At 41.9% G+C, this 68,773-nt stretch overlaps 4 protein-coding genes across 4 annotated transcripts in view; 1 reads left to right on the plus strand and 3 right to left on the minus strand.

The window, feature by feature from the left end:
• Positions 1 to 25,276: 25,276 nt before the first annotated feature.
• LOC134228180 (uncharacterized) lies at positions 25,277 to 27,405 on the minus strand. The gene is made up of 3 exons (XM_062709982.1): positions 26,544 to 27,405; positions 25,905 to 26,333; positions 25,277 to 25,849 (listed from the first exon to the last, which is right to left on the minus strand). The coding sequence occupies exons 2-3, from the start codon at positions 26,240 to 26,242 to the stop codon at positions 25,438 to 25,440; spliced, it is 750 nt and encodes a 249-aa protein (XP_062565966.1). The 5' UTR covers positions 26,243 to 26,333; positions 26,544 to 27,405; the 3' UTR covers positions 25,277 to 25,437.
• A 1,335-nt stretch (positions 27,406 to 28,740) lies between these two features.
• Positions 28,741 to 54,275, plus strand: LOC134225914 (nuclear pore complex protein Nup58-like). The gene is made up of 2 exons (XM_062706354.1): positions 28,741 to 29,840; positions 53,603 to 54,275. Exons 1-2 carry the CDS (start codon positions 28,878 to 28,880, stop codon positions 54,185 to 54,187), a joined length of 1,548 nt encoding a protein of 515 aa, XP_062562338.1. The 5' UTR covers positions 28,741 to 28,877; the 3' UTR covers positions 54,188 to 54,275.
• Positions 54,276 to 57,087: 2,812 nt separating this feature from the next.
• Positions 57,088 to 60,203, minus strand: LOC134220724 (uncharacterized). Its single transcript, XM_062699823.1, has 2 exons — positions 59,819 to 60,203; positions 57,088 to 57,602 (listed from the first exon to the last, which is right to left on the minus strand). Exons 1-2 carry the CDS (start codon positions 60,137 to 60,139, stop codon positions 57,156 to 57,158), a joined length of 768 nt encoding a protein of 255 aa, XP_062555807.1. The 5' UTR covers positions 60,140 to 60,203; the 3' UTR covers positions 57,088 to 57,155.
• Positions 60,204 to 67,849: 7,646 nt separating this feature from the next.
• The window catches only part of LOC134226483 (mucin-2-like), a 4,766-nt gene continuing 3,842 nt past the window's right edge, over positions 67,850 to 68,773 (minus strand). Inside the window, 1 exon segment of the mRNA XM_062707291.1 lies at positions 67,850 to 68,773. This exon segment is cut by the window's right edge and continues 161 nt beyond it. Within this exon segment, the coding sequence (XP_062563275.1) occupies positions 68,127 to 68,773 (647 nt within the window). The 3' untranslated portion in view covers positions 67,850 to 68,126.

Consider the following 68,773-nt stretch of genomic DNA (forward strand, 5'->3'; position numbering starts at 1 on the left):
GCAAAATCCTGGAATCCTTAGGACTTTCAGATCCACTCCTCTCGGTATCCTGAAGGATTCTCCTGATCGGATCCCTGAACTCCGATGTCCGAACCTGACCTCTGAGTCCCGAACCAGAGTCTCAGAACATTTCTATTGTGAATAGAACCAGACTTTCAGAGTTAGCTGAAGTAGCTTGAAGTTATTCCCATCTCTCTCATGTCCGTTTATTGACAAAAAAGAACGAGCAGGACGGGAACAAATTCAAGCTACTTCGAGCTGCTCATTGGACAGCACTATTTTTTACAATATTTCCACGTAAAACTAAATTTCATAGAAATGTGTTCTGAGGGTATTTGGCTCATCTGGTCACATTCCACGATGCCCTGGAACGTTGGTTCCCTGGGGGAAGTGACCACTTTTTGATCAATTCCGAAACCTGTCTTGCGTCTTATCGAACTTCATGATTTTGCAAAACAAGTCCATAGGAATGTGTTCTGAGGGAATCTGGTTCATATATGGTTACATCTGAATGAAATACTGGTTATTCTTAATGGAAATCCTATACAGGTATTCCGATAGAAATCTCTCAAATTATGTAGTGAATCCTTTGAGATTCCAAAGCAAAGCATACAGGGATTCAGAATTAAGCCTTTTATCTTCCTCCGATTCCGAAATGAAGCCTTCCGGGATACCAAGGGGTATCCTTACGTGATTTTGTTATTTCGAAGAGATTCCGGGATTTCACAAGGAATAGTTCAGGATTCTGCAAGGAACCATTGCAACATTCCGAAGAGAATCCTTCCTGATATTCCGCAGATATTTCTTCCAATATCGCAGCGAATCCTCCAAGATCCCGAAGTAAATCTTTCAGAATACAGTAGGAAATCCTTCCGAGACTCCGCGTGGAATTCATACGGGATTACACAAGGAATCTTTCCGGGGTTTCGCAAAGAATCCTTCCGGAAATCCGAGGAAATCATTCGGGATTTCTCACGACATCTCCGAGATTCCGCAACGAATCCGATCGGGATTCTGAAAGTATTTCTTCCGGGGAATCCTTCCAGGATACCGGAAACGAAGAGAATGCTTCCGATTCCGAAAAAAATCTTTCCAGGATTCCCGAGAAATTCCTTCCGGGATTCCAAAGAGAATTCATCCGAGATTCCGAAAAAAAATACTTCCGGTATTCAGAAGAAAACCCTTTCGATATTATGAAGGGATAGCTTCCGGGATTCCGAAGAAAATCCTTACAGAACTTTGAAGCGAATTCATCCGGAAGGGAATCCTTCCGATATTCCGCAAAGATCGCTTCCATAGGGAATCCATCCGGGATTCCGAAGGCAACCCTGTCGGGATTCTAAAGGTATTTCTTCCGGAATACTAAGGGGTATTTTTTCGGGATCCCGGGAATAGTCCTATAATTCCGAAAAAGATTCTTGGGCGATTCCGAAAAAAACCTTCCAGGATAACAAAGGGTTCCTCCACAGAGAATCTTTCCGGGATTCTACAAGGAATGTTTCCTATATACTGCCAAGAATCCTTCCAGGATACCGCGGGGAATTCTTTGGGGATTTCGAATTGAAAGTTCTTTATGGATTCCGCATGGCTCCTTCCGGGATTCTGAAGAAAGTCCTAGCAGGATTTTACAGGGATTCCAGGATTTTGCAGAGAAACTTTCGGGGATTCCTAAGGAAATTCTTCCGTTGATGCCGAAGGTTGATCCTTCCGGGATGCCAAAGAAAATACTACTGAGATTACGGAAGAATTCTGAATCCCTGTATGCTTTGCTTTGGAATCTCAAAGGGATTCACTACATAATTTGAGAGAGATTTCTATCGGAATACCTGTATAGGATTTCCATTAAGAATAACCGAAGTATTTCATTCGAATGTAACCATATATGAACCAGATTCCCTCAGAACACATTCCTATGGACTTGTTTTGCAAAATCATGAAGTTCGATAAGACGCAAGACAGGTTTCGGAATTGATCAAAAAGTGGTCACTTCCCCCAGGGAACCAACGTTCCAGGGCATCGTGGAATGTGACCAGATGAGCCAAATACCCTCAGAACACATTTCTATGAAATTTAGTTTTACGTGGAAATATTGTAAAAAATAGTGCTGTCCAATGAGCAGCTCGAAGTAGCTTGAAGTTATTCCCATCTCTCTCATGTCCGTTTGTTGACAAAAAAGAACGAGCAGGACGGGAACAAATTCAAGCTACTCATTGGACAGCATTAATGCAAAACTAGCTTCGATTTTAGTGAAAAAGAGCGTAATGAAAGAGTCTCTTATTTGGACATACGACGCTTTAAAAACTCACGCCAGAACTATTCTAATCTAATTAAGCCTGGTCAAACATTTCACTGTGAATATTTTAAATTGCCTTAACACATTCTTTTTATGACATATAAGAAGTGTACTTGACCGTCGTCTGTCACCATTGGTTAACGAGTCCGTGGGAAGTTATCAAGCTTCGTTGACGGCCGATCGACAACGGACCAGATCTTTACTGTACGGCAAATCCTTCAAAATGCCGTGAATACCAGGTTCCAACGCACCATCTGTTCGTTGATTTCAAGGCGGCATACGACAGTATGCGTAGCGTAGAGCTATGGAAAATTATGGATGAGAACAGCTTTCCTGGAAAGCTTACCAAACTTATTAATGCAACGGTGGATGGTGAGCAAAACTGAAGACTTGGGGCGAACATTCCAGTTCGTTCGAATCGCGCCGGGGACTAAGACAAGGTGATGGACTTTCGTGCCTGTTGTTCAACATTGCGCTAGAAGGTGTCATGCGGAGAGCCGGGTGTAACAGCCGGGGTACGATTTTCAACAGATCCAGTCAATTTATTTGTTTCGCGGATGACATGGACATTGTCGGCCGAACATTTGCAAAGGTGGCAGAACTGTACACCCGCCTGAAACGTGAAGCAACAAAAGTTGGACTGGTGGTGAATGCGTCAAAGACAAAGTACATGCTTGTGGGCGGAACTGAGCGCGACAGGGCCCGCCGTGGAAGCAGTGTTACGATAGACGGGGATACCTTCGTGGTGGTCGAGGAATTCGTCTACCTCGGATCCTTGCTAACGGCTGACAACAACGTTAGTCGTGAAATACGAAGGCGCATCATCTGTGGAAGTCGGGCCTACTACGGGCTCCAGAAGAAACTGCGATCGAAAAAGATTCGCCACCGCACCAAATGTGTCATGTACAAGACGCTTATAAGACCGGTTGTCCTCTACGGACATGAAACATGGACAATGCTCGAGGAGGACTTGCAAGCACTCGGAGTATTCGAGAGAAGGGTGCTTAGGACCATCTTTGGCGGTGTGCAAGAAGACGGTGTGTGGCGGCGAAGAATGAACCATGAGCTCGCCCAACTCTACGGCGAACCCAGTATCCAGAAGGTAGCTAAAGCCGGAAGGGTACGATGGGCAGGACATGTTGCAAGAATGCCGGACAGCAACCCTGCAAAGATGGTGTTCGCTTCCGATCCGGCAGGTACGAGACGGCGTGGAGCGCAGCAAGCGAGATGGGCAGACCAGGTGCAAAACGACTTGGCGAGCGTGGGGCGTATCCGAGGATGGAAAGATGCGGCCTCGAACCGTGTATTGTGGCGTCAAATTGTTGATTCAGTGTTATCTGTTTAGATGTAAACTAAATAAATGAATGAACTTGACCAAGATTTTTATTTAAAAAAAATGTTTCAAAAAACTTTGTTTTCAAATGCAGATATCATATAAGAAAATCCAAGCTTTCACCAACTTTCACAGATTCATTTTATTTTTATAATATTTTTTTTGGTCAAGTCTTTTGTTGGACTATAATTTAACAGTGTGGGGGGTTATTTAGAGAAAAAGTCATAATAGAAGTCAAATTATGGCGTGCTGTTCTTGCCCGTCCTCCCTATATAGTAGAAATACAAAAAGAATCCTGCAGATATTCCATCTAGATTTTTATGGGATTCGGAAAAGGATTCTGGCATTCTCAAAACATGATTTTTCTTCAGAAACTTGTAAAGTTCCATATGCAAAGCTTTCACGTAAGAACTCCAGTCAAAAGCCCGTAAATATTTTCTACTAGCAGACCCGACGAACTTTGTTTCGCCTGAAATCGATTTACACTCTGATTAGTTATTTAGTTATGTCGAAATTTCTGTTACATTTGTATGGGAGCCCCCCTTTCCAGAAGGGGGGGTTGTTTACCACCCTAAAAACATATCTTCCCTTCCAAAACCTCTACATGCCAGGTTTGGTTCCATTTGCTTGATTAATTCTTGAGTTATGAAGAAATTTATGTATTATTTTTATGGGAGCCCCACTTTCCAAATGAGGGAGGGTCTCGAACCATCTTAGGAACCTTCCCCTGACCCCAAAAAACCTCTGTATACAAATTTTCACGCCATTCGGTTCAGAAGTTTCCGAGTCTATAAGGTTCAGACAGACAGAAATTCATTTTTATGTATATAAAGAAGAAGAAGATTGAGATTTCTTTTTCAATGTTTATGGATTACAATGGAGTGTTCTAGGATCTTATTCGGAACCACTGCGAACGATGATGGTCAGAGCACTTTACAGTGGGTGAAGGTTTAGACGTTTAGAGTTTCATAGCTTTGCACCTTGCGGTTGTAGAACATGACACAAACAGTGTCGATCCACTTGAACATTTCGACCAGGCTACTTGTAGGGACGGTGTGCCGAATTCGACTAGTTTAATAGGACTGTCAATAACGCTGGCACCACCACTTCGAACCGTTCAAACTAGGTCAGCGGTGGTCAGACTCGGAGGGCACCGGTGGCTTAAAGTTGTCCTCTTAGCTGCAGCTTGTTTGGAGATGCCTACTAATGGGCTAGCCGTGCGCTTCTGCTCAGTTTGCTGCGAGTCTCGTCTAAGGTCAGTTCACTGATGACGATACTTGCCTTGGCCGCATCCGCATACTTGTGGATTGTTCCGGTGCTGCAATAGAGCAGCACTAGCAGGATAACCTTTTTCGTCGACAAAGTTATCCATTTTGAAAAATCAAACTAATTTTGGTTGTTCCAACATTTGTTTGTAGCAATCCTTTGATAGAACGTATAACTCGGGTCATCTTCCTATCCGGAATTCATCAGCGGCATTCTTGTTCCGAGTGGCTGTACTGATCTCGTCCGCCGGAACACGCCTTCACGACTTGAAGACAAAAGAAAATAATAGCAATATTGCCTGTACACAAGGAACGCGTCTCCAATCTCATAGCTTATAATGGCTTTTGAATTTCTGATAAGTGTTGATCCACTGCAACGATGATTGTATTCAGAATGTCGGGTTGCGTTCAAATTGATTGGTTGCACGACTGATTTATCAGATTACAGCTAAATTCCTCTAGGGTGGATTGCTGGTTGACGGTAAAGCTGCAAAAAGAATAAAGTGTATGTTAGATGGGTTGTGGATGTAGTTAATAGTAATGATAAGTAAAATACACTAGCGCTTCCTTGCTTTAATATAAAATTTAAACCAACAGGATATCGTACTCGATAAAATTACAATTACAATAGTCCAATGCGCAGCTCGAAGCTGTTCCCGTCCTACTGTTTCTTTTTTGTCAACAAATGGACATGAGAGCGATGGGAATAACTTCGAGCTGCTCATTGGACAGCATTAATATGTGGTAATCCAAAATCTGAACGAGTGTGGGGGATTATTAAAATCATAAACTTTATACTCATGATTCGCGACTATTCAAAAGCAGCCTCGAAATATTTTCTAGGCTAAAAAACTCGGCTTCCTCGGTCTAGAAGATGGCCAAATCCAAACTAAAAAAATATGACTCACCGTCCCTGGTAGCTCGCCTGCAGCGAGGCCTACAGTAATTTCGCATCACCGTATAGGTATTCGTCATGGTTTAAATGTTGATCCCGCATTATCGACAGTGGCTAGCACTTCACACTTCCGAAATTCAAATCGGAACGATCCTTGGCGTAGCTGGTACAGTAGATGGTTCATGCCATGTAGCAGTGGTCTTGTTCGCGCGCCAGAAATTCCGGTTTGAATAATTCCGCCAGCGCCACTATGCATATGTTCACGGATCAAATTGAAACAAAATAAACAATATGAGGAAAAACGAAAAACGTAAATAAATAAAACCTCAAGGATGAGGTTAAAAATCTGTCAAAACTTACAGCAAAAAAGTCTACACTTCCCAAAACACTTTCAAATAAATTTACCGAAATGTGAGTAAAATACACTAGCGCCTCTGGCGGTGCTGGTCTCGTCAGCTCTTCTGGGTTGCATGAATTTTTAATCGGTTCTTCGGGACACTCACGTCCCGGTTATTAGTTCCTGGCTTTGGTCCGTTTGGTCCGAATCGTGAATAATTAATTAATAATTATTAACCCTTAAATGCGCAAGGTTGTTTTAAAACAACAAACCGAAAATACGTTTAATGTTTATGATTTCAATGGTTATTTACATTAAAAATATTTACGACGATTTCTAAAAAAATCGCCTTGCGCCTTTAAGGGTTAAAATCAATTAAACATAAATACAGTATCCCCCCGCTTTAGGGCTCATTCACAAATTACATAACGCAAAAAATACAGATTTGAACCCCCACCCACCCCTCCGTTATTTGTTTGTAGCATTTCCTCTATACCCACTCACTCCTATCTGTGACGCATGTCTTACTAAAATTTTACAAAAATGATAATACCAATTTTAGTGAACTGTCAAATTTTAATTTAATTGGTAATTTCGTTTTTTATATTATTTTATTATCATAAATGTTACCCGTAACAGAACTAAGCAAACCCACCCACCCACTAGACGAACCGTAAAATTTTGTAACGCAATATTGTGTACCCACCCACCCCTTTATGCGTTATGTAATTTGTGAATGAGCCCTTATCCAGACCTCGCTAATCCGACGACTCGTTAGTCCGGATCTCGCCAATTCGGAATTTTCCGGATTAAAAAGTTTCAACCTGGGTGCTGCGGATAGAGCCGCTTTTCTGCGCTCAAGCTAGTAGAGGGATATTTTGAAATCGCTCCCATAAACAAAATTATTTTGCAGTAACTTGGCTGTCAAACATTTCCCGCTCTTCGAATTTCTCTTTCCACGTTGCATGAAGGCGCACAAATGCGCAAGACTCTACATGACTTTACGATTGTTTACATACATTAATGCTCCAATCAGCTATTGAATCTCGTGAAATATCGTAACGAGTGCTTTTTAGTTGCATTCCTACTAATTTTCCACTGAAATATATAGTAAGAATATTTGTTACAAAAAATACAAAACTCAAACAAGGTTTATTTCTATTTTTCCCCAAATAATAACAATACTTCTCAATATTAGATCAGAAACGAACATAACCACAATCTTCAATGTTTGACTCCGGCACAATAGAAAATTTTGGCTTCAGTTTGACAACCAAATCGATTCTATCCGCACCACCCCTGGGTGCTGCGGATAGAGCCGCTTTTCTGCGCTCAAGCTAGTAGAGGGATATTTTGAAATCGCTCCCATAAACAAAATTATTTTGCAGTAACTTGGCTGTCAAACATTTCCCGCTCTTCGAATTTCTCTTTCCACGCTGCATGAAGGCGCACAAATGCGCTAGACTCTACATGACTTTACGATTGTTTACATACATTAATGCTCCAATCAGCTACTGAATCTCGTGAAATATCGTAACGAGTGCTTTTTAGTTGCATTCCTACTAATTTTCCACTCGAAATATATAGTAAGAATATTAGTTACAAAGAATACAAAATTCAAACAAAGTTTATTTCTATTTTTTCCCCAAATAATAACAATACTTCTCAATATTAGATCAGAAACGAACATAACCACAATCTTCAATGTTTGGCTCCGGCACAATAGAAAATTTTGGCTTCAGTTTGACAACCAAATCGATTCTATCCGCACCACCCAGGGTTTCAACATCCATTTAAACACATTATGCTGTCAGGTTTCAAATTTGTGCTGTGCTTTTGTTTTGGTTCATTTGTATGGATTTGACAGTCGGATTAAGAGCACCTCCACGGGAGTCCTCATCGCTATTCTTATAATAGCGCTCTTTCAAGAAGTGCTATTTAACGATAGCGCCCCATCTTCCCATTGGTGGTTTCTATTTTAGATATAGAGACTTTATAAACATATTGAGTTCTCACCGGGCGTTGCTAAAAAATAGTCATCTTCTTCTTCAATGGCTCTACATTCCAACTGGAACTGGGCTAGCTGCACAACTTAGTATTCTATTAGCATTTCCTTAGTTATTAATTGAAAGTTTTTCTATGCCCGCTTTTTCATGAGTATGGTATTTTGTGTAACAAGCACAATGGATACACTATGCCCATGAAGCCCACTCGAAAAAATACTTGGCCGAATCGGGAATAGAACTCACCATCTCCGGAAGGCCAACTGGGATTAATCCTATGCTTTTGCTCGCAAAGCTAACTGAAGACCCGCCATAGTACTTAAATATCAAGACAAAATTTTCAAAACGACTTATCTGCTTTTGTAAACAAAGATTCAAACGACGATTTGACGAATCTGATAGCTCTCCCACGCAAACCAACACCATCAACAGGTAGCGGAATCCTTCACCTGCCTACTGATAGTGTTGGTTTGCGTGGGAGAGCTATCAGATTCGTCAAATCGTCGTTTGAATCTTTGTTTACAAAAGCAGATAAGTCGTTTTGAAAATTTTGTCTTGATATAATATATCAAGCATTTTTTTCATTTTTTAAAGTTATTCCTTCTGGATTTCCTTCCTTCTGGATGTTTTTTTGTTTTTTTTTTATTAGCGAGACTTTTAACCCTAGGCTGACTCGTCTCGTTCCTGGAAATTCAACTCGAAACTACTTCCGAAAGAATCCGGCGAATTCTCTTGCAAAGTTTTTTGAAACCACAAAAAAGATTATAGGACAATTCCAATAAAAAATATAAAAGATTCTGGAAGAAACCCTAAAACTATTCTGGGGGAACTGCTAAAGATTATTAAAAGAAGTCAATGATTGATGGGAGAACTCCCGGAGAAATCTTCCAGGGATCCTAGATGAATTTTCAAAGCAAATCATGTAGGGGAACTGCTCCTGGATTTCATCTCATGGCTCCGATATTCACCCAAAAACAAAGCTATAGAAAGGTATTAGATTTATTTCTCTTTATTTCGCATGTTTACAAAAAGCAGCCCCAAAATTGGTGCCGTTTTTCTTTGTTTTGCGATGAGATGAAAATATGTTCAGTGATCTTCATGATCGGAACAGTTCCTGTATGACGAACGACAGAAAAAAGAAACTTGCGGTAGATTTTCTGGAGGAACTCCTTGAAAAACATACTGAACAATTATTAAAATCTTAGGGATTCCTGGAAGACCTCCTCCTTGAACAACTTGCAACAAAACGAACAAAACAGTAGGATTTTCTTTCACGGAAAATCCATGGATATTGTGGGCTCTACCGGACGCCGGTGTGTATCGCTCCTCATTATCTCCTGATCTGTTGCTGTAAATACTTTTATTTGCCTTGATATTTAATAACACCCGCCGAAATTTTTCTGAAAAAGATAAACAATTTTTTATCAATACTAAAGTCACCTCCACAGGAGTCCCCATCTGGGGCCCTATCGCTATTTCCGGGCCCTTTATAGGGACCCACTTCTACACCGGAGGTATCTAAACGGGAATGTAAAATAAGAACGCAACTCAAAATTAGCCGTGAGTTTCCAAATTTAGCGCCCCATACTGCGGGTTGCTAAATTTCCATACAGGGTTGCTATTTTGTGAAACGTCACTTTGGTATCGATCAAAATTGCAGAAAATCTGTTTTTCTGTTTTCAGAACAATTTCGATGGAATTAAATAGTTATTAAATAGCAAGGGAAATATCCATTTTTTTATCTAGTGCCCCAGTTCAACTCCGCGAAGAAGTAATTAAAGTAATAGAGCTATAATAAGGAGCGATGCGCACCGGCTCCCGCTAGAGCCCGAAATATTCATGGATTGTTCGCGAAAGGAAATTCTACTGTTTTTATTTTGCAAGGTCTTCCAGGAATCTCTCAGAATGTTCCTTTAGTAATTATTTAGTATGATCTTCAACTAGTTCCTCCAGAAAATCTTCCGCAAGTTTCTCTTTTTTGTCGTTTATTCAATTATGACTTGTTTTTGAAATTCATGTAGGCAGATTTCTTCGGGAGTTCCCCAGCAGTTCTCCCAGAATAGTTTTAGGATTTCTTCCAGAATCTTTCGAGATATTTTTATTGGAATTGCCCAATAATAATATCTTTGATAATTTCAATTGGAAAGCTAGTTTTTTCAGGGGAATTCTTTACTTTCGGATGTTGTCACAATTTTTTTCCGGGACATCCTTCAGAGAAAAAACTGTGGAGGCATTCCTGCAGGATGTTGTCAAGAGAATCCTGTAGGAAAACTGGTATGAATTTCAGGAGGATTTATTTTGACTGCAAGTATAAATCCCCGAAAAAAAATTCCAGGAGAAAGGAAGTCCAGAAGGTATAACGGTTAAAAAATTTACTACGACGGATCTCCAGCTACCCTTGCGAGCAAAAGCGTAGAATTGCTCTCCGGAGATAGCGAGTTCTATTCCCGATTCGGTCAAGGATGTTTTCGAGTGGGCTCTTTGGGCATAGTTGTCACACAAAATACATACTCTTGCAATGGCGGGCACGAAAATCTTTCAATTAATAACTGAGGAAATGCTAATAGAACTAAGTTAAGCAGCTAGCCAAATTCCAGTTGGAATGTAGAGCCATTGAAGAAGATGACTACTTTAGCAACGCCCGATGAGAACTCAATATGTTTACAAAGTCGCTATTCCTAAAACAGAAACCACCGGTGGAAAGATGGGTGCTATCCTAAAATAGCATTCGGAATGGAGCGCTATAATAAGAATAGCGATGAGGACTCCGTGGAGGTATACTGTATTATTTTATTTATTCAGACTAAGGGCGAAGTGGCCTGTGCGGTATAAGAGTCTTCTCCATTCGGCTCGATCTATGATGGCTACACGTCGCCAACCACGCAGTCTACGTTGGGTCCGCAAGTCATCTTCCACCAGATCGATCCACCTTGCCCGCTGCGCACCTCGCCTTCTTGTGCCCGTTGGATCGTTGTCGAGAACCATTTTCACCGGGTTACTGTCCAACATTCTGGCTACGTACCCGGCCCACCGCAGTGTTCCGATTTTCGCGGTGTGAACGATGGATGGTTCTCCAGCAGCTCATGCAACTCGTGGTTCATTCGCATTGTGGCAAAAATACCATATTGATAATTTAAATTAAATGCACAACACCAATTGATTTGTGCAGACTACATACTCCATTAAATTCAAACGAACTATGTAGTAATTTTTACCATGGTTGCAAAATAAACAAACAAATGACAAAAATACCATTAGACATAGTTAATTTAACCAAAATAGATTGTTAAAGAAACAAACATTTTTTGCATTTAAAATGACAATTGTGTAGTAAATTTCACTGCATTTGTTTGTTTTTTCATGGACTTTTCTACAAAGCAATAATTAATGCAAGAATATTTCAATTATTTATGAAAAATATTGTATTTATTATTATAAACGTTTACAGAAATATCTCGTTCAAAATGGAACCTTTCGCTTAGCTGTTTCCCATAGCTGCGCAGCTTCCTCCATTTCGCGGCGGAAAAAATATCTGCCTGGACCATTCCACCAATGACCACAAGATATTGCTCCATTACACCATGTCCTGCATTGAAAAGCTCATTTGAATTCATCAAAAAACTAGCACGCTAGCACCAAAACAATCTTACCTTCGAAAATAAAATGAACTGATGAATCCAGTTCCAATTATCGGTCATAATTCTTGGAGCTTCGACTTTTTATTACGGGCTGCAAAAAAAAACAACGTTTTGCGATATATTTTTTTTACCCATGGAATATATACAAATCACGAACCACGAAGCGCTGCTTCCACAACTATATCTTGACGACAGCACTCACTTTGAAATAAAATTTATCGAATAACAAAAGAATTAAGATTGTTAACTTCTAAAGCGGAAAAGATGACGTGTTTTGTTGGAAAAAAGTAGAACGAGTAAACAGGAACAGGTATTGTTATTTTTACCAAGCTCATGGTTAAATATACAGTACAGTGATCGTTCGCTAATCCGCGCCAGAAAATATCGATCCCGCCAAACACGGAAACAAAACGTCAACGAGTTTTTGACATCACATTCTGACGTTCAGCTGCTTTTTAATTGGGTTTCGCCCCAATTAGCGAACCCCCAACTAAAAAACGCCCCAACTAGAAAAACCCCAATTAGCGAACGCTCACTGTAGTAGCATAGTGTTTGAAAATAATGTTGTTATTTTGACAATACAAGGAATTGTTATTTTTACTACGCGATCATAGTTGACTTTACTGCATTCTTGATTTCAGTGTAGATGGTACGCAGTATAGATAGTGGAATATATAGATGAGCGAAGATAAATCCTCTGTCTCCAAACGAACTGTCAAACGTGTCTCCAAACGAGCATGACGTCACGATTTCAATGGAAACGTTAAGCGCTGTGACGTCATATGCGCGTGTGCATGGGCAAAAAAATCGACTCAGCCATGCTTTCGCTCATCTATAGATTCTACTATCTATAGTACGCAGCACTTTCCTTTCGAAAACTCCAAGGGCCCATACACAAATTACATAACGCTTTAGGGGGTGGGAGGGTACCTGCCAGAGCGTTACGGCCCATACAAATTTCAGAACCCTTCCATACAAAAAACGTTACGATGGGGTGGGTGGGGGTTGAAAATGGTCAAATTTCGCGTTATGTAATTTGTGAATGAACCCCAAGTGCGCGTTGCTCCTCCACGAGCATTGTCCAGGTCTCGTGTCCGTGTACCGCTTTATACACTGTATCACAGAGAACAGACATGGAGGCTCGAACAATATTTCTTGCAAAACATGTGTAAACAAACACACCGAACCTCAAAGCCATCGACATTGCAACTCACAATCTCATTTTGACAACACGATGGCGCTGGCATGCTCTTGCATGCATAACGACACTAGCGCACAGTGGCATAACGGCGACATTGCAAAGTAATTTCAAAATGAACAGTAAAAAGTTATCACAACATGGCGAGTCTGTTCTCTGTGACTGTATTCACCGACCGCAACTGTTACTGCGAAAAACCATCGTCCAATCTGTCACTCTCTGTCCACTCAGTGTGCACCGCCGAGCTACCCATAGCACCACCACAGACAAACAGACGTAACACTAGAGAAATTTCCATCGACCATGACTTCAACGATCAATTTGAATTTGGTCGATTGCGCGTTCACAACTAGTGGCGCTAGCGTCGTAATCCTTCGCGTTAGACATTTCACTCCAGCGCCTTCTGGTGACATTGTCATACAAAACATTGTTTAGTGTAACATACTCGCAAGATGGTGGTAGAGTTATTGGACGATGGATTTTTGAAAAATGTTCAAACTTAATTTACAATGTTATGAAAACTCATATGCGAATATGTACGTTATGTAGAAGATATTGATTTGGAAAATGTATTGAGGTAACCACTTTCCTTCGATGGGACTCGAACCCATGACCCTACAGTACGCTAGACTGGTGCTTTAACCAACTAAGCTACGAAGGACCTCCGTCGGCCTTCGCAACCTGGCAGCGGCTACTGAACGAGCTCGAGATTCCCAAATTGGACGCATAGTCAAATCACTCGCAATCCATTTATCAAGCCAATACTTCCACATGTGTATTGTACACGTCCACATTAGAGGAGCGTGAGTATTTAGAATGTCTGGCGGCTATACACATTCTTCATCAGCAACGGTACTGATCAAGTGATCAATCTTCCACATAACGTACATATTCACATATGAGTTTTCATAACATTGTAAATTAACGTCCAAGTCGGGTGGTTTAATCCCCGGAAATAGGCAATTACCTTTGATTGAACTGAACTTGAGTTGCGTGCTCTTGCCTACGCAATGCGGTCGGGTCTGAAGAAGCTTGACGACCGACTGGCAAATAGCTTACACAACCTCACTTGATCAGTACCGTTGCTGATGAAGAATGTGTATAGCCACCAGACATTCTAAATACTCACGCTCCTCTAATGTGGACGTGTACAATACACATGTGGAAGTATTGGCTTGATAAATGGATTGCGAGTGATTTGACTATGCGTCCAATTTGGGAATCTCGAGGTCGTTCAGTAGCCGCTAGGTTGCGAAGGCCGACGGAGGTCCTTCGTAGCTTAGTTGGTTAAAGCACCAGTCTAGCGTACTGTAGGGTCATGGGTTCGAGTCCCATCGAAGGGAAAGTGGTTACCTCCAATACATTTTCCAAATCAATATCTTCCACATAACGTACATATTCACATATGAGTTTTCATAACATTGTAAATTAACGTCCAAGTCGGGTGGTTTAATCCCCGGAAATAGGCAATTATCTTTGATTGAACTGAATGTTCAAACTGTTACGTCTGTTTGTCTGTGGCACCACAGACAAACAGAGACTTATATGTGCTATATTAACATATACATTGATAGACGGTACATCTCTCCCTTTTTTAAGTAAAGTGAAACATCTCGTTAAATTTTATGATTCATCAAGTTTGAAGTTTATTTAAAATTATTGGCAACACGTTTATTTACACTAAGCTTTACCCATAACAAAACCTTCGAACTTTCCCGGTTTCTTCACCATTCTCTGCGCCCTGGCTGACTCTACTACTCTCTCGCTGCTACCAACACCATCTTCTCCTACACCGAAATCAATTCGCCATTATATTTTATGTGCGTTAATCATATAGAAAAGATCCAACTGGCTTTAGTTATTTGCAGCATTTCAATTTTATTTGCCAATATTAATATTCAATATCTAAACTAATGCTATATAAAAACAATGCATTTGTAATCTACTAAAATTGTTAAGAAATTTTATGTGCGTCGACAGATAGTTGTGATAAATATTATGACCCGCACATAAAATTTAAGAGTATCCAGTTTTCCGCGAGCGGTAATGGCCGCCAGCTTGCCTGCGGGTTAGTCTCTGATTTGACGTTTCTGGATGTCAACTGCACCCACCATTCGAGCATTTCAGACAATGTGGTATCCAGTTTTCCGCGAGCGGTAATGGCCGCCACCTTGTCTGCGGGTTAGTCTCTGATTTGACATTTCTGGAGGTCAACCGCACCCACCGTTCGAGCATTTTGATCAATGTGGTATATTAAAAGGCTTGAATTCACTTAATCAGCACCTTCTTTTAAGCCACATTGGTCAGAATGCTCGAGGTGGTGGGTGCAGTTGACCTCCAGAAATGTCAAATCAGAGACTAACCTGCAGGCAAGCTGGCGGCCATTACCGCTCGCGGAAAACTGGATATAAGAAGGCTTGAATTCACTGAATCAGCACCTTCTTATATACCTCATTGATCAGAATGCTCAGAGCGGTGGTGCAGTTGACCTCCACAATCGTCAAATCTGAGACTGACCTGCAGGCAGCTGGCGGCCATTACCGCTCGCGGAAAACTGGATATACAATAATTATCGAGCAGCTTGAAGTAGCTCGAAGTTGTTCCCGTCCTGCTCGTTCTTTTTTGTCAACAAACGGGCATGAGCGTGACAGGAACAACTTCGAGCTACTTCGAGCTGCTCATTGGACAGCACTAATGAAAAGCTCATTTTCCCTATCACTTAAAAATGGCTGTCTGGTGACGACTCGATCAAACACGTTCATCTGCTAACAAAACAAGGTAAGCGAATTAAATTATCCATAAATCTTATCTTAGCATGTCCTTTCTACTTCAAATTTTATCTTCAAATCTATTGAATTGACGTGTACTGCATGAAGAACAATGAACGCGTATTTAAAAAATATGAAGATAGTGCCAATTTACCGCTTCAGTCCTACCCGAGAAAACGCCATTGAAACGACGAATCGAGAGGCGAAAAGTTTCATTTGCTTCGTACATGCGCACCGATATGGCAGTTGGGTGCAGTTGAAGTGATGGGCTTACCAAAGAAAATTCAGCCGGTGACTTGAATACAAGTAGTCGATCCACCAATCTGTGACAAAAGTTTTATATGATGAATTTGGTAGCCATAATTCGTCACAGGTGGTTTTCGAATGATCCTGACATAAATCTCGAGGAATCGTTTATCATCAGAAGCGAGTGTGCGATACATATCGTATCACGGTACCACCCTATACAACTTTCAACTGTTTAATTCACGAATAAATGTTTTCTTTGTTATTGTTGTTTAAATTTCGTTTAATTTCCAGACGATGAAAATCAAAAATAAATGTTTTACTCTCGACTTTTCGTTCTAGAGAAATAAAATACAAAAATAACCGGATTTGAAAGAAGATGTGCTGTCCAAATATTATTGTGTCCGTCCGTGTCCGTCGCCGTTCCGTTGTATTGCGTTTGGGGCTCAAGAATCATGTCTCGATCACGCATTTCTTCCAATTCTAGCCTGTTTCCTTTTTGAATCGAGGGCACGGTGGTTTGTATTTCCCGTCCAAGCATCATCTTACTTGGTGAAACTCCGGTCGTCTCTTGTGGTGTGGCATGGTACATGAGAAGGTAGTTCATTAGATCACTCTCCCAATCTGTTCCTTGAATCGTACTTATCTTGATCCTACGACCGATGTTTCTCATTTGTCTTTCCACCACTCCTTTTTGTTGTGGCCAATACGGCGTGGAATGATTCAAATGAATACCGTAACTGGTGCAAAACTGCTTGTTCCGTTGACTTAAACTGTGGACCATTATCCGCTTATTACTGAACGTGGTACACCAAATAACGAGAACATTCTCAAAAGCGCGCTAATGACTCTTTGGGAGGTGGCGGATTTCATAGCTTCAACTTGGATAAATCTGCTTGTATAACACACGAATACGAGTAGAGACTTTCCGGACGGTAAAACCTCCTTACAATCCATTACCAGATCTTGCCATAGTAGGGTGGGGATACGACGAATAATCGGATTTGGGCTATCGGGTATGGACGTCATCTGACAGGGTTTACATTTTTTTACTACCTGCTCAGCTAATTTGTCCATGCCCGGATTCCTGCAATACCTTGGCGTCCACTGTGTGCCAACTGTATAACCTTTTCTCTTAGAGATGACGGAATCACTATTCTATCTCCACGGAGAATCAAATCACCGTACGTACTCAAATCATTTTGATTGCTGAAGCTCCGTATTGTACTGAAACGTCTCTCCAATCGCCGGTTTCAATGGCACTTTTCTGGCACTGGTTTCATTTCTTTCCAACCATTTCACGACATCATTCTCTGTATCATGTCTCTTTCACACTCAGTCTTCAAAACGAATCGGCCAGGTTTTTGTCCCCTGGTTCGTATCTAACGTCAAAATCTAAAGATTGGAGTCTAAGCATCCATCTCTCTATCCTGGCCGATAGTTTGGACTGTACACGGTTGAATAGGTATTGCAAAGGCTTGCAATCGGTAATAAGAGTGAAACGACGCCCGTATAAGTACATATAAAACTTCTCCATAGCCCACACCATCGCATAGCACTCTTTTTCCGTATGACAGTATTTTTTCTCGTGAACAGATACACTCTTAGAGGCGCAATAGATTGCCCGTGATACACCATGTTTGACCTGTACAAGAATGGCTCCCATACCAACTGGGCTTGCATCCGTGATAAGCAGTGTTTCGTCGTCAGGATTGAAAAATCCAAGATATTCAACTTTCCCCAGAGTTGCCTTAATTTCACAAAGTTCGCGATCATGACGATCCTGCCAAATGAACGGTTTATCCTTGACAAGAAGTTCTCTCATCCCCTCTGTGATGGAAACTAAGTTGGGAATGAATTTGCCTACAAAGTTTACCGTTCCCATCAAAGATTTCAATTCTGTTAAACAGCTAGGTGGTTGTAAATTCAGGATAGTTTGTATCTTGTCTTTCGTAGGTTTGATGCCCTCTACCGAAATTATGTGTCCTACAAAAGTAACCTCCTTGACCCCAAAGACAGACTTCTCCTCGTTAACCTTCATTTTCATCTATTTAATCCGCGTCATAGCTTCCTTCAATCTAAAACAAACAAAAATAGCTGTATTCATACTTCTATACTTCTATTTGAGTGCCTTGATAGCAAACCTTCCGTCATGTTGTTCGTCAGTACTACCGTGACTTAGAATGTTATCTATGAATGAATACGATTAGTCCCTCAATTCCGCGAAACAGGTTATCAATTTCACGTTGAAATAACTCCGGTGCCGACTTGATTCCGAACATCAACCGACAACACTGGTAAACTATCTTCCTACTATCTGGCTCTAGTTCAAAATGATAGTATGCGGACTCGAGATCAATTTTTGACTGTTTGGCTACTTTGGGGATCGAACCTATCGCGGAATCTATGTTAGGCATGGGGTAGTGTTCCCTAACAACTGCTTGGTTGGCAACTCGCATGTCAACACATAATCGTATCTTGCCGTTACTTTTCCGCACGGGTACTAGTGGTGAAACCCATGAAAGCGGGCCTTCAGCCTTCAGCTCGATTATTGCTTAATCAATGAGATCACGGATAACCTGTTATCAGTAACACATTTAATTATTACCCAATACAAATGAAAGAAAAACATGTATAACTCACCTCTTCTACCTCAGTTTCCATAGCTATCGGAAGTCTTCTTGGTTCCTGAATCACCGATCTGACCGATTCATCGACTTGAATTCTCAGAGTAACCCCAGGAAACTCCTTACTTCCTGTATCCGAAGTTCCATCAGTGATCATGTTGACCTTGTATCCGATGCACAAAACTCCTAGCGCAAATGCAGTTGTCTTGCTCAAAGGATTGATTTGTCCCTTCGGTGCAACGAGAAAATGAGCCCAGACCGCATTCTCATCCTCTGGTTTTCTGATCTCCGCTTCGAATGTCGTAGTAAACACGATCTTATCGTTCCTAGCGAAAGCCTCTAATTTGAGTGTTTTATCTGCTTTCCGTTCGTTCACGATTCTAGCTCTGCATTGCTGGAGTTTTCGATATGTATCCTCTCGGATAATATTCGCCGGGGACCTGGAATCAACTACTGACGAAACTGGTATGCCTCCAATAAAAAACTCCAGAATCTTCGAAGGACCCTCATCACTTACAAAAAATGCACCATTTTCTGTTTCTTCAGTTTTACACCCAACCACCGAGTACACCTCGTACACCCTCTTCTTCTCCGGGGCCCTTCTTAGCCGTGCGGTAAGATGCGCGGCTACAAAGCAAAGACCATGCTGAGAGTGGCTGGGTTCGATTCCAGTGCCGGTCTAGGCAAATTTCGGATTGGAAATTGTCTCGACTTCCCTGGGCATAGAAGTATCATCGTGCTAGCCTCATGATATACGAATGCTAAAATGGTAACCTGGCTTAGAAACCTCGCAGTTAATAACTGTGGAAGTGCTTAATGAACACTAAGCTGCGAGGCGGCTCTGTCCCAGTGTAGGGATGTATTGCCAATAAGAAGAAGAAGACCCTCTTCTTTGGTTCGTTGTATTCAAAAGAGTAATCCGTTTTTCTTTTCCGGCGACAGAATTTGAAATGTCCCTTATTCCCGCAATTGAAACAGCTGGCATTGCTAGCCGGGCACTTGGAAATATCTTTCGCGATATGGCCGCCTCTACTGCGGTTACTACCAATTAATTCTGTCTAGTCCTGCCCAGGTAACCATTAAGCACTTTAATAAGCCTTATTTCAACCATATAACAACATTTCAGTGCCTAAAAGCAGTATATATAATTTTCAAGTGCTAATTAGCAGTATAAACTTCAAGCAGTAAAAGAAGCCATATATCGGTATATAACGCTTCGATATAAGCCCTGTGGATTCAAGCCGAATAAGGGAAGTATAATTACCAATTTAGAGCTACTATCTATGACGTTTGGGTAGAAACAATAACAACAGCATCCAGAATTTTATAACCTGTCTCTTTTACTCGCATTACAAATATGTTTTTGTAAATCTGTCGTGTATGCTTGTCAATTATGTATAATAGGCAATGATAATAATATCTGCATCACATTGCATACAAAATGCCAGTCTGTCAGATAAATGTTTCATGAGCAGTAAATTTATTCTACGGCAATATAGGTATTTATTTATTAATATTCACCTGAAGGATACTCTTCAGATGGGTTTATTGAATACAAAAAAGTCCCGTCTATAAATAACTGCAGATTGCTTTCTCGCCCTCGATACAGAGGCAGATGAAATCCTTCTGTTTTTTATCCCTTCCCAGCAATACATACAAACAGATCCGTGATGGATCAGATGGTAAATTGGGATCAACCTGAACCAAAAGTATGAAACACCAGTTCAAGCGTTCAAGCCCGGAGTTAAATATAATTAGCAAAAAACATTGAATCCCCAAAGGGAAGAAAAGAGAAAGAACGAATTGAAATGTAAATAAATATTTTCCATCTCATTTTTTTTTCGTTCCGTTCCAACTCGTCTTAAAATTTTGACATTTTGGCATTGGCGTGGAAAAATAGGTAGGGGCAAGCACTATATCGGCCAAATAATTCGCCAAAAGCGGCTTTTGAGCAGCACTGATGCATAATTTAAGTCTTATTAGCACTGTTGACCAGGTTTTTAATGCGACTATAGAGCCGAAATAAAGTCGATTTTAACGGCTTAATGGTTACTTGGGTGGCTTTCCAGAAATTTTAATAACCAAACCTTGTATTGCCATTGAAGAACTTCCGTATTCCATTGCGTGTTTTTGGCATGGCATCCGGATCACTAAACTTGCCTCGACTAGCCTGCCCTTTTAGTCGAAACAAAAAGTTTTCAAACACTTCACTTTGCTCTTGCTACAACGCGCGGAATTGGTGCCTCTCAAACCGTTTATTCAACTGAGGGGCAAAATGGTTATCGAGAGCAAATACAGCTGATTCGTACTTCAAAATACGTAAGCTTGCACCGTCTGTTCCAATCGGAACTCCAACTTGAACACTATCAAGCATATCAAAATAAGTTTGTAATTCAATACCCCCAATAACAAGAAGCAGGTTATATTTTTCTTCGTCTTCGATCACTCCATTAGCAACAATAAATCTTTCGCAAGCTCGCTTCCATTTCATCCAATCGTTTCTCGGATCGGATCCAATCGAAAACGCAGGCATTACTGCCGCATCTACAAAAGAAAAACAAATCGATACGATCAGATTAGCTACTATGAACATTTTCCACAAAACAGCTCGTTCACATAACGATGCTGGGTCATTAGGCCGAATGGTCATTAGGCCGAACGGTCATTAGGCCGAATGAGAACTGGAAAGTGAGAAGCGAGTAGTGCGAAGTGAGGAAGTAGTAGAACGAAAGAAGAAATAAGAAAAAAGGCGGAAGTATTAAGAAGGAAGAAGGAAAAAGAAAGAAGAAGAATAAAGAAAGACGGGAGAAAGAAGGAAGAAAACCATAAAAGAAGAATGAAGAAGAAAGAAGGAAGAAGAAAGAAGGAATAAAAAAGAAATAAGGAAAAAGGAAAAAGAAGCAGGAAAAAGGAAGAAAGAAAAAGGAAAAAGGAAGAAGCAAAAAAGAAGAAGGAAGAGGGAAGAAGGAAGAAGGAAGAAGGAAGGAGGAAGAAGGAAGAAGGAAAAATAAAGAGAATGAAGAATGCAGAAGGAAGAAAGAAGGAAAAAGAAAGAAGAAATAAGAAATAAGAAATAAGAAATAAGAAATAAGAAATAAGAAATAAGAAATAAGAAATAAGAAATAAGAAATAAGAAATAAGAAATAAGAAATAAGAAATAAGAAATAAGAAATAAGAAATAAGAAATAAGAAATAAGAAATAAGAAATAAGAAATAAGAAATAAGAAATAAGAAATAAGAAATAAGAAATAAGAAATAAGAAATAAGAAATAAGAAATAAGAAATAAGAAATAAGAAATAAGAAATAAGAAATAAGAAATAAGAAATAAGAAATAAGAAATAAGAAATAAGAAATAAGAAATAAGAAATAAGAAATAAGAAATAAGAAATAAGAAATAAGAAATAAGAAATAAGAAATAAGAAATAAGAAATAGAAATAAGAAATAAGAAATAAGAAATAAGAAATAAGAAATAAGAAATAAGAAATAAGAAATAAGAAATAAGAAATAAGAAATAAGAAATAAGAAATAAGAAATAAGAAATAAGAAATAAGAAATAAGAAATAAGAAATAAGAAATAAGAAATAAGAAATAAGAAATAAGAAATAAGAAATAAGAAATAAGAAATAAGAAATAAGAAATAAGAAATAAGAAATAAGAAATAAGAAATAAGAAATAAGAAATAAGAAATAAGAAATAAGAAATAAGAAATTAGAAATAAGAAATAAGAAATAAGAAATAAGAAATAAGAAATAAGAAATAAGAAATAAGAAATAAGAAATAAGAAATAAGAAATAAGAAATAAGAAAAAAGAAATAAGAAATAAGAAATAAGAAATAAGAAATAAGAAATAAGAAATAAGAAATAAGAAATAAGAAATAAGAAATAAGAAATAAGAAATAAGAAATAAGAAATAAGAAATAAGAAATAAGAAATAAGAAATAAGAAATAAGAAATAAGAAATAAGAAATAAAATGAAATAAGAAATAAGAAATAAGAAATAAGAAATAAGAAATAAGAAATAAGAAATAAGAAATAAGAAATAAGAAATAAGAAATAAGAAATAAGAAATAAGAAATAAGAAATAAGAAATAAGAAATAAGAAATAAGAAATAAGAAATAAGAAATAAGAAATAAGAAATAAGAAATAAGAAATAAGAAATAAGAAATAAGAAATAAGAAATAAGAAATAAGAAATAAGAAATAAGAAATAAGAAATAAGAAATAAGAAATAAGAAATAAGAAATAAGAAATAAGAAATAAGAAATAAGAAATAAGAAATAAGAAATAAGAAATAAGAAATAAGAAATAAGAAATAAGAAAAAAGAAAAAAGAAAAAAGAAAATGAAATAAGAAAAAAGAGATAAGAAATAAGAAATAAGAAATAAGAAATAAGAAATAAGAAATAGAAATAAGAAATAAGAAATAAGAAATAAGAAATAAGAAATAAGAAATAAGAAATAAGAAATAAGAAATAAGAAATAAGAAATAAGAAATAAGAAATAAGAAATAAGAAATAAGAAATAAGAAATAAGAAATAAGAAATAAGAAATAAGAAATAAGAAATAAGAAATAAGAAATAAGAAATAAGAAATAAGAAATAAGAAATAAGAAATAAAAAAGAATAAGAAATAAGAAATAAGAAATAAGAAAAGAAAAAAGAACAAAGAAAAAGAAGAAAGAAGGAGAAAGAAGAAAGAATAAAGAAGAAAGAAAGAATAAAGAATAAAGAACAAAGAAGAAAGAAGGAGAAAGAAGTAAGAAGGAAGAAGGAACAAGGAAGAAGGAAGAAGGAAGAAGGAAAAAGGAAGAAGGAAGACGGAAGAAGGAAAAAAGAAGAAGGACGAAAGAAAGAATATGGAAGAAGGAAGGAGGAAGAAGGAAAAAGGAAGAAAGAAGGAAAAAGGAAGAAGAAAGCCGGAAGAAGCAAGAAAAAAGAAGAAAGAAGGAAGAAGGAAGAAAGAAAAAGGAAGAAGGAAAAAGGAAGAACGAAGGACGAAGAAGGAAGAAGGAAAAAGAAAACGGAAAGAAGGAAGAAGGGAGAAGGAGGGAGGAAGATGAAGAATGAAGAATGAAGAAGGAATAGGAAAGAAGGAAGAAGGAATAAGAAAGAAAAAAGAAAAAAAAGAATAAAGAAAGAATAAAGAAGAAAGAAGGAGAAATAAGGTAAAAGGAAGAAGGAAAAAGGAAAAGGGAAGAAGGAAGAAGGAAGACGGAAGAAGGAAAAAGGAAGAAGAAAAAAGGAAGAAGGAAAAAGGAAAAAGGAAGAAGTAAAAAGAAAGAAGAAAGAAGGAAAAAGGAAGAAGAAAGAAGGAAGAAGCAAAAAGGAAGAAGGAAGAAGGAGGATGAAAGGAGGAAGAAGGAAAAAGGAAGAACAATGAAGGAAGAAGGAAAAAGGAAAAAGAAAAAAGAAAAAGGGAAGAAGGAAGAAGGAAGAAGCAAAAAGGAAAATGGAAGAACAAAGAAGGAAGAAGGAAAAAGGAAAAAGAAAAAAGTAAAAGGGAAGAAGGAAGAAGGGAGAAGGAAAAATGAAGAATGAAGAATGAAGAAGGAAGAAGGAAGAAGAAAGAATAAAGAAGAAAGCAAGAGAAAGAAGGAAAAAGGGAGAAAGAGAAGAAGGAAGAAGGAATAACGAAGAAGAAAGAAGGAAGTAGGAAGAAGGAAGAAGGGAGAAGGAAAAAGGAAGGAAGATGGAAGAAAAAAGATGGAAGAAGGAAGAAGAAAGAAGGAAGAAGGAAAAAGGAAGAAGGAAGATGAAAGGAGGAAGAAGGAAGAAGAAAGAAGAAAGAAGGAAGAAGGAAAGAGGAAGAAGAATAAGGAATAAGAAAGAAGGAAGAAGGAAAAAGGAAGAAGGAAGAAGGAAAAAGGAAGAAGGGAGCAGGAAGAAGAAAGTGCAAGAAGGGAGAAGGAAGAAAGGGTAAGGTGAAGAAAGAACTTCTTATTTTTCACTTTTTGCTGATTCGGCCTAATGGCCATTCGGCCTAATGACCGTTCGGCCTAATGACCATTCGGCTTAATGACCTTCGGCCAAATGGCCTGACACCCATTTCGCTCCAAAATCGAACTTTTTATCGAAGTCGCGGAGACACATGATGTATACCAAATATACCAATCGACTCAGCTCGTCGAACTAAACAAATGTCTGTCAGTTCGTGTGTATGTATGTGTGTGTGCACGCGAAAACCGAAAAACATTAGCCATTTTTTCATATAGTTATTGTTAACCGATTTTCTCGCAACAAGTTGCTTTCGACTTGGGATAAGCCCTAGTTGATCACTATTGAATATAATCACAATCGGTCAATGTGTTCAAAAGTTATAAGGAAAATGGTGTGTTGAACCACATAAGCTTGGTTTTGGTTGATTCGCTGTACAGCGTTTGCAAGAGTTGTAATGTAGGCAATTATTTATGATGTGTACCACATCAAGGCGAAACCAAACGATTGAATCGAGAAAGGCATCGTCACCGCTAGGTAGATTAATCTGGGTTTGTTCCTTAGTAATAGAGGGGCGCCCAATAAAGAGTTCGCCAAGGGCGCCGGAAATCCACGCTACGGCTCTGTGCATCACAATCGTATATATATACAGGAACAGGAGTATATGCACTATAAGATGCAATTGGCTGGATGATTAGATAGGCTTTCCCCCCCCAAGTAGATTCCAAAAATTATGAGATCATTAATTTATTATGTAACAATGGACTATAAAATATTCGATAACATTAGATGTTGGCAGCATGTATATAAATCATTATAATCTACGTGTTTGCTTATCATATTCAGTTTAGGTTCTTTGAAAAAAAAGGTTCAACATTAAGTGTTTTCTAACAAACAATATTAAGCATTCGCTGATGCACTTTGTGCTGAGATTTCTGTAGAATTGGATAAGGGCCGCACTCCAAACCGAAAATGCAAGTTACCACCTGGTGAAAAGCCGCAATCGTTGTTCAGTGAGTCTAAACTGATAAACTGATATTCAAATATAAATGATGTGTTGAAATTTTTGTTCTGTCGTTTTATGACAATATTTTTCGTTACATTGGTATGTATCAGTTCGATGAAGAAATCACAGCAAACGGCAGATCGTTTCTGCAAACCGATTAAAGCTTTAAGTTTGTTCGAATGCACATCTGCATAAACCTCCAAATACCACTGTCTATTTTTACCATCTTTAACTTCAGAGGAACGTAATGACGTTCTATTTTTAAGATTGCTTAATTTTGGATGAAAATGCATAACAAGGTGTTTGCTGAAAAATAAATTCATGAATAACATAAAAATTGAATATTTATCGATTATCTTACTAGTCATCTTCATCTCTTACACCATTGTACTGAAGCTCCATTATGTCCAATTCAGACAATACATTTTTACAACGAACGCCAATCTTCATCACTAAATCGCCATTGGTTTCCCTGCAAAAACCTTCTTCTACAAGGAATGAGGAATATACAATCTCTATCGCTTTGTATTGGTCTTCGAGTTCGAATGATTGGTGTATCGTCTTCTCATAGTCCTTATGAGGAATCGTTACCAGCAGCTTGTGGGGAAATTCCTGCATTCGAGGGTCGACTGTACGTGGCTCAATAAGAATCATATCCATTTTCGTAACCGTAACTCTCCATTCAACACCGTTGTCCATAATCAATTGAGAGACAGAGATATCCCCGTTGGCAGCATTGCGAAACGCTCGAAAAACAATTTCCGTACATTCATATTTTTCGATCAGTTGGCTATAACAAGATGATATTTGTAATTTATTTGAAGCCCTTACTTTTATCTGTTTTAGTGCCGTTTGATCTAATGACATAATAATAATTTATCATTGTAATTGCCTTTTATAAATTTAAGTTAAATTCAATGTACGAAAATCTGCCGGCTTCCATCTACTGGTTATGTCTAATGACCATTAATAATGGGGAATAGCACAATCTACATCTTACCATTGAAAGTCGTCAGTTTGTTGAACCGTAACTTTGACGTCCTGAGCTAGCAGTTTATCACAATTAGCATCAAACTCCTAAAGTAAATTCAACAATCTGTACGGCGACACCTGTTTTGCTGTATTCCACATATCTTCCAAAACCGCACCATTCGTAAAAGGAACATTCAGCTTTTCCTTTAGTATCTGCTTCCGAACTGTAGTGACTCGAGACACTTCCAGTCGAGATTCCTCGGCAATTGCTTCAATCTCTTCTAACATCTCAGCCTCTTCTTTCTCAATGAACCGAAGATTTCTCCGATAAACCTCACTTCCCGCATGTAGTTCATCGTTGAATTTCTCAGCGATCTTCAATTTATCCCTTAGCCTTGAGGTCCTCTCGAAATAAACGGCCACCAAATTGTCGATCCGGTGAAAGTCGTGTGGCTCTCCAAGGCACATGCAGTCTCCACAAATACTCACCGAGCAGTTCAAGCAATATAGCGTACGCTCTTTCCAATGCAAATCGCAAAGATCACTTCTGTCGACACTCACTGATGCATTCGTTTCGTTTCCAGGACCGGTGACCGAGTTGGTCACGCGACATTCGTTGCGGCATTTCCGACAGACTCGAGCCGCCAACAGTGCCACATCGGCATCAGCCATTACCATCGCACTAACCAAAACATTGAAACAAGCAGTGCAACAAATTTGCAGACAGTTTGTGCAGGAAATAGATAAAACCGAATACTTTCCACAGCTGGAACAGACGGGAAACACGTCGAGAGACATTTTACACTTAAATTTGGCCGGTTTTGACTTTTTATTTATTTTTTTTATTTTTTTTTAACGCGAAGGTGCAGTTTCAAAAAGTTCAAAAAGCAACGCCGCGGACAACAAAATAATGGGGATGCCACATAGTTGATTATTTTTTGATTAATCGATATCGATTATGATATATTTGTCACACCCAATTTGGGTTTTTTTAATTTTGAAAAACATGTTGATTTTTTTTGTTCATTCGATAGAACACCTTTTTCTAAGCTACAACATATTTTTGTCGAACTCATAAACCCTAAATTTGATGTTAAAAATCCATTTTAAAAGTTTTTGAAAATTTGATTGCTTGGCAGAGCTCACAGGTTGACAGCTCGGTTCATGTAAAATTAAGGTAGGGCTGTTCAATACGCGAAATTATTAGGTTTTTCGAGATTGATTTAAAATCAAGACAAAATTTTCAAAACGACTTATCTGCTTTTGTAAACAAAGATTCAAACGATGATTTGACGAATCTGATAGCTCTCCCACGCAAACCAACACCATTAATAGGTAGGTAAAGGTTTTCGCTACCTGTTGATGGTGTTGGTTTGCGTGGGAGAGTTATCAGATTCGCAAATCGTCGTTTGAATCTTTGTTTACAAAAGCAGATAAGTCGTTTTGAAAATTTTGTCTTGAAATAGTTCCCGTGCACCAAAATTCATGAAATTTTGAATTTAAGGTTAGTATCGTGTTCAAAAGAAATTTATTTTTCTATCTCAATCACATGTTAAATTCCGTTCACTGAATCGGAAAAGTAAAGAATCGAAACAAAATTCTTACAGCTGCATCCACATGAAAAAAACATGGCGTTTGTAAGGTTTCCACGCAAAGTAATGGGAGCTGTCAAGCCCCAAACGCAATTAGGGTCTCGCCGACATTTCTCACCAACACGAACGCAGGTTCGTGGTTGCAAACAATCCCATTTCATTTTAACGGTATATTGTAGTGGAGTTGACCATGAACCATAGTAGATTTTACCGTTGCGCGTTCATGATAGTCCCATGGTAAAATTAAACGCACATTCTGTTCGAAACAAATGCGACATGTAGTCTGCACAAATCAAGTGGCGTTGTGCATTTAATTTAAACCATCAGAATGGTAATTTTTACTGCAGCGTTGTTCTCAGTGTAGCGCACAGCGGCATTTTTTGGTGATACTAGCGCTGATTTTGCACGGGATAACGGCGACATTCCAAAGTTATTTCAAAATGAACAGTAAAAAGTTATCACAACATAACGAGTGCAGCTTCAACGTCTGTTCTCTGTGATAAAATCCTGATAAAATCGGTTGGTTTCGTCGGCACCCGACTTCGTCGGTGTATCAGGAAATTTCCCATCTGTCAAATGTTTTATGCATGGGGTTATTTTATAAATGTTTGAGTTTTTCCTAATCATCGTGTATTTTCATAAATGTGTCAAACTCAAATTCCAAAACGCGGACGCCCGTTTACCAAATAAATACGCGGTTTAGTTATCATATTAATACAAAATCGAGTAAAACTCTGTTTTCGGAAAGTGTAATTGACTAGACTTTCATAATGTCTGGTTTTAGTTTCGGAGCTCCGACGACGAGCGCACCATCGTTCTCGTTCGCCTCTTCTACAACAGCAGTCCCATCCGCAGGCACTTCTGCTGCAGCTGTTGCCAGTCCGGCAACGGGATTCTCGTTTGGGGCGACTCCGACGGCAACTGTCACGGCACTGCCAACAGCCGCAGCGCCAGCATTCGGTGCGTTGGCAAAACCGTCGTCAAGCATAGCTCCTTTGGCGGCACCGGCAATCGGCACAGCAGCTCCGGCATTCAATTTCAGTGGGGGAACCTCGACGACACCAGCAACAACGACCACCACGTCTACGGGATTTGCACTACCGGGAGCTAGTGCACCCACAGCAGCGGTGGCGGCAGTCCCTGCTTTGGGAACTGGTTTGAGTTTGAACACGACACAAACATTGTCTCTTGGTGGCGGATTTGGTACAACCTTTGAAGCTCCCAAGCCAGCAGTGGCTACAACCTTAACGCCCTCTGTAGCTACGTCCAGCACCGGAGGTGGACTCACAAAACCTATTGGATTAGGAGGAGTTGACATTAATGCGACCGCACCTAAATCCGTCGAAGGAAAACAGGATAGCACCAAGGCAAAGGAATTTCAGGTTCCGCAGGAAATTGTCAACACCGTAGAACAGCTGAAAGAATACATCAAGAAGCAGAAATCATTCAGTTCGGACATTGCGCGGACATCCTCTCGCAAGTTGTACAATGTTTCCTCGGAAATCAGTCGATTGAATTGGAGCCTGATCGACATATCCAACAGCGTGACGAATAATCAGTCGGCCATCAAGATGCTGCGGGCCGAAACGGGCAACATTATCCAGCAAGCCGACATGGCACAGAGGACCCACGACACACCGGCGGGACTGCAGTTCGAGAACACGATGCCGCTGCAGTACTTTATCGAGCTGATCCAGAAGTACGAGACTGATCTTCTCAATCTCAAACAGCAGGTATGCATTAGATTGGATAATTATATTACTATATAATTATTTCCCTTAGTATGTTATGCGCACACATTCAATAATTTAACAATGGATCATTGCAAATACAATAAACTATTAAATTTTCTTAATTTATCGAAAGGCCGTTCGTCCTAATAGTTGTTTGGTGCAGTATCAATAAAGCACTGATACTAAAACTGGTTATGGGTGATAAAGGCATTGATATTTAATATGTTCTGCCATTTTCCTACGCTCCCTAATTAAAATAGTTTAGAATGGTCGACAATCAACTGCAAATCAGGATGAAGAATTTAGGATAATTGTTGATTGCCTTCACTAAATGTTTGATGAGATTTTAAGCTCAGTCTTTTTATTTAAATTTTATTTTGTCAGTGCAATACATCCTTGAATTAAAGAGAAGAAATCTCTCGTGATTTTTGAAAACGTCGTAAGTCCAAATGGGAGACTCTCTTTCATTACGCTCTCTTTTGCTAATATATATATGCTAGTTTAAAATTTGTTGCAATAGGTATTTTCACCTCAGCATACTAGACAAAGCTATTTTCTTCAGATCAGTGCTGGAAAATCCAATGTAAATGTTAGCATGGCTTTGTAATAATCGAAAGAGAAAGTAAACAAAGAGAGCCTCTCTTTTGGACTTACGACGTTTTCAAAAATCACGCGAGAAATATTTAAAAAAAGCATTTTTCTACAATAGCGATCGACCATGAAATCTTAATCTTGCTGCGATTAAGTCGGTTGCCTCTAGCGGTGCAATCTGAGCGATACGATAAGCAATCGCTACCAACAAAATCGAATGGCTATCGCTATCACTGCTTCCGATCATCGTTAACCATCGAATGATTTTTTTTATTTATTAAAGGATTTTAACTTTGAAGTTATTCATCCTCTCTTTTTACCCTTCTTACACCCTAAGAAGGGTATAAAGATCGCTTGAAAAACCGACTTTTTATCCGAGGCTCGGATACCCAAGTCGTATATACCAATCAACTCAGCTCGACGAACTGAGCACATGTATGTATGTGTGTGTGTGTGTGTGTGTGTGTGTGTGTGTGTGTGTGTGTGTGTGTGTGTGTGTGTGTGTGTGTGTGTGTGTGTGTGTGTGTGTGTGTGTGTGTGTGTGTGTGTGTGTGTGCGTGTGTGCGTATGTGTGTGCGTTACAAAAATCTCACATCAAGATCTCAGCCGTCCGTGGACCGATTTGCACGATTTTAACACTAAACGAAAGCTATGACTTTGTCATTGTACGAGTTCAATTTTTTTTGCAATCGGACATTTGGTTCCAGAGATATGTGAGAAATACGAACATGAAGTGCATTTTCAGAAAACTAACAAAATAATGTCACATGAATATCTCAGCCGTCTGTAAACCAATTTGCATGATTTTATCTTTAAACGAAAGCTATGACTTTGCCATTGAACCCATTGTATTTTGTTTTTGCAATTAGACATTGGGTTCCGGAGATATCTCTGAAATTCGAAGATAAAGCATTAGACGTATCAACTTCACACATTTTTAAAATATGTCCCATCAAGATCTCAGTCGTCCTTGGACCGATTTGTGCGATTTTATCTTTAAACGAAAGCTATGTTTTTGTCATTGGACCCATTCATTTTTTTCTGCAATTGGAAATTCGGTTTCAGAGATATCTGTGAAATACGAATATGAGACATATTTTCAGACTACTAATGAAGAATTGTCACACCAATATCTCAGCCGTCTATGACCCGATTTGAACTCTTTTGGGCTTAAACAGAAGCTGTAATATTGCCATTTAAGGCGGCAAATCAAATCTGCAGTCTTTTTGTATTTTTTTTAAATTGTTAAATTTCCAGAAATATCCCTTTTTTATTTTGAAATCGATAAAAGCATGATGATATCAGTTATTTTATACTCAATTGAAGGTCATATGCATAGAAATTGTAATATGCACTGGGCACACACAACCATTCAAAAGTGTAAGAAGGGTTGCGTTCACTGTAGGTGGATTAAGTCGGGTTTTTACATTTTTACATTACTACATTTTTGATATCATAGCTTACTTATCAAATCTGTTTGTTTTAGAAATCTAATGAGTTTATCTTCTGCACATTTTTCAAAACTAAGGATCTCACAAGGATTATCCTTATGATTTATCAATTTTCGCTTTTCTTCGTATTTTCTACAATCTACAAGTATGTGTTGTACTGATAATTGAATATTACATTCACAGATATTTGAGTCCTTATTAAAAAGATGTTTGTGTGTTATATTCGTGTGTCCTATCCTTAGCCTACTTAGAGCTCTCTGTTCAAGTGATGAAGGGCGATCTGACCATGGAAGTGTAGAAGCTTTTATGGTTCGAAGGAAACTTGAGTTTTGATGCCACTCATTTTCCCATTGAAGTCGAAGAACATCTTTACCGAATCGCTGGGCATCGTCTCCTGGTATTGGGACATCCATTATTTCTGCATTAGTTCCTTGCTTAGCTAAAATGTCTGCCTTTACATTCCCCGCTATACCCACATTGCCGGGTATCCAACGAAGCACAACACGTGTTGTTTCTAGTTTGGACTGCAATCGTTGGATCCAAGGATGTGTAGACTGACCATTTTCCAAAGCCTCTAATACACTGGCTGAATCCGAAAAAAATATCGTAGGGGTGATCGGGGCAATATGGGCCACCTAAGGAAATCGTTCCGAAAAGCGCTGAAAGCTCAAAAAACCCTGATTAATCCACCTAGCGGTGATGGTGCCTTTCTCGTGCATTATAAAATATATTGAAAGAATCACATTAGAAAGGGCAAAAAAGCTCTTTAGGAGAATAGATCACATTTTTTCAATCATTTTGCATGTTTTTGCATTAGTTAAAATGTATTGCCTCCATTTTCGTAAAAAAAAAAATTTTTCGGCTTTGATTTTTTTTCCAAGGGGGGACCCTTGGGAAAAAGCAATGATTTTTCAATAATTCCGAAATGCAATGTCCGATCGAGTCAATTTTCAATAGCAAACAATGGGACCGCATTCCCCGTCGAATGCAACTTGTTGCGAGTAAATCGGATAATGCTAAGTTCCAAAAAGTGTGTCTACAAAATTTGTACACATACACACATACAGACATCACATCATTCGTCGAGCTGAGTCGATCGGTATATAAAAATCGGCCCTCCGGCCTCCTATCAAAATTTTGTTTTGAAGCAATATTATAGCCTTTACGTACACTTAGTGTACGAGAAAGGCAAAACATCGTTCAAATGTAGTTGACTCATACTAGAGAATGTTACCTTTCATATAACGTCGATGAATGACGAAAAATGCGTTTGGAAATTGTTGGAATGCACTTTTGAAAATGTATTGATTTCAATGTGTGTTCCCGACTATACGGGGCAATATGAGCCACCATTTGGGGCAGTATGGGCCACCCATTATTTAGGCGAAAAAAGTATCGTAATATGGAAGAATATGATATTCTTACAACAGTTGTGAGTATTCCATACCAAAAGAAATTAAAAAACAGAGGACTGAACCGATTTGCCACTCTTCACCGTTTGAACAGCCACATTTCACTTGGTCAATGGTCATTTTTTCTGTTTCAATCGCAGTAACGCGCTGTTGTAATTTTTCCGTAATGAATCTTACATTTATATGATAATATTCTTGTATTTAACTACTGAAATTTGAACTTGTTCGCATTTTAAGGCCTGATATCTTGCTCTGTGCCCTCCTTAGCCGTGCGGTAAGACGCGCGGCTACAAAGCAGGTGACTGGGTTCGAACCCCGGTGCCGGTCTAGACAATTTTCGGATTGGAAATTGTCTCGACTTCCCTGGGCATAAAAGTATCATCGTGCTAGCCTCATGATATACGAATGCAAAAATGGTAACCTGGCTTAGAAACCTCGCAGTTAATAACTGTGGAAGTGCTTAATGAACACTAAGCTGCGAGGCGGCTCTGTCCCAGTGTGGGGAGGTAATGCCAATAAGAAGAAGAAGAAGAAGAAGATCTTGCTCTGTGCAGGTATGCCCATATTGCCCCATAGAGACCGGTTTTGGGAAAAAAAACGAGCAATGGGTAATGTTTTCAACATAACCGCGAGTAGACGTAGGACTTGTATAAACGTAACGTATTTACATTTAACTTTTAACTTATATTGGAAAGACAACTTCCATGCTGTGTAGAATTATTTGCAATTTGTGTATTCAAAACTTCTGGAAATAAATACATAATTAGAATTGCTTTGTTTCTAACTATTAAGCCCTTATTTACTCAAGCAAGTGTAGGGCATTTATAGATCTCTTATTGATGATAAGTTTTCCAAACAAAGAAATGCAGCACCAATTTCGTTGCTTCTTTTTGCTACCATGCGTGCTTACTGATGAAAAAAATCACGAAAATAAGAAACAAGTCAAGGAGCAGCAACCCTCTACTAAAATAGAGGAGATACTGCTAATACATCAACGAAAAATTATAAATGTTTTGATTCCAAACTCCATGTCTACGTCAAGTTTAATGATACAATTTCTCAGAAAATAAAAAACAAAGTATAAGATAAAGTTTATTTAAATATTCTTCTGGAAATTATTTTTTGCGGACTTTTTTTAAAACATTTACATGTAATACAGCAAAATTTTGTAATCTAAAATGGATATTAACACTATTGCTGATTGTGCATCTTTAATTGCTAATACCTTCTGCAAATAAATGAAAGTAATTATTTTAATCAAATTTTTATTTTCATCAGTGTAGTTGATTTTATTTGATATGAAATCAGAACTGTTATAGTATAACCATGTTTTAATGTACATGTCGTTTAGTACCAAGCACAAATTAACATATGGTCAGTCATATGACATGACTCGTACTCATCCTGAGATCATTTGAATTATGAAACCAATCACCTGGATGAGCAGACCAAATCTCTCTAATTTTATTCTTCTTCATCCACCACCGAACTCCGAGTGATGCGATGGGCGATTGCATCCATCGCAACCGACACCATTGCACCCGACCATCATCAAGCACAGAATGACAAAAAAAATACACCCACTTCTTTCATGCATATTCGCAGTTCCACCGGCAGTTCTACCGCTGGTGACTACATGCTGTCGCTGTGTAGGTAAACACAGCGAACGAACGAACGAAACGAAAAATGCGCGAGCTAAAAGCACGTCAGTATGCGCTGCTGTCACAAATTGTAATGACTCGCACTCGCACTACTTCTTTTATACACAAAGAAAATCTTCCGACGGACCCGAAGGCCTGTGACATACCGCATTCTGATGTCCGTGTTAGGAATGCACGGGATTGGTTACATATGAATTTTTTGCTGGCTTTGACAAGAATTGAAATTTTCAATAGCTTATCGTTAATCGTCTTAAGGTGACTCGGGGAGGCACTAAACACCGTGTTATTTCTCCTATCTTTCGTCTCTTTCTAGTATTATCACCTCGCAACTTTGGAGCGGCGTATTTCGGTTTTCAGTTGTTTGATGTAACTGTAAATGTATCAGCATGTAGATTGCGAGTAAGCACGCGCCGGTGATACTTTTTCAAAATCATATTTGTTGTAGAAAAAAAATTAAGCATTCAATGATGAAATGATGACGATTTGATGATCGTTTGTGCTTCCCGTGTCACCTTAAGTTTCAGTGAAATAGGCAAAATGCTGGAGAGTGTCCGAGTCGATTGATATATAAATCTTAAAAATCCATCGAAAGATAAAAGCGCTAGTAACGTTCAAAATCTTCCCTTCCAGCGTAACGCTCTCGATTTCCTAAAATCTAAATGACACCCAGTATAGTAAAGAAAGACGTAAGTCCAACGTCAAAAAAGTTTTATGATAAATTCAGATTTGTATCAATACAAACATGTGTGTACAATATTCCATTTTAATATATCTTTGGATTGTGGTGTGTTTTTGACCTGTATTTTAATCAGTTTTGTGTCAAAACCTTATTTATAAACTTCAAATCTTATAATAATTTTGCCTATGCAGCGAAAATTTACATTTTCAAGTGTATTTTCATGTTTGAATTGAATTTTAATGCTGTTTTCACGTTGATGCATATGTGGAGCATCCTCTTAAAGATTGTATAACTTCTACATGATAGAACTTGTCAATCAGCTCAAAATGAGGGTGGCTCATATTGTCCCTACTGCCCCTATGCTCATTATCATCTATGAGGTTTTAGACAGCATAAAGAACTGCCATTGTTATTCGTCTGTCATTGAGAAGATGCTCCCTTTCTATTAAACGAATGGATTTGAATACGGATTTTTGGACAACCAAATAGTTAAAAGGTAATTCCATTATCGATTCGACGGGACTTGATCGATAGACTAAGGATGCCATTCAACAGCTAAAGACCAATAAAGCAGCTGGTAAGGATGGTATCGGAGCTGAGCTCATCAAGATGGGCCCGGAAAAGCTGGCCACTTGCCTGCACAAACTGATAGTCAGAATCTGGGAAACCGAACAGCTACCGGAGGAGTGGAAGGAAGGGGTTATATGCCCCATCTACAAGAAAGGCGACAAACTGGAGTGTGAGAACTTTCGAGCGATCACCATCCTTAATGCCGCCTACAAAGTGATATCCCAGATCATCTTCCGTCGTCTGTCACCATTAGTGAACGAGTTCGTGGGAAGTTATCAAACCGGCTTCGTTGACGGCCGCTCGACAACGGACCAGATCTTTACGGTACGGCAAATCCTTCAAAAATGCCGTGAATACCAGGTCCCAACGCACCATCTGTTCGTTGATTTCAAGGCGGCATACGACAGTATATACCGCGTAGAGCTATGGAAAATTATGGACGAGAACAGCTTCCCTGCGAAGCTTACCAGACTGATCAAAGCAACGGTGGATGGTGTGCAAAACTGTGTGAAGATTTCGGGCGAACACTCCAGTTCGTTCGAATCGCGCCGGGGACTAAGACAAGGTGACTTTCGTGCCTGTTGTTCAACATTGCGCTAGAAGGTGTCATGCGGAGAGCCGGGTGTAACAGCCGGGGTACGATTTTCAACAGATCCAGTCAATTTATTTGCTTCGCGGATGACATGGACATTGTCGGCCGAACATTTGCAAAGGTGGCAGAACTGTACACCCGCCTGAAACGTGAAGCAACAAAAGTTGGACTGGTGGTGAATGCGTCAAAGACAAAGTACATGCTTGTGGGCGGAACCGAGCGCGACAGGGCCCGCCTGGGAAGCAGTGTTACGATAGACGGGGATACCTTCGATGTGGTCGAGGAATTCGTCTACCTCGGATCCTTGCTAACGGCTGACAACAACGTTAGTCGTGAAATACGAAGGCGCATCATCTGTGGAAGTCGGGCCTACTACGGGCTCCAGAAGAAACTGCGGTCGAAAAAGATTCGCCACCGCACCAAATGTGTCATGTACAAGACGCTTATAAGACCGGTTGTCCTCTACGGACATAAACATGGGCAATGCTCGAGGAGGACTTGCAAGCACTCGGAGTATTCGAGAGACGGGTGCTTAGGACCATCTTTGGCGGTGTGCAAGAAGACGGTGTGTGGCGGCGAAGAATGAACCATGAGCTCGCCCAACTCTACGGCGAACCCAGTATCCAGAAGGTAGCTAGAGCCGGAAGGGTACGATGGGCAGGACATGTTGCAAGAATGCCGGACGCAACCCTGCAAAGATGGTGTTCGCTTCCGATCCGGCAGGTACGAGACGGCGTGGAGCGCAGCGAGCGAGATGGGCAGACCAGGTGCAGAACGACTTGGCGAGCGTGGGGCGTATCCGAGGATGGAGAGATGCGGCCTCGAACCGTGTATTGTGGCGTCAAATTGTTGATTCAGTGTTATCTGTTTAGATGTTAACTAAATAAATGAAATGAATGATCGATAGACTCCACTTGCTTCTCGTATTCCTGCATTATATATGGGTTGTAGCATTTTCATATTTGTGGTGCTACCGCTATGCACAAAACTGATTCCAAACATGTAACTGCTTGTGACGTCCCTACGTCTGGGCAGTGGACGTCCTTACGCCCCTAACTAGCTCACCTCTATTGCTCAGGGTCGACGATTAACCGGCTCGAAGGGACACACAACCACGAAGCGGACAGAGGAAGACCTTTAAGGACCAACGGACAGTCATGCACTTTATGAACGAATAAGAAAAGCTTGTGGATACATTTTACTTGTCTTTTTTATTGAAAGCTCATGTTAGTATAAGAAGGTTAGTTTTAGTTCATTTGAATAGGGTTAGTAACGGTTAGTATAGCTGATTCGGCCGATTGGTGGGCTGGGGCCCATAGTGACAAGCTTGATTTACGCCACATGACGGAGGTACGAAATCTGGTCCGTACATACCTTCGATGGCCCGAGAATAATTGGGACTTGGCGAATGCACCCAACACTGACGTCACTTTGGCCGCTGCAAGTGCTCTTCAGGTGAGCCTGGGATACGTAACCGACGAAGGGAACTGGTCGGCTTCTCGGCCCAGCGGGGCAGGCTCGGGTCGACACCGGGTCTGAGCTATTAAGGGTTCGGACGTGTAGCTTCGTGGACCCACCTTTCGGGGCTTTCGAACGAGGAGGGGACACTTGTCGCTGAAATCCACGTGGGTGTGGGTTCGGTGGTTTCGGGCACTTTGCTTCCAGGATCCACGGTTCCGGGCCTCCGAGCGAGGATGGGTTTGGCACTTGCTGCAAGACTTCCTTCGGTGGTGCTTGATAGGTTGGACACGATGATATTTCCTTCTTACGTTCGGTCGGCGGGATTGGTATCTCCGGGCCTCCTGGAGGTGGATTCGGCAGGCCTGAAGCCGGACTGGATTCGGCAGGCCAGAAGCTGGGTTGGGTTTGGTTTTAAAACTGTGCCGGCACGTGGTTTTCCACTTCGCCAGAGATGGCCGTCCAAAAACACCGAATTTCACCGTCTTCCAGGTGCAAGAAACACTAGGTCAACCTTTCCGGGCACTTCGTCGATCTTCCTATCGTATTGAACACTCGCACTTCACCGAAATTGTCACGGCCAAGGAAAACGATGATCAAAAATCACCAACCAAGTTTTTTTTTCCGTCGTTGAAGCACGTCTGACGTCGTTCACGTTCCGAATCGATCTCCTCTTGAATCTCCTCCGCCCGTATTTCTATTTTCGGCTTTTTCTTCGTTCTTCGCCCCGGAACTAGTGGGGTCTAGATGGAGATTTCGTCCTTGATAGAGCCCAGAGCCGATTTGGTTTTTTTTAGTAGGTTTAGTTTTTTTTTTTGACAATTCTGAAGGGGTTTCTATTTTGGGTTAATTTAACTTATTGTTCATAAAAGCGAGTGGCTGAATAAATGGTCCATTGTTATCGTGGACGGTAACAAACAATAGCTTTGGTACCAAAACTCCACTAGCTATTTGAAGTAGTGTTCTTCTTGCTCCTCCCCCCATCCGGTTTCCAACTGCCTTGAGGAAATTTAAAGTTGTCTGACTCAGACCGATACGTTCACTCCATTTCTCAAGTAACTTTGCAGCTTTTTGAAGATTTCTTCTAACAGTTTAAGGTTTGAGCCGGACACAACTACGATGACATCGTCGGCGTACACAAAAATTTCCACTCCTTGAAGTACGTATTCGAAGATTGACTCCATTAACACAAGAAAAAGGGTTACGGATAGAATGGATCCCTGCGGAACTCCTTTCTGTTGTACACGTTTTGATGAAAGCTTGACGCCTACTGCTACCCGGAAGCAACGATCAGTCAGGAAGTTCTGAACAAATTTCAACATTCTTCCTTGAAACCCCCAAGACTTTAAAATTGCTAAAATTTTGGTTTTGTCGGCGGTATCATACGCTTTAGCGATATCTATCATTAAAATTTCACAATGAGCATTGTTGTCCAGCGGTTTCCTTAACGACTTTTCAAGAGCGGCTAAGTATAAATAAACGCCACGGCCTTTACGAAAGGCAAATTGATTATTATTCAATAGTTGTTGTTGTTCTAGCTTTTCCATGAGCCGTCTATTTACCATGCGTTCAACTGTTTTACCTAGGCAGCTTAGTAAGGTTATAGGTCGTTGATTGCCAAGAATTTTGTAATCCTTACCAGGTTTAGGAATAGGTATTATAATACCTTCTTTCCAGTTTGATGGTATGTTACCGGTTTTCCAGATGTCGTTAATTGTGTCGAGTAGTTGAATTTTAACTCTGATGGGGAGGCGACATAACATGGGGTAGCTAATATCGTCGATCCCCACCGACTTACTTCCAGCTTTATCCAGCGCCCACAGCAGCTCATCAATCGTGAAATCTTTGTTTAGATCGTTGTCTACCGGTGATTCATCAAACATATGTGTTTGCAATTCTTCATCTTGCTCAGGGCCTTCTGAAACGTGTTGAAAGAAATCGGCCAGGTGTTCAGCAATACATTCGGCTTCGGTTTCGATTCTATCGTCAATTTTCAGTATAGGATGTTGTTTCCGCCGTTTACCGCAAAATGCATTGAAACGCTGCCACATTTCGGTACTGGATGTGTGTGGGTTGAAACTTGCAGCAAAATCGTTCCAACATGTTCGTTTTGCTTGTTCAACCACCTTTCTGGATACGTTGCGGGCCACTTTAAAATCTGTTAAAGCTGATTCCCTAAGTGGGTCTTCTTTTTCCATGCGCCTCAATTTGCGTAGTTTCTTCCTTCGATCCCTAATCGCCGCTTTAACTTCGTTATTCCACCATGGAGTTGATTTCCTTCCTACTTTACCGGATGATCTGGGTATGCTGATCTCCGCTGCTTCGATTAATTTTTGGGTGAATTCTTCTACTGTTAGCGTCCTGTCTCTCGGTATACTCTCTAGGATTGCATCCTCGAACTCGCTCCAGTTAGCGTTTTCGTGTAACCACTTTATTCGTCGGCGTATTGGTGATGTCATCAGGCCAGTTCTCAACAGTACAGGGTAATGATCGCTCGATCTGGTGTCGTCGTCTACTTTCCATTGATATTTACCAGCAATTTCTGGTGATGCGATGGACAGATCTAGTGCCGATGTTGTTCCGGTACGAGGGTCTAATCTGGTGTGTTCCCCTGTATTTTATAGCACAAGTTCGTTGTTCGTTATGAATACCTCTAAAATAGCTCCGTTTGAGTCTCGTTTAGCGCTCCCCCACATTGGACTGTGACAGTTAAAGTCTCCTGCTAATACGAATGGAGTTGGAAGCTCACTCAGCAATTTCCCTAGTTCTTCTCTCAAGGTTTGAGGTGGCGTATGACACGGAATGTACACGCTAGCGTAGGTGGCTGAAATAGGGTATACGACTTGTGCGGCTACTATTTGCAGTGGTGTTTTCAGCTGGAGAAATTTGTACGATGAACTTTTATGAACAGCGAGACCGACTCCGTTTTGCGATGCTGATCGTGGTCCCGGACGAATGGACTCTTCACGGCAAAATTTCTGAAGATATGATTTGTTCAACAAGCGCGTTTCCTGCAATGCTATGACCGTTGGCTGGTATTCATTTGTGATAAGTTGGAGTTCAGGGTATCGCTCTCGCACTCCATTCACGTTCCAAGATCGTTCCAAGATCAAGATCATTTTCGCCGCCGACTCGTCTCGATGAATTGTTTATGATTATATCTGCAAGTTGTTGTGCATCATGTGGCTGTTTTATATTATTGGATGTAAGAGTACTTGCCTGTGCGGTGGAGGGGGTCCCGTCGCCGACTGCCGCCGGAGGAACAACAGGCGAACCTGGATCATCTCCGGTCAGGGTCGGCTCCGAGCAAGGCTTGGTTTGTTTCTTTACTGCCTGATTGTAATGTCTGGATGCTTTCGGGAATTCGCAGGCCGCACTGGGGGATTCACCGTCAACGGGTTGGGGTATGACGTCCCGGATAGTTCGTCCACCCAGCTGCGCTCCCTTATTAGAGAGTGAGGTGGGTACTGCACATTCCCCGCCCTCAAGCCTACTGTAGTCATAGTCGGGAATGATGTCGATGTTGGTGAATTTATCGTCATTTTCGGATGTTTTGTAGAGACTTCGATCGATGTTAGGTTTGTTTTCCAGGATTACTGGATTTTGTGATGGTACTGCTTGAACCGATTTCTTCGCTGTCAGATATGTACATCCGTGTGCTTTGAATGTCCGCTGGAACTCTCGGATTGCGTTTCTGGATATTGGTTCGTTTTGGAGGAGGACTTATATCACCCATGGACCGCAGATTTTCAGATGCATGCTGATTTCCTTGAGTCTTACGATTTCGGCGCTTTGGATTAGATGGGTACTTTTCTGCCTCCTGGTCACTATCGGTTTTCTCGGTATGTTTCTGTTGGATAATCTGTTGTATTTCTTGTTAATTTCGTATTTTTTCGGTAAGTTTAATTATGTAGGCTTTCATGTTATCCATCTTCTTTACTAAATTGTCGATTTCAACTGATTTTGCTTTGACGTTCTCTGACAACTCTGCTATTTGTTCTTCCTTCTTTTTATTCACTTCCATCAATGCGTTGTATCGTACACTATCTAGTCTTGGCTGAGCTGTAGCCTCTGCATAGCTGTCGCCACTTTGGATCCTTCTGCGCGCTTCTGGATAAGTCAAATTATGGTCGATTTTAACCTTCACCACTTTCTTTTCCGTTTTGTATACAGCACAGCTTCTGGAAGTGGGTCGATGATGCTCTTTACAGTTAATACAGCGTGCCGGTTCGTCACATTCCTCTACTGCATGTTCTCCTGAGCAATTGTAGCATCGCTTTGGTCCTGGGCATCGTGCACTCAAGTGACCGAACTGATAGTAACCATACCACTGTAGCGGATTCGGGTAGAATGGTCTTGTTGGCATACGTAGTAATCCCACCTTTACGTACCTTGGGTATGTAGTTCCGTTAAACGTTATAATTATCGCTGGCGTGTTAACTTTCTGTTTGTTCTCCATTCGCATTATCCGTTGGACACGAATTACTCCTTGAGACTCCAGGGCTAGTTGGATGTAATTTTCTTCCATGGCTAACAAGTCAAATGTTGAGATGACACACTTAGTTAAATTTAACTTCGGGTGCAATTTGATGGAAACTGGTGTGCCATCAATAAGCTCGGTGAGTTGGATCAATTTTTCGGCATGAACAGGATTACGTACATACTTGAATAGTGTAACATGATCCCTTTGCTTCGCTGCGTGCTGATTCTACTGTACCTTGGATCGCAGATTCTACACTTTCCCCGATGATAAATGGGTTTTCGGGAAGACGGGAATTCCCTGTAGCAGTCATTTGTAGAATGATCAGTTTACCGAAATCATTACCTGGATCTAGATACGGCGGGTAACGTGGTCCCGTAGAACCTCCGGACATGCCTCCGGAGGCAGCCATGGTTAGTGTTTTGTCCCAGTACTCTATGGATGGGTCATACCGTGGCGCCGGAACCAAGACAATAGTTTTGCAGGACAACAGTCACCTGTTGCCTACCCCCCCTACCCCAGTTGTTTCTTTGTTTTAGTCTATGTTTTACTCGATTCGTGTCCACTGTGTATGGCTTTCCAAGATGTGAGTCGATATTGTTATATTATCAGCCGGATGACACACACCTATGCTTCTGGCTCCAGCATAAAATTCACGTTATTATTTTGCTGTTGGCGTTATTTTCTGATAAAATATTGTTACCAAATATTCAAATTTGTTTTGCACCGTACTAACCGTGTTGTGTTGAATGACGGTCTTATTACATTTTAATTGAAAATCGAACGGCACGGAATACGTGGTACATAACGAAAATAGTAATAAATTCATTCAAATCGCTTAACTCCATCACAGAAAATTAGTCCTGAAATGATGTTTTTGTTTACTAAATTTGAATTGTCAGTGGGGCCCACCGCGCGCTAACCCCAGAGATGCTAGCCACCATTTTTTCCCATTGGAGAGATAGGCGATGACAGTAGGGTGTAATACAAAAAGATATTTTAGTTACTAGATAAAGATTGTCGCTGCTGTTCCCTTTGTTCTGCTGTCCGAAACATGTGTGGTACATACCTGTCAAATCGTATGGATTTTCCTTCTTTGACATTTAGCTCCCCTATCCTCGCCAGCAAAAGATGTTCCGGACAGCGACGACAGCGACAATCGTTATCTAGTAACTAAAATATCTTTTTGACAAACGCAAAGCATAATATACACCCTACTGTCATCGCCTATCTCTCCAATGGGAAAAAATGGTGGCTAGCATCTCTGGGGTTAGCGCGCGGTGGGCCCCACTGACAATTCAAAATTAGTAAACAAAAACATCATTTCAGGACTAATTTTCTGTGATGGAGTAATTTTTGTTAAGCGATTTGAATGAATTTATTACTATTTTCGTTATGTACCACGTATTCCGTGCCGTGAATAATGTGTTCGATTTTCAATTAAAATATATAAGACCGTCATTCAACACAACACGGTTAGTACGGTGCAAAACAAATTTGAATATTTGATAACAATATTTTATCAGAAAATAACGCCAACAGCAAAATAATAACGTGAATTTTATGCTGGAGCCAGAAGCATAGGTGTGTGTCATCCGGCTGATAATATAACAATATCGACTCACATCTTGGAAAGCCATACACAGTGGATACGAATCGAGTAAAACATAGACTAAAACGAAGAAACAACTGGGGTAGGGGGGTAGGCAACAGGTGACTGTTGTCCTGCAAAACTATTGTCTTGGTTCCGGCGCCACGGTATGACCCATCCATAGAGTACTGGGACAAAACACTAACCATGGCTGCCTCCGGAGGCATGTCCGGAGGTTCTACGGGACCACGTTACCCGCCGTATCTAGATCCAGGTAATGATTTCGGTAAACTGATCATTCTACAAATGACTGCTACAGGGAATTCCCGTCTTCCCGAAAACCCATTTATCATCGGGGAAAGTGTAGAATCTGCGATCCAAGGTACAGTAGAATCAGCACGCAGCGAAGCAAAGGGATCATGTTACACTATTCAAGTACGTAATCCTGTCCATGCCGAAAAATTGATCCCACTCACCGAGCTTATTGATGGCACACCAGTTTCCATAAAATTGCACCCGAAGTTAAATTTAACTAAGTGTGTCATCTCAACATTTGACTTGTTAGCCATGGAAGAAAATGACATCCAACTAGCCCTGGAGTCTCAAGGAGTAATTCGTGTCCAACGTATAATGCGAATGGAGAACAAACAGAAAGTTAACACGCCAGCGATAATTATAACGTTTAACGGAACTACATACCCAAGGTACGTAAAGGTGGGATTACTACGTGTGCCAATAAGACCATTCTACACGAATCCGCTACAGTGCTATGATTGCTATCAGTTCGGTCATTTGAGTGCACGATACCCAGGGCTAAAGCGATGCTACAATTGCTCTGGAGAACATGCAGTAGAGGAATGTGACGAACCAGCACGCTGTATTAACTGTAAAGAGCATCATCGACCCACTTCCAGAAGCTGTGCTGTATACAAAACGAAAAAAAAGTGGTGAAGGTTAAAATCGACCATAATTAGACTTATCCAGAAGCGCGCAGAAAAGTCCAAAGTGGCGACAGCTAAGCAGAGGCTACAGCATAGCCAAGGCTAGATAGTGCACGATACAACGCATTGATGGAAGTGAATAAAAAGAAGGAAGAACAAATAGCAGAGTTGTCAGAGAACGTCAAAGCAAAATCAGTTGAAATCGACAATTTAGTAAAGAAGATGGATAACATGAAAGCCTACATAATTAAACTTACCGAAAAAATACGAAATTAACAAGAAATACAACAGATTATCCAACAGAAACATACCGAGAAAACCGATAGTGACCAGGAGGCAGAAAAGTACCCATCTAATCCAAAGCGCCGAAATCGTAAGACTCAAGGAAATCAGCATGCATCTGAAAATCTGCGAACGAACCAAATGTCCATGGGTGATATAAGTCCTCCTCCAAAACGAACCAATATCCAGAAACGCAACCCGAGAGTTCCAGCGGACATCCAAAGCACACGGATGTACATATCTGACAGCGAAGAAATCGGTTCAAGCAGTACCATCACAAAATCCAGTAATCCTGGAAAACAAACCTAACATCGATCGAAGTCTCTACAAAATATCCGAAAATGACGATAAATTCACCAACATCGACATCATTCCCGACTATGACTACAGTAGGCTTGAGGGCGGGGAATGTGCAGTACCCCCCTCACTCTCTAATAAGGGAGCGCAGCTGGGTGGACGAACTATCCGGGACGTCATACCCAACCGTTGACGGTGAATCCCCAGTGCGGCCTGCGAATTCCCGAAAGCATCCAGACATTACAATCAGGCAGTAAAGAAACAAACCAAGCCTTGCTCGGAGCCGACCCTGATCGGAGATGATCCAGGTTCGCCTGTTGTTCCTCCGGCGGCAGTCGGCGATGGGACCCCCTCCACCGCACAGGCAAGTACTCTTACATCCAATAATATACAACAGCCACCTGATGCACACCAACTTGCAGATATAATCATAAACAATTCATCGAGACGAGTCGGCGGCGAAAATGATCTTGATCTTGGAACGTGAATGGAGTGCGAGAGCGATACCCTGAACTCCAACTTATCACAAATGAATACCAGCCAACGGTCATAGCATTGCAGGAAACGCGCTTGTTGAACAAATCATATCTTCAGAAATTTTGCCGTGAAGAGTCCATTCGTCCGGGACCACGATCAGCATCGCAAAACGGAGTCGGTCTCGCTGTTCATAAAAGTTCATCGTACAAATTTCTCCAGCTGAAAACACCACTGCAAATAGTAGCCGCACAAGTCGTATACCCTATTTCAGCCACCTATACGCTAGCGTGTACATTCCGTGTCATACGCCACCTCAAACCTTGAGAGAAGAACTAGGGAAATTGCTGAGTGAGCTTCCAACTCCATTCGTATTAGCAGGAGACTTTAACTGTCACAGTCCAATGTGGGGGAGCGCTAAACGAGACTCAAACGGAGCTATTTTAGAGGTATTCATAACGAACAACGAACTTGTGCTATAAAATACAGGGGAACACACCAGATTAGACCCTCGTACCGGAACAACATCGGCACTAGATCTGTCCATCGCATCACCAGAAATTTCTGGTAAACATCAATGGAAAGTAGACGACGACACCAGATCGAGCGATCATTACCCTGTACTGTTGAGAACTGGCCTGATGACATCACCAATACGCCGACGAATAAAGTGGTTACACGAAAACGCTAACTGCAGCGAGTTCGAGGATGCAATCCTAGAGCGTATACCGAGGGACAGGACGCTAACAGTAGAAGAATTCACCCAAAAATTAATCGAAGCAGCGGAGATCAGCATACCCAGATCATCCGGTAAAGTAGGAAGGAAATCAACTCCATGGTGGAATAACGAAGTTAAAGCGGCGATTCGGGATCGAAGGAAGAAACTACGCAAATTGAGGCGCATGGAAAAAGAAGACCCACTTAGGGAATCAGCTTTAACAGATTTTAAAGTGGCCCGCAACGTATCCAGAAAGGTGGTTGAACAAGCAAAACGAACATGTTGGAACGATTTTGCTGCAAGTTTCAACCCACACATCCAGTACCGAAATGTGGCAGCGTTTCAATGCATTTTGCGGTAAACGACGGAAACAACATCCTATACTAAAAATTGACGATAGAATCGAAACCGAAGCCGAATGTATCGCTCAACACCTGGCCGATTTCTTTCAACACGTTTCAGAAGGCCCTGAGCAAGATGAAGAATTGCAAACACATGTGTTTGATGAATCACCGGTAGACAACGAACTAAACAAAGATTTCATGATTGGTGAGCTGCTGTGGGCGCAGGATAAAGCTGGAAGTAAGTCGGTGGGGATCGACGATATTAGCTACCCCATGTTATGTCGCCTCCCCATCAGAGTTAAAATTCAACTACTCGACACAATTAACGACATCTGGAGAACCGGTAACATACCATCAAACTGGAAAGAAGGTATTATAATACCTATTCCTAAACCTGGTAAGGATTACAAAATTCTTGGCAATCAACGACCTATAACCTTACTAAGCTGCCTAGGTAAAACAGTTGAACGCATGGTAAATAGACGGCTCATGGAAAAGCTAGAACAACAACAACCATTGAATAATAATCAATTTGCCTTTCGTAAAGGCCGTGGCGTTGATTTATACTTAGCCGCTCTTGAAAAGTCGTTAAGGAAACCGATGGACAACAATGCTCATTGTGAAATTTTAATGATAGATATCGCTAAAGCGTATGATACCGCCGACAAAACCAAATTTCTAGCAATTTTAAAGTTTTGGGGGTTTCAGGGAAGAATGTTGAAATTTGTTCAGAACTTCCTGGCTGATCGTTGTTTCCGGGTGACAGTAGGTGACAAGCTTTCATCAAAACGTGTACAACAGAAAGGAGTTCCGCAGGGATCCATTCTATCCGTAACCCTTTTTCTTGTGTTAATGGAGTCAATCTTCGAATACGTACTTCAAGGAGTGGAAATTTTTGTGTACGCCGACGATGTCATCGTAGTTGTGTCCGGCTCAAACCCTAAAGGGCTCCCCACAATGATGAACAATTATGAGCGCAGCAGCGCGTTTTGACAGTCAACCCATGTATTTTCTGTCAAAACCTGCCGCTGCGCTCACCATTGTGGATGGGCCATAAAACTGTTAGAAGAAATCTTCAAAAAGCTGCAAAGTTACTTGAGAAATGGAGTGAACGTATCGGTCTGAGTATTTCAACGGAAAAAAACTAACTTCATGCACCTTTGTAAGAAACGTAAACACCCCGAAACTCCCGTCTTAGTTATGGAACAGAGGCCTATCCCGGAAGTCCAGCACGCACGAATTCTCGGAGTTACAGTCGATCGACGTCTGAATCTCAAAAAGTATGTGGGAGAAGTACGCAGCAAATGTCAGACAACTTTAAATTTCCTCAAGGCAGTTGGAAACCGGATGGGGGGAGGAGCAAGAAGAACACTACTTCAAATAGCTAGCAGAGTTTTGGTACCAAAACTATTGTTTGGAATCAGTTTTGTGCATAGCGGTAGCACCACAAATATGAAAATGGTACAACCCATATTGTCAGATTTTCTGGATATGACACAATGCGCGGCGTTTGTAATGTTCCCAAATGGGTACTTGCACAAAATTTCACGCGGCGAATGACTGTCGAAAGGTACGACCGCGCCAAACGATACACCGCAATGCTATTCACTCATAAGAATCAAGTAAACGGGGTGCAAAAAGCGCGGCGGTACCTTTCCTGAAGGGTAGGCCGCGTGCAATTTTGAGAAAATCAGGCAATATATAATGCAGGAATACGAGAAGCAAGTGGGGTCTATCGAGATAGGCGATGACAGTAGGGTGTATATTATGCTTTGCGTTTGTCAAAAAGATATTTTAGTTACTAGATAACGATTGTCGCTGTCGTCGCTGTCCGGAACATCTTTTGCTGGCGAGGATAGGGGAGCTAAATGTCAAAGAAGGAAAATCCATACGATTTGACAGGTATGTACCACCACACATGTTTCGGACAGCAGAACAAAGGGAACAGTAGCGACAATCTTTATCTAGTAACTAAAATATCTTTTGTTTGTCACCTCGACTCGACTATCGCGAACGAAATTGTCGAGAAAAACCCTGATTAATCCACCTAGCGGTAATGGTGCCTTTCTCGTGCATTATAAAAATAGTATTTTGGCCATTACTCCTGAGCCCAAAGTCCGATCTGCCCAATTTTCAATAGGAAGCAATGGTAGAGTATCTTGCGTCGAATGCAATTTGTTGCGAGTAAATCGGTTAAGGATAAGTGCCTGAAAAATTAGTGACATTTTTTTACTCAATTTTTCTATAAAAAAGTGGTATTTTGGCCATAACTTCCGAGCCCATAGTCCGATCTGACCAATTTTTAATAGGAAACAATGGCAGAGTATCCTGCGTCGAATGCAACTTGTTACGAGTAAATCGGTTAAGGATAAGTGCATGAAAATGAGTGACATTTTTTTCAGTAATAAAAGTGGTATTTTGGCCATAACTTCCGAGCCCATTGTCCGATCTGACCAATTTTCAACAGGAAACAATGGTAGAGTGTCCTGCGTCGAATGCATTTTGTTGCGAGTAAATCGGTTAAGGATAAGTACCTAAAAAATGAGTGAAATTTTTTTGGGTGGGTGCGCACAGACGCACACACACACACACACACACACACACACACACACACACACACACACACACACACACATACACACAGACATCACCTCAATTCGTCGAGCTGAGTCGATCGGTATATAACACTATGGGTCTCCGGGCCTTCTATAAAAAGTTTGTTTTTGGAGCGATCATATAGCCTTTACCGTATACTTAGTATACGAGAAAGGCAAAAAGGCGATTTACCCGAACCAGAGTCTTTTATATAGAGTTGCACAAAGAGGATCTTCTTACACTTATTCTGAATGATCTTCTTGTTACACAGGATTTTGTTTTTACACGATTTTTTTTCGCTCGTATTTTTGATCGTGTGACTTCAATTTGCCACCAAACTCATCGCAACATGTTTCAAAAAATCCAGAATAAATCAAAGAAAAATCACATGATAATTATTATACGTTTAACATTTAGGATGAGTGGAAAATTGAGAAAATGTAAATCGTGTAAAAACAAAATCCAGTGTATTCTGTTTGCAACTTTCATTTTTGTTCAACCCTTAAAGTGACTTCACGGGAGTGTTCACTGCTAAAGCTTTTTAATTTGATAACCAAGTCACCCACAAAGTGCAAACACGTGAGTTTCTCGTTGCTACTTTATTGGGGGGTGTATTGAAGTTTTTTGAAGCTGTTTCTAGAACAAATCTAATACATTTCAATTCATGTGTTTTAATTCGCCATAATAATCATAAGACGATAACAATACTCCCGCCTTACCAACAAGCATTTGTTTACTTTGCTCGATAGGTAGACGGTTTGACAGTTCAATAGGTAGATTTGGCTTCACTCTTTGCGTAACTCTATATATAATAGACTCTGACCCGAACTACTGGTAAGTCTACAACCGATACTTGATAATTAGTCGCTAATCTAACTGGAGATGTATGATTGATTCTTTTCACAGTCCTTTAAGTCACGGAATGACGTATAAATAGAGGGTGTCTAAGTACACGATGTGATGTGAGATCGAACACCGATGCTGTTTCAATCGTGACCATCGAATGATGAAAACGAATTTATACTTGTAAATTTAAAGCGTGTACTCATAATCTTTCGATTAAGGTCACTCCTGACGGAATCTAAGTTTAAAAGTACTCGCGTTTTCGGGGGCACACCACTCGATTTGGAAGCAACGCACAACTGTCATTTTTATCATTTCACGCATGCTGCGACGCAGCAAAGCTAAATCAACTAAAATGACAGTTGTGCGCCGCCTCTGAATCGAGTGGTGAGCCTCCGAAAACGCGAGCACTTTTAAACTTGGATTCCGTCAGGAGTGACCTTAAGGGGTTTCTCGTGGAAATAGTGATATTTACCCATACGCTTAAACTGGTTTACGGTCCTGGCCACTTTCTTCACATACGCTTAAAAGATATTACACCAGGGGTGGTATTGCGCATCTCGACTCGAAACGAGCAAACCATGCAAGCTGTCGCAAATTGGCTTTCGAATATCATAATTCTGCCTTTTGGAAATTTGCCACAAGTTTTGGATTTGAAATTCAAAAGGACTCATTATGAAATAAATTTTCATGGTCAATACAAAGCATAACATTTTCTTAAGGCACATTTATGAAATTACAATGATGCATTATGAACGCTGTACGCTTGACATGAATTAAACCATAACTCCACCTTATGAATTACAGAAGTAGCATTTGGAGGCCATAACCACGCCTTATGAATTTCGTAATGTTTAAGAAGCATCTTATTTAATTCATAATGCAGATTTATGAATTTATTATTGCATTTCCCTATATATTAATCGATTCATAATGCTGAATTATGAATTCCTAAATCAAGAATATTGAAATTTTTCTCGAATTTATGACCATGTGCTTAATGGCAGAAAATAATAAACATGTTTTGTTCATTCATGCTTATATGCATACATGCGGTGATTTTCAATTCATTTTTCGGTTGTATCGAGGACATCGAGGGAGTATGAATAAATAAGTGGTGTCGAACGCATTCTAGTAAAATGTCTTCGAATCTATAAAAAAATACTCATCTCATACGAATAAAAACTGTTCATTAAATACAATTAAATTAAATTGTTAGCGCAATAATTAATTTGCGGTTAAACACTTATTATTCCCCGTTGGCACCTGAAAACACTTCAACTGAATCCACACTCCCTCGATGAAAAATTCAACCGCACGACTTGAAAACCTTTACAATGTGTGAGAAGATGATTCTCTCGATTTAAGCCAGTGATCCCCAAAGTGCGGCCCGCGGGCCGCATGCGGCCCTCGAAGCCTTTTCCTGCGGCCCACGAAGGTTTTCTGAGAATATACTGCATGTGGCCCATTGATAAGTTAGGTTTTGGCAAAAGTAAGCTAGAATTTGGTGGATTATCACCTCCAGAAAATAAGTTGAAAATCAACAATGGATACTGTTCAGAATACCAAACGAATTCTTTTCAGAATCACAAACAGATTATGCTCAGAACCTTCAAACGGATTCTGTTCAGAATCTCAAACAAAATCATAAACAGACTACATATATTTGAAATTCCAAACAAAATCCGAAAAGATTCTGCCCCGAGTCTCGACCGGAATTTCGTTCAGAATCCCGAATGGATTCTCTTTAGAATTTCAAACGGATTCTGTTTAAAATCATAATCCGATTCTGTTCAGATTTCCAAACGAACACTTTTCAGAATCTCGAACGAATTCTATTTCGAATCACAAACGGAATCTGTTCAGAGCTCCAGAGGGATTCTATTAGAAGCTCTAACGAATTTTGCTCAAAATCTCGAGCGGATGCTTCTCAAAATCCCAATAGACTTTTTGGTAACCCCTTCGTTATTTGCTACAACAAGTTATAGTGAACAATAAACCTCGAGCATGAAGCAGTAGCGGAAGCGGTTGCCACATGATCATTTGGGAAAACAGTATAGAATATTTTCTGCCAACTAAGCCGAAAAGATGCTATGGCGAAAAAACAATTTCTCAAATGAAGTCCGCTACAGCAAAAAACGGTACTATAGACTAAAAGTCAACCACGGCGATAAAATCTTTACAATGTATTGTCCTTACAAGTATACGCTTTATTTAAAAAATATTCACAGGAATAAAATAATTTGTTCAAATATTCAATATTCCGTAATATGCAATATAAACTGAAAAACAAATCTTACAAAATGACTGCGGCCCGCTTCAACAGCTCAAAACTTCTGTGCGGTCCTTGATAGTAAGTATGCTGGGGACCACTGATTTAAGCTCTTTCCTTCCAATTAGGTTAACTTAAAATGGGCATTATGTATTTCATAAAATATCTTATGATTTCCTTCAAATCAACTTTGAACAAAATACCAAAAGGTGTCTTATGAAATTCGTTAATGCAACGAATGAACAACGTAAGTCACAATAATGAAATGTGAAGAGCTCAGTATGAAAAGCATGAGAGACTTATGTTTCAAAGAATTTCAACAATCTCGTAGATTCATAATTTCTGCCTTATGTATTTCGTATGTTCATTTGCCTGAGCTGAAAGAGCTGTCGAGAGCAGATGCGCAATGAAGCCCCAGAATCACACTTACGTTTCAATGCTCTTTTGAACATAAGTTGATGCGCAGTATCGTTCGTCCGCAAAAAATAATATTTGTTTCTCTCAATTTTAGGTCGAACTGACGGAGAAACACATGCAGTCGCTGACCGTACCACAACACTTCACCGCCACAGACCTCAAGCGAGGTCTCCAGCAAATTCACGAGAGCTTCATCGCCCTTGCGGGTCGGTTACACGAAACCCATCAGAAAGTTGAATCGCAGAAGGAACGATACATGAACCTTCGGCGCTATCTGCTGCGTGACAACACGGACGTGTTCGATGGTCAATCATCCGGGCAGTCTGCCAGTCAGGTTCGATTCTCCAGCGCGATTTCCACCGGACCGACTCCATTTTCGCCGCTCATGGGCCCCGTCAATCCCGGACTTGTCCCGAAAACAACCCAGGACTCGACCTTGTGGCCTCGTGGTTCCGGTTTCGGATCGGCTTCCGGTTCGATGATGGGAATTGCCGGTCCCAGCGGTATGACAACAGGAGCATTCGGATCGACCATGGGTAACATGGGAACAGCTAATACCAGTAGTCTCGGAAAGACCTTCGGCGACGGAAGTGGGGCTCCCGCGACGACGGCCACATTCGGATCGGGTGGATTCAATCTGCAGACGCCGCCGCTGGGGAGCAAGCGAAATAAACACTAGAATAATGAGAAAAAAAATCTTCGCTAATTGTGTGTTTAGTTATTTATGTATGATTCGTTAAACTCGAAAATATAAGTGACAAACGGAATGTAAGGAGTTTAAATTTATGTCGAAAACCAAGCTGATACAGCTAAAACAAGTTCTGATTGTTTATTAACATGTGTGTCACTTCCACAATTGTATCAGATTATAAATATAATTCACAATCACAGGGAAAGCAGAATAATGCTTTTAACCTACAGCGTCTGAATTAAAGTCGAGTAAGTGAACAGTTACAAGTGCAACAGTTGCTTGCACTGGAGGGTCACTTTCGCCCCCAACGACCTCACCTCGGCGTCGTCACCCAAGACCTCTTGGAATGGTGAGTGTGGGAGGTTACATCAGTAAGAATCGTTTTGGTAGAACGTGAAACACAAAAAGAACTAAGATAGAAATACAAAGTAGGAAAGCGAAAGCGACTCGCGACATGTTGGTTGCCAGGGCGAACAAGGTGTTCAAAGTATCACAGGTCTTTACTGCAGCTGCCAATTTTGTTTAAAAAGCAACCATCGCTGCAGCTTCGACATAATCTGTTGAGCTGCTGTGTTCACCGCATTCCAAATATCCTTGTCCCGGCACATCCTCTCGATAAGATTTCCCGGGGTCAAATCCATGCCTCTGACGAGCAGCATGTCGTTTCGCTCAATATTGAATCGCGGGCATGCAAACATCACATGTACCGCCGACTCCACCTCATCTACGCATTCCGGGAAATCCGCAGATTCTGCGAACCCGAACCTATGCAAAAACTTCTTGAAACAGCCATGATCACGCGGTATGCGCTTGCGACCCGTAGACACATCAGCCGGTGTACTCTGATCAATTTCATTGTACTTAGCCTCGAGTGCCTTGGACCACGCTGGTGCGCCGTATCGGACAATAGACAACGCTACTCCCGATATAAGCATACGCACCGCCGATCTGTTGGACATAATTCGTGATAATGATTTTATCGCTAGTGACGCCATTTGCCATGCTACGGATGGCAACTAAGGCCGATGACATAGTCACGCATGTGCGTGCGCGAACGCGTCCAAGACAAAAGAGTTTCTCTTGCTGATATTCTGCTTTACGAGTGCTTGGACGCGCTCCGCATCGCTCGATGCGTCAGTATGTCATCGCCCTAACTGCCGTCATCAAGTGAATAATATGCACTTTGAACAAAACTCGTCTCGACTCAATCTTTCCTTCTATAGTGCTTTACGAATCAATAACAATTCTTATCAATAATTGTGGCTTGAGAGCAGCTTACACTGATGATGGCCAATCGATGGCACTTTAGCTGCCACCGTTGCAGATGTATACTCCGCTGCGCTGCTGTCACGACCGCAACAAACAACCGAGAGTCCGAATGTTGCGAGAAAATTTCGCTTGAGTGATGCTGATGCTAACGGTGACACACGACCAATCCCGTCTCTTTGTTAATCGATATGAGTGCGAATATTATGCAACGTACACACCAGTCAAGCAGTTTGACGAACATTGACTCTGCCCCCAAGAAAACGCTTCGGTTGCTGCTTTGTTTGAACGTGTGTGAAGTTGTTCGAACAACCATTTGACAGTTGGCGGCTCGGTTGGAAAAATTTAAAACGGTTTGATTTTGGTTTGAGTTGTCGGAGGTGGAGTCAAGGTTCGCCGAACATGTTTGAGCATTTGTAGTGAAGTTGCACAAACCCCATATATGTATTTTTTTATGGTTGGTGTTCAAGTTGGGGCTTCGGTCGTTCGTGTGTGATATTGTTGGTCGTGCCGCTGTTGGTAAAATTTGATGGATGTTTGAATAAACGCGAAGTGGAGTCAATGTTGGTCAAACTGCTTGACCGTGTGTACGTTCCATAACATTCACCAAAGGGGCGGGGCTAGAGGGTTTACTTTTGTGCTTATTCTGCGTCTCGTATGACTCGACAATTTTTGATTTCAACACGTCTCACGTGAGACGACCGTGTAATTCAAATGGAAGGTATCGACAATTGTCACTTCACTCGAAACGCCTTACCTCATACGACACGCAGAATATGCACATTTATTTTCTACTAGCAGGCCCGACGAACTTCGTTTCGCCTAAAATTGATTTATTGTTTAGTTAGTTCACGAAATATGCAGAAATTTCTGTTCCATTTGTATGGGAGCCCCCCTTTCAAGAAGGGGGAGGGGGTTAAACCATCTTAAGAACCTCCCCGACCCCAAAAACCTCTGCATACAAATTTTCTCGCCGATCGGTTTAGTGGTCGGAGTCTATAAGGTTCAAAAATTAATTTTTATGTATATAGATAACAAAGTTGCTTTACCGGGCGCGCGAGCCATTTCGTTCGAGATGTCGTGGAGAGCGGCGAGCATGGATGGCATTCGTAGCAGTCAAGTGAATCTTTCTTTCAAGATTCTTATTAGGTTTTGTTGCTATTTGTGATTAGGAAGGCTCATTGTTTAAAATAAATCTGTTCTTTGCAAGACTAACTTTCTATACAAAAGAAAGCTGATCCGAGAAGAAATTTCTTCGATGCACAAAACACAATCGCTAAGTTACAGCATCAGAAAAATCAATCGCAACGATGACCTGCATTTTTGCCTTTCTCGTATACTAAGTATACGTAAAGGCTATATGATCGCTCCAAAAACAAACTTTTTATAGAAGGTCTGGAGACCCATAGTGTTATATATATATGTTTGGAGCTTTAGTGAAAGATGTGTTTGCTGTTCAAGTTGAGGTAAAACTATCTTCAATGTTCTATTGTACAGGGCTTATATACTATCTGTGGATGGTCAAACTCTAGGGGCTATACAATTTGAATTGAATTCAATTTGAATACATCGTGCAGTAACCCAGAAGGGTTATACAATTTAAATGTATTGTTACAGCTGTCGTGTGCTGCTGATAACGACGATAATGACGATGATGATGCTACAGTACTCCCCTGCTAGACTAGGTGTCCTAGCGATAGCGGTCTGGGATGACCACGCGTCGGCCAGAGCGAGTGAACCTAGTCGGTGGTAGTGCGGCGGTAATAGTAGCATCTGGGTGTGTGGCAATGGGCTCATCATTCGTTGTGTAGGCTGGCTTCAATCGGTCGATCGAAACGTTAACAATCCGCCCATTAACAGCAACAGTGTAGTGCTTATTGCTTCGCTTCACCACCTCGTAGGGACCATCGTATGGAGGTGACAACGACGGGCGCACCGAGTCGTTGCGGATGAATACCTGCTTACATCTGTTGAGATCCCGATGTACGAAAACATTTTGATTGCTGTGCCACGCAGTATCAGTTGGGCGCTGTTGACGCATGGCTTCTCGCAGGTTGACGACGAATTCATTTTCGTTAATGTTGACGGGACTGTCGGCAAAAAATTCTGACGGTATGCGAAGTGTCGACCCGTAGACCTGTTGAAATCGCGGCGGAACAGGCACAGTGGAATGTCCACACAGACCGGAAAATACGAAACAGGGACTTGCGCTACGGCAGAAGAAAAGAAAAACGTCAACAAACGATGTTTATTGGGAAACGGTTCGATGCGGAATAATACATTATTAACAGTACACAGTACAGATAGCAGCACAACTCAGACGGCAATGAACATTGGCGGCGGGTGAAAATATTGCCCCCACCAACACTCCTCCTCAATGTTTGAACCCAGCTACTCATCAGCCACAGCAATCCCAAAAATCCTCACGTTCCGGTGGTTCCTCCTCCTGGATCTTATCGTCCTTGAATAGCGTCACTTCCGTCATCAACTCCTCCTGGCTTCGATATCGATGATTTTTGTTACGAACTTCTGGCATCATATGATTTTTCGGATGACGAATCATCTCGTTCCGAACAAACTTGCCAATCGATGGACACTTAGCTTCAATTTTCAGTGCTCTTGGAATCTTCAACTCGAACAAATTCTCACGTAATTCACTAACGGCTACTACCTTCTTTCTCTGGTCGACAATGTTGCAACTGGATGCTCCGAACTCCACCTTAAAACCTTTTGCCAGTAGTTTACGAACAGATACCATACCGTTGTATAGGCTCGGAATGTACAACACCTCCTTGATCCAAATGGTTTTCACATTTCCATCTCCATCAATACACTCGACTGTTCCTTCACCAATACCTGCAGACTTCGCAATAGATCCATCAGCTAGCAACACTTCGCCCTTCACAGTCTCATCCAACGTTGTAAAGAACTGCTTGTCATTCGTCATATGACATGAACAGCCACTGTCAATGAGCCATCGCCCAAAACGCCGACACTCCCTGACTGTAAAACACACCGGTCTTTCCCTTTCGCTCGCTTGCTTCGCTTCACTGGTAACTCCGTCGTCCTCGCTTTGCTTCTTCTGTAACAGACGACAATTCCGTCGAAAATGTCCTGGCTTCCGACAATAATAACAAACCTTCTCGTCTTGTCGCTTTGTAACTGACTTCAAAGCACTTTCACCACTGCCGAAACAGGAACTCGTTGAACGATCCGTCTTTCTTTCCCTTCTTCTCTGCCACTCATCAAGTAGCTTTTGCTTTACTATCTCCATAGTCAGATCTTCGTCCTTCCGGCTTTCTAGCGCAGTCACCAAACCATCGTAAGAGTCGGGAAGACTTCGAAGAACCATTGCTATCTTCAATGACGGCTCTAACTGCAGACCTGCACACTGTAGGCGATCAAAAAGTTCCTCCAACTCGAAAAGATGTTTCTCCATTTCTCCATCAGTACGTTCTTCTTCCAAATTGAGATTACAGATGCGTTTTAGAAGGGATACACGTGACGTCACACTAGCCTTCTCGTGGTACGCCTTCAACATGTTCCACGCCTCCTGCGCCGTTACTGCGTCCCTCACCAAGTTCATCTGGCTGTCCTCTATAAACAACACGATCGTTGCCAGCGCCTTCTGGCTTGCCTTCCTCCACGATGTTGTGACCGGATCCGGCTTCGGATCCACTACCGCAAACCAGAAGTCGTCCCGTATCAGCAGCATCTGCATCCGCACTTTGCAAGTGGAATAATTTGCATTGTTGAGTAGGGGAAACGAATATTTCTCAGTCATTTCACTTGACGCTCGAAAATACTTGCACTGATTATTTCACTTTGTGTTCGTTTTGTACCGCTTTCCCTCTAGTACCGAGAACAATAAAAGCGATCAAAGTCTTTTCACTGCTTTTCGGCTTTCAGTCAGCCAACTCTTCCGCTCTCACGATTACTGTACCTACTGCACAGCCAAATCCACGCTCCGAACGGGCATCAAATGAAACCACACCAACCAAACCTCGCGCCAACAAACGAATCAACGCCAGCAAAACGAAGCACAAACTTTACACTTTTTGTTTCGTTTTTCGCGGGTACGAATTTTCACTTTTCTTCAGCACAATCCGGGACCATAACCTGTTGGAATCGCGGCGGAACAGGCACAGTGGAATGTCCACACAGACCGGAGAATACAAAACAGGGACTTGCGCTACGGCGGAAGAAAAGAAAAAACGTCAACAAACGATGTTTATTGGGAAACGGTTCGATGCGGAATAATACATTATAACAGTACACAGTACAGATAGCAGCACAACTCAGACGGGAATGAACATTGGCGGCGGGTGAAAATATTGCCCCCACCAACAAGACCATCTCTGCTGGCGACGCTCCGATGTCTTCTTTGTATGTGGTACGCAAACCAAGCAGGATCGTTGGAAGATACTCAGTCCAGCGTTCGGTTTCGTGACACATGATCGATGCTTTAAGGGTCCTGTGCCACCGTTCTATCAGGCCGTTTGACTGGGGATGGTACGCCGTTGTACGTAGATGTTTGGTACCCAGCAAGTGAACCAACTGAGAGAAGAGAGACGACTCAAACTGCCTCCCTTGGTCGGTGGTGATGTAGGTAGGTACTCCAAAACGAGCAATCCACCCAGCAACGAGAGCTTCGGCAATGGTTTGAGCAGTCATCTCAGGAACTGGAATAGCTTCTGGCCAGCGAGAGAAGCGGTCGATGATCGTTAGGCAGTATCGGTTTCCCTTGGTGGTTCCCTGGTGATTTGGTGTGTCGAGTTACTTTGGACCGTTGACACTGCACACAATTCTTGGCGAAGGCGATGCTGTCTCTCCTGATGTTCGGCCAAACGAATCGCTCTGTCATCAATTTGGTCGTACCACGCGTGCCAGGATGCGAGAGTGAGTGTGTTACTTGCAGAGCAGCCTTGCGAAATCTCTCCGTAACGAACGGGCGAATGCGATCACCAGAGCAATCACAAAAAAGTTGTTTTGAATTGCCTGGCATAGCGAAGAGTTTTAGATTCAAACTTGTTTTCGATTTTCCTTGGAGTATATTTTGTAGCTCTTCGTCGGTTTGTTGATCGTCGCCGAGATCGTCGAAATTCATCGCTGGGATGGCTCTGACGGCAGCAATGCGGGAGAGCAGATCTGCTACAATATTCTCTCTGCCAACGATGTGACGAATGTCCGTCGTGATTTGCCCAATGTAGTCCAACTGGCGCGCTTGTCGGTCGGTAGCTTTCTCGGGCTTTTGACGGAATGCAAAGATGATCGGCTTGTGGTCGGTGTAAATGTGGCAACTTCTGCCTTCCATCATAAATTTGAAGTGGCGTACGGCAAGATATATCGCTGTCAGCTCTCGATCGTATGTGCTGTAACGGAGCTGAGCAGATTCGAATTTTTTGGAGAAGAATCCAAGCGGTTGAGCTGATCCATCGACTATTTGATGTAGCACGGCACCTGCTGCAATGTCGGAGGCGTCGACCCAGAGAGATAGTTCTGCATGTTTGGAAGGATGTGCTAGCAGTGCAGCTTGGGCCAGCTGCTGTTTGCATTGATTGAACGCTGCTGTGTTGTCGTCGTTCCAAACTATGGGTGAGCGATCGTTTCTTTTATTCCCCGGGGTCATCGCCAGTAATGGTATTTGTGCGTTAGGAATGAATCTGCGATAGAAGTTTATCATTGCGATGAAACTTTGTAACTCCTTAACCGTCGATGGTTTCTTGAAATTTTGGATCGCTTCCACACGCTCCGGTAGGAACGTTATTTCAGCTCGACCAAATTCGCATTTGGCAACGTTGATTGCCAGATTGTGCTGCTTGAGCCTTTCAAACAGCAGACGTAGGTGCACACGATGTTCCTCTGGCGAAGACGAGGCAATGAACAGATCATCGATGTAAGGGAAAACAAAATCTAATCCACGGACGACTTCATGAATGAGCCTTTGGAAGGTTTGCGCTGCGTTTCTCAATCCGAATGTCATGAATGAAAATTCGAACAGCCCGAACGGTGTGGTGATGGCTGTTTTAGGGATATCGTCGGGATGGATTGGAACTTGATGAAATGCCTTCTGCAAGTCAACCTTGGAAAAAATGGTTTTTCCTTGCAGCATGGCCGTGAAATCTTGGAGATATGGTAAAGGGTAACGGTCGGGTACCGTCTGGGCATTCAGCGCTCGATAATCTCCACACGGGCGCCAAGATGCGTCGGCTTTTTTTACCATGTGAAGCGGGCTAGACCAATTGCTGCTAGACGGCTTGCAAATACCAAGCTTCATTGGGTGCTCGAATTCAGTGCGCGCTGCTTCCAGCTTGTCGGGCGACAGTCGTCTCGGTCTAGCGTACACAGGTTGGCCGGTGGTCTCGATGCGGTGTACAATTGTTGTTTTGCTCACTGTACCAGGCGGCGCGAGTCGGGTAATCGACGGATATTCGGCCAGTATTTCCGCATACGGCGATACGGAATCAAACGTTCGGATGGAATACTCACTGGTTTGCGTGAGAAATCCGACTGATTCGAGTCGCATCGTATTATCGATGAGGCGGTTTCGCTTCAAATCGATCAGCAGATCGTAATTGCAAATGAAGTCGGCGCCAATGATTCCCGTGGAAACGTCGGCAATCAGGAATGTCCACAGAAACTCGCGACGTAGGCCAAGATTCACCTTCAACAATGATTCTCCGTACACTTTTATCGCCGTGCCATTGGCGGCGAACAATTTTATCGCCGACGGCTTCATTCTGCTACAGCTGGAACCTCGTGGAACAACAGAGACATCGGCTCCGGTATCGATCAAAAATTGCATGTTAGCAGTCGTGTCGGTGATTTTTAGGCGATAGATGGTGCCTGTATTTGAAAGCTCGCCAACTTCCAACACAGGTTCGATCGTTTGGCGTCATTGATTATTCCCTGCGCCCGATGACGACGCTTTGCCAAAGCAGCACGGTTTACGGCAGCGGCGTGCATCTTTACCGTAAATGCGATGGTACCAGCAAACCTCATCAGCTGGAGTTTCTTTTCTGCGAGAGAATGCTGATTTGCTTCGACTGCGTGAGCGGGCGCGTCCACGAAATCCGTCACAGGAAGAGAATGCTTTTTCGAACTATTACGTCGGGGTCACCACTTTGGAGCTTTAGTGAATTTACTAGCTAGTTGTGCGATTTCTCGTTGAAGAGCCTTGATAGTGACGGGTGCTGGTTTTTCCTGGATGTGAGATGATGATCGTGGCACTTGCAAATCGACGGAGTTTATATTGCGGAGCCCCATGGAGTCCACTATTGCATCGTGGTTCAATCGGCGGCGTCGCCCTTCGATGCTATCACAGCGGCCTGTGCGTGTGGTGGCAGTCTCGATGCCCACAGATCAAGTAGCACAGCATCACCGAGTGAATTCCCAGCGACGCGCTTCATTTCGTTGAATAATTGGCTAGGTTTCATGTCACCAAGCGGCATATCCAAGAGAACTCGTTGCAGGCGTCTCTGCTGGCTATCGGCGAAGTGTTCGGTGAGCTTCGTTTTGATGTACATGTATTTGTCGTTGGCCGGTACACTTGGCCGGTACACTGTCGGGGCTGCAAACTGGTGAGTTGACATCCGGGAAGGGGCGCCTAACATAGCTCTGGTCCTCACAAGTTCCAATACTCACGCTTCCACGGGTCTTCATATGACAATTGACCGCCAGCTAAGGGTTGCGTACTTAGCTGGTAGTGCAGCCTGGGCACTGTTGTCCTTCTGACATCAGCTAGAGTGAGAGGGTGCGTCCTGTGGGGTCTGCCTAGGATGTGGTGGGGTTCGACAGTGGGCTCTGTTGAACTTCTATAAAAAGCTGCATGTGTCCCCAAGCAGGCCCTATCAAAGCGACCGTGTGCCGTTCAAAGCGCACTAGCCTAGTCCTGGTGTTGGGTGGGACTTTAAACAAATTTGACCCGACTGATCGAGCGTCTGTCCACCAAGGAGGTGCGGCTCCAACAGCGTCTGTTCTGGCATCCAGCGGCTGAGTATGAAATGCTATTCCCCGGAAGCTATACCTAAGATGGCAGCCCCATCCCGGTGGATAGGGAACCTTGGGCCAACAACCTACTGTTCCCGAAACATCAATTTGTTCGAGAATCCGATAATGAAAGAATACGGACTGATTTTACGGCGACGACTCTTAGCGCGAAACAACGGACACGAATAGGAACATGGAACGTTTTAACCCTAGCCCAGCAGGGTAAATTGGCACAACTTGCCAATGAGGCACGCCGCATGAAGCTTGAGATCCTGGGACTGAGTGAAGTCCGTTGGCCAAACTTTGGAGAACACAGAACGCCGTCGGGACAAGTTCTGCTATACTCTGGTTTACGAGGTGAACACGCTCCCCGGCATCGCGGAGTTGGCTTCCTACTAAGCGCTCAGGCACACTCTGCGCTTATGAAGTGGGAACCTATAAGTGAAAGGATAATCGTTGCCAGATTTAGAACACGGGTCCGAAACCTTACTATAATCCAATGTTATGCGCCAACCGATGCTGCCGATCTGCAAGACAAAGAGAACTTCTACAGTCAACTCAATGCCGTCGTAGATAGAATTCCGAAGGGTGATATCAAGATCTGTTTGGGCGACTTCAATGCGAAGATCGGATCCGACAACTCGAACCATGAGCGCATTATGGGACGCCATGGTGTCGGAGAAATGAGCGAAAACGGAGAGCTGTTCGCAGAATTTTGTGGTAATAACGACATGGTGATCGGGGGATCGCTCTTCCCTCATCGACCGGTTCACAAGGTCACGTGGGACTACGGCTTTACAGCTTTACAGAAAATCAAATCGACCACATCTGCATCAGCCGAAAATGGAAACGGAGCCTTCTTGATGTACGGAATAAACGTAGTGCCGATATCGCGTCTGATCATCACCTCCTCATCGGCGAAATACGCCTGCGCATTGCGCGGATTCGTCGGCAGGAGGAAAGAGTTGGACGACGATTCAACACACGCCGACTGGAAGATGCCACGGTGAAACGGTCCTTCGTTGAAGAACTGGAGACGCGTGCTGCAGATATTCCGGAAGGTGGCAGCGTGGAAGACCAATGGACCGCCATCAAGAATGCCTTCATCGCCACCAGCGAGAACAATCTGGGTGAACTACGCACCCAGAGAAAACAATGGATCACCGATGAGACCTGGAGGAAGATAGAGGAGCGAAGAGAAGCCAAAGCCGCGATAGAGCGATCGAAAACCAGAGGAGCCAAAGTCTTAGCCCGTCAACGATACACGGCTCTTGAGAAGGAAGTAAAACGCTCATGTCGACGGGACAAGCGAGCGTGGGCAGACTCTCTGGCCGACGAAGGAGAGAGAGCCGCCGCAACCGGGGACATTCGCCTCCTCTACGATATCTCACGACGCTTAAGCGGGGCGAAGATGAATGCAACGATGCCTGTGAAAGACGCGAATGATCAGTTATTGACCGACCCAACTGACCAGCTGAAACGCTGGTTCGAGCACTTCGAACAACTTGATCAAGTGCCAGCCGGGCCATTACCACCTCGGCATGATCTGCCTAGGATCCGACGTATAACACGCGTCAATACCGAAGCTCCATCACTGCTAGAGATTCAAACAGCCATCCAAAGCATGAAATCGAATAAAGCCCCAGGGGTCGACCGCATATCAGCCGAGATGCTCAAAGCTGACCCCATGACATCCGCTCAACTACGTCATCGTTTATTTCGTAATATCTGGGACACCGCAACTTTCCCGGTCGACTGGATGCAAGGTATCTTAGTGAAGGTGCCCAAAAGGGTGACTTGTATGCGATAACTGGCGAGGCATTATGTTGCTGTGTACCGTTCTCAAAGTTCTGTGCAAAATTATCCTAGCCCGGATTCAGGAGAAGATCGATGCGACTCTCCGGCGGCAGCAAGCCGGATTCCGTGCCGGAAGATCCTGTGTGGACCATATTGTCACGCTCCGCATCATTTTGGAGCAGGTCAACGAATTCCAAGAGTCCCTTTACTTGGTATTCATTGACTACGAAAAAGCTTTCGACCGTCTCAATCACGAGAATATGTGGGGCGCCCTGAGACGCAAGGGGTTCCTGAGAAAATCATCAGCCTCATCGAAGCACAGTACGAGGCCTTTTCGTGTAGAGTGCTGCACAATGGGGTCCTGTCCGACCCTATCCGGGTCGTAGCTGGTGTGAGGCAAGGATGTATTCTATCACCGTTACTGTTCCTCATCGTAATCGATGAGATTCTGGTAGATGCGATTGACCGTGAACCAAACCGCGGGCTGTTATGGCAGCCTATAACCATGGAGCACCTAAACGACTTCGAATTGGCGGATGACGTTGCACTACTCGCGCAACGGCGCTCTGATATGCAGAGTAAGCTCAACGACCTTGCCGATCGCTCCTCCTCGGCAGGTTTAGTCATCAACGTCAACAAAACCAAATCGTTGGATGTAAACACGGTGACTCCTTCCAGTTTCACAGTAGCCGGGCAACCAGTGGAGAATGTTGAAAGCTTCCAATATCTTGGTAGCCAAATGGCGTCAGACGGCGGTACCAAGATCGACATAGGCGCACGGATCAAGAAAGCAAGGGCTGCCTTTGCGAGTTTAAGAAATATCTGGAAAAACAGGCAGATAAGTGAACGCACCAAAATACGAATTTTCAACTCTAACGTGAAATCTGTGCTGTTATACGCTAGCGAAACATGGTGTGTATCAGTGGAGAACACTCAACGGCTGCAGGTGTTCATTAACAGATGCCTGCGGTATATAATTCGGGCCTGGTGGCCTCACAACTGGATCTCAAACAACGAGCTCCATCGTCGTTGTCACCAGAGGCCGATAGCAACAGAAATTCGGGATCGGAAGTGGGGCTGGGTCGGCCACACTCTACGTAGGGGCGGAAACGAAATCTGTAAGCAAGCATTAGACTGGAACCCAGCGGGACATCGCAGCAGAGGCAGACCCAGAGGCTCATGGCGGCGAAGCCTCAATAAAGAAATAAAAGAAGTCGACCGAAATCTAACCTGGCAACAGGTTAAAGCGATAGCCGGGCATCGCTCAGGATGGAGATCTTTCAAGTCGGCCCTTTGCACCACCGGAGGTGTACAGGATCCATAAGTAAGTAAGGTACACTGTCGATAATTGCTTGCAGCTCCGAGAGCTTATTGGGTGGAACTTGTGCCATCACAATGTTATATTTGCGCGCGTCGTGAACGTTTGCACTGATGCCCGAAGCAGCGAACCAAAATTCCAACGAGAGGAAATACGACTCGATATTTGATTCGCTCATACTCGGCGGTTGGAGGCGCGGTGCAGTGATCGATTCCAATTGCACATTATCACCACTGCTGCCGGTAATGTTCTTCTCGTCAGGCATCGTCACTTATACGACCGTTTACTTTTCGAGCGCGAATAACTGTTGCAAATGAAAAAATAAATTTCCCCATACTAATTTGCATGAAAACTTGAAACGGCTTGTGCTAAATTTCATCCAAATCAGCTCAAATTTTCAGAGGACACTCAGAACATGATACAGAATCAGATGAGTGCTGTGGAGCAAAATCGATTTTTTGAACCACCCTAGTGTGGTACCTAACTGTCAAATCGTATATATTTTTCCTTCATTGACATTTAGATCCCCTATCCTGGCCAGCAGGAAATGTTCCGGACAGCGAGGACAGCGACAATGTTTATCTGGTAACTAAAATATCTTTTAGCCTAGCCATTAGCCCACTTACCGTTTCAGGTCGGTGTCACCAATAGAGGTAATAAACTATAGAGGACGATTGTCGCTGCGGTTCCCTTTGATATCGTTCCCAAACATGTTGGGTACCTATATGTCAAAACGTACTGATTTTCCTTCGTTGACATTTAGTGCCTTATCTTCACCAGCAAAAGATGTTTCGCCAGTGACGACAGCGACAATCTTCCTCTATAGCTTATTACCTCTATTGTGTCACCCGCCCTTACTAAGAGAGAAGAATGTCTCGACTGCAAGCCTTCGCATCCAAAATATAGCAATAACCAAAGCAAAGTCCATTAACGCGCGCTGCCAAAACCATAATTTAGACTTAACTGGCATCAGTCTCAATGCGCTTTTCAGCGCTTCCGTGGTGGGACGTCATATGTCTGCTTCACTATTAAACCGAGCCTGACGATATGACCAGATTTACACCGTCACACACTACTACAACAAGAGTGTCTAAGATATCCCAACGGCTGAAGGAGGTGAGATTGATAAAATGCACGTAGTAAACGGCAAACAGTTAAGTCAAGAGTAATTCCGACAAAGGCAATAATAAATGTCTACATTTATCTAAACACAACAATGAAAATTGAGGGTTCTAACTTGTAGTGAAAGCTTTCTTTCTTCCCATTTCCTCAGAAAACTATTTTTTTCGCATTAAATATTTTACTATTGGACTAACTGTTTTACATGACAATTTGATGAGTGCATAATCGTATTTCGGATAGGAAAAACAGATCAAAAATTTAAGTAGAGATTTTTTTTCACATTAGGAAAAAAAGATAGAATAATATGCCAAGGAAAAACATTGAATGCATAATAAAGGTTTATCATCTATACACAAAACTGCAACTACCGAAGATCTCAAAAAATAGTACCAAAAACATACACATCCATACCGTTAAGTTGCACGGCTAATAACTTCACTTTAAACGTCTGGTTGCCATTCGAATTGGCCTTCTTCCTGGGGGCATATTCGAACCACCACCGGTGCCGATGCTAAACATGGGGGCACCTCCGGGTGCTGCTCCGTTTGGCATAGCGAATGGACCTCCTGATACTGCTGTTGCAGCAGCGCCACCGGTGAATGAGAATGCAGTTGGAACGGCGGCACTAGGAGCGTTGCCAGCAGGGTTCGATCCGGCGGAAAAGTTAAACGCAGGCGCCGATCCTCCGCCAGGCCCTCCAAATATTCCGGCACCACCAACTGACGGGGTTGATGTGGTTTGACTAGGCGTACCGAACGCAAACGGCTTAACGGTCGCCTGATTATTATTATTAGTTGCGCTGGTATTGAAGGAGAATGGAGTGTTGCCAGTGTTACTATCGAATGCTGGCGGAGGCATAACAGAGTTGGTTGCGTTCGAAGCGACACCAAAATTGAACGCAGATGCACTGGCAGCAACTGGTGCTGCCGTTGAATTCGATCCCGCGGTAAAACTGAAACTGTTAGATTTATTAACACTGCCAGCCGGAGTAGAGGAGCTTACACCAGAGCTGTTGTTACTGCTGACAGTGGCATTACCGCCAAATGCAAAAGGTTTATTGGTCGTTGGTGGCACTGTCGCTG

The sequence above is a fragment of the Armigeres subalbatus genome, chromosome 3 (assembly GCF_024139115.2).
Source record: "Armigeres subalbatus isolate Guangzhou_Male chromosome 3, GZ_Asu_2, whole genome shotgun sequence".
In the NCBI taxonomy this organism is placed as follows: Eukaryota; Metazoa; Arthropoda; class Insecta; order Diptera; family Culicidae; genus Armigeres; species Armigeres subalbatus.

Excerpts from the sequence above, each read along its gene's own strand:
- LOC134228180 (XM_062709982.1), bottom strand. The coding sequence starts at position 26,242 with ATGGACAACGGTGTTGAATGGAGAGTTACGGTTACGAAAATGGATATG. Across the intron at positions 25,850-25,904 it reads GTAAGAGATGAAGATGACTA|CAAACACCTTGTTATGCATT; the intron begins GTAAGATAATCG and ends TTTATTTTTCAG.
- LOC134225914 (XM_062706354.1), top strand. The coding sequence starts at position 28,878 with ATGTCTGGTTTTAGTTTCGGAGCTCCGACGACGAGCGCACCATCGTTC. Across the intron at positions 29,841-53,602 it reads TTCTCAATCTCAAACAGCAG|GTCGAACTGACGGAGAAACA; the intron begins GTATGCATTAGA and ends TCTCAATTTTAG.
- LOC134220724 (XM_062699823.1), bottom strand. The coding sequence starts at position 60,139 with ATGACTGCTCAAACCATTGCCGAAGCTCTCGTTGCTGGGTGGATTGCT. Across the intron at positions 57,603-59,818 it reads GAGCGTCGCCAGCAGAGATG|GTCTACGGGTCGACACTTCG; the intron begins GTCTTGTTGGTG and ends CGATTTCAACAG.